We start from the raw sequence: 60,948 nt of genomic DNA on the forward strand, positions 1-60,948 counted from the left end.
TTCATGCACCCTTCTTCTCTTTCTGTATTTTTGGTACCAAGGATTGACTGAGGGGCATGCGACCACTCAGCCACATCCCCAGCCAGGCCTATCTTGTGTTTTATTTAGAGACAGTGCCTCATTTTCACTGAGGCTGGCTTTGAACTCTGATCTCCTGCTTCAGCCTCCCGAGTTGTGGGATTACAGGCGTGCACCACCACGTCTGGCTCAATACCTACTTTTAATAATGGATAGAATAACTAGACAGAAGATGATGGAGAAAATAGAACACCACTATTCATTTGAAAAACCCTAAAAATCAACTGGACCTAACAGACATCTAAAGAACATATCCACCCACCAAAGGAAAATACATTCTCCTCAAATACACAGGGAACATTCTCCAGGATAGGCCATATGCTAGGACATAAAACAAGCCCAAATTTAAAAGGATTGAAATCATCAAATATGTTCTCAAACCACACTGGAATGAAATCAGAAATCAATAACAGAAGGAAATTGCATAATTCACAAATTTGTGGAAATGAGACAACATGCTCCTAAATTACCAATGGGTCAAAAAAATGACAAGAGGAATAAGAAAACACTTTCAGATGGTGAAGATGAAGACAGCATATCAAAATTTATGGGATGTAGCTAAAGCAAGGCTCAGGAGGAAACTTATAAATATAAATGCCTATATTCAAAAAGAAAATTTCAAATCAATTAATGAAGATTCTTCCTTAAGAAACTATAAATAACAGTAAACTAAACCCAAAGGAAGAATGAAAAAATAACAAAGAGAAGAAATACACAAAACTAAGAACAGAAAAGCAATAGAGAAAGTCAACAAAACAAAAAGTGGTTATTTGAGAATAACTGCAAAATTGACAACGATTTAGCTAGACTGGCCAAGAAACAATGAGAATAAAAAAAACCCAAACTATTAAAATCAAAGATGAAAGGGGACATAACTACTGACCTCAAAGACCCAAGAATTATAAAGGGAGACTTGTCAATAATCATATGCCAACCAATTAGATAACCTGGATGAACTGGGAAAATTCTTTGAAAAATACAAGTTAGTGAAACTGACTAAGAGAAGAAGCAGATAATCTGAATAGATCTATGACAAAGAGAGTGAATTAGTAACCAAAACACCTTCTGCAAAAATAAATAAATAAATAAAGTCCAGGATCAGATGGGCTCACTGTATAAATATTCTATCTAATATTTAAAGAATAATTAAAACCAACCTGTCTCAAACTTCTTAAAAGTCAAATGGAGTTAGGAGGGGCTGGCAGCGTAGCACTTGTCTAGCATATGAGAAGCCTGGGCTCAATCTCCCCAGTGTGAAGGAGGAGGAGGAGGAGAGACGGAGGAGGAAGAGATGAGGAGGAGCAGGAACACGTCCCAACACATTCCATGAGGCCAGTATTATCCCAACACCAAAAAACAGACAATGCCACCAGAAGAAACGAAAGCCAAAGACCGTATCTGTAGGACGAAGCGTGAAATTCTCAACAAACACTAGCAAACTAGATTCAGCAACATACAAAAAAATTAGCATGGCCAATGAGATTTATCTCAGAACACAAAGGTGGTTGAACATATAAGAATCAATCAATATAATACACCGTATTAGTAGAGGGAGAAATGGAAGAGAAAGCACATGACCATCTCAACAAATGCAGAAAGGGCATCTCACACAATGCCATACCCTCTTACGGTTTTAAGAAGCAGCAGCAGTCAGGCACCATGGTGCACATCTATAATCCCAGCAACTGGAAAGGCTGAGACAGGAGGATCCCAAGTTCAAGGTCAGCCTCATACACAGAGAGAACCTGTCTCAAGATTTAAAAAAAAAAAAATCTTTATAGGGCTGGGGCTGTATGTAGCTTCATGGTAGAGCACCCCTAGTTCCATCCCCAGTACCATAAACAAATAAATAAGTAAAAATAACTCTATGAACTAGGACTAGAAGGGAACTTCTTTACCTAATAAAGAACAATTCACAGGAAAATTCACAGAAAATATCATACTTAGTGATGAAAGACTAAAATCTTTACCCCTAAGATCAGAAACAGGACAAGGTGTCTGCTCTTACCATTTGTATTCGACATTGCACGAAGGTTCTAAATAAGGAAATGAGGCAAGAAAAAGAAATACAGAAGCATCCACATTAGAGTCTAAGAAGTAAAACCATTTCTGTTTGTAAGTGGCGTGACTGTGCATACAGAAAGTGTGAAGGGATACAGACACACACGCCAGGTGTGCACACATGCACGGGTGTGCACACATACACAGGTGTGCACACATACACTGTTAGAACTAATAAACCCGCCAGGAGTGTTGCAGGATACAAGATTAATATGAAAAATCAATTGTATTTCTATACACCAACAATGAAAAATCTGAAAATAAGATTAAGAAAACAATTCCAGTTTCAGTAGTATCAAGGGCTATGCATGTGGTTAGTGGTAAAGTGCTTGCCCAGGCTCAACTCTATAACATTGTCAAAAAGAATAAAAACACTTAGGAATAAATTTAACAAACAAGTACAAGGTTGTATACTGAAAACTAAAATATATTGTAGAAAAAACAAACAAGACCTGAATGAATGGAAAACACGCTCATGGTTAGATGGTGATATGGCTCAAATTGACCTACAGAGTCAACTCAATGCTTCTCAAAATCCCAACTACCTTTTGTGAAGAAATTGGCCAACCAATCCTAAAATTCATACAAAAATTTAAGTGATTTGGAATAGCCAAAAACAATCTTGAAAATTAGAGTGAAGTCTGTGGACTCACACTTTCTGATATCAAATCTTAATACAAAGCAATAGTAATTAAGACAATGCGGTGCTGGTGTAAAGATAGACACAGATGAATAGAACAGAATCGAGTCTAGAAATAAGCCCTTACATTTATCATCAACTGATTTTGACAAGGATGCCAAGACCACACAATGGAAAAACAATAGTCTTTTCAGCAAATAGTGCTGAAATAATGGATATCCACTGGGAAAGGATGACAGTGCACCCCTACCTCACACCATATGCAAAAGTCAAGTCAAAATAGACGAAAGATCTAAATTTAAGAACTAAAACTATGAAATTCTTCAGAAGAAAACAGGCATAACCCTTTTGGCTTCAGATTAGACAATGATATCTTCAAAATGACATCCAAACACAAGCAACTAAAGAAGAAATAGATCATTTGGACATCTTCAAAATTAGAAAGTTCTGTGTTTCAAAAGGGACTATCAAGAAAATGAAAAGACAGCCCACAGAATGAGATTGTCTTTTAGAAATTTAGAAATTTTAGAAAGTTTCTAAAAAATTAGAAATTTTTTGATAATCTTATGTCTGATATGGATTCAGTATCTAAGAATATATTAAGAACTCTTAATATATTAAGAAGTATTGGCAAGAATGTAAAGCTATTGGAATCCTCATACATACTGGTGAAATGTAAAATGGTACAGCTGCTTTGGAATACCATTTGGTAGCTTCTCAAAAAGTTAAATATAGAGTTACCATATGGTCAAGCAAGTCCACTCCCAGGTATATACACAAGGGAATTGAAAACATATGTCCACACAAAAACTTGTACATAAATATTCATAGCAGCATTATTCACAATAGCCAAGAAGTGCAAACAACCCAGAATTCCATCAAGTGGCGAGTGGATAAGTGGTATATCCTTTCAACAAACTGTCATTCAGCCATGAAAAGGAATGAAGTACTGATTCACCCTACAATGCAGGTGAATCCTAAAAACATGTGCTAAGGCAAACCCAGAAGCCCACATACTGTATCACCCATTTATATGAAATGTCCATGTTGGGCGAATGCACAGGACAGGAAGTAGAGCATGGTGGGGTGAGACTGCTAACAGGTATGGGGTTTCTTTTGGGGTGAATTGATAGTGGTAATGGTTATATGACCATGTGAAATACTAAAAGCTACTAGATTGCACACATTAGAAGAATACATTTTATGGTATATAATTCACCCTGCAACCAGGAAGAGTGGGGGGAAAGGGAGGGAGAGGAAGAGCAGCAGCACCACCAGGAGCACCAAAGGAAAAGCTGCCCTCGGGGCACCTGTGGCCACAAAGCCCTGTCTTAAATGTGTCTTTATTTGTTCTGATTACCATGCATGACAGTAGGATGCATTCTGACACATCCTACATAGTGGAGCGTGACTTCTCACTTGTCTGGTTGTTCATGATGTAGAGTTACGCAGGTCGTGTGATCATATGTGCACACAGGGTAATGATATCCTGTTCATTCTACTATCATTCCAGCCCCCCTGCCCTGTCCCCTCCATTCACTCCCCTCTCTCCAGTCCAAAATACCTCTACTCTTCCCCCTCCCTTATTGTGAATTGGCATCCACATATGAGAGAAAGCATTCGGGCTTGGGTTCTTTGGGATTGGCTTATTTCACTTAGCATAATATTCTCTGGTTCCACCCATTTATAGCAAATGCCATGATTTCAGTCTTCTCTAAGGCAGTAAGTACTCCATGGTGTACATACACCAGTTTCTCTATCCACTCATCTGCTGAGGGCACCGAGGGTGGTTCCACAGTTTAGCTGTTGTGAATTGAGCCAACAGTGTCCTTTTGATAATTTTTGAGGTAACATATTGACCTGATGGTTTTGCAGACTCTGATTAAATGACCTTGCAGATAAGGGGCAAAAGCACCACACTGAGAAGGCTGCCCCGGGTTACAGGGAACTCTTTCCTGGGGCTCCACCTGGGCTCCCAGAGCTAATCTGGCTATTTCCTCACCAACCGCAGGCCGGGCGGGTGCTCTGTCACCAGACCGTCACATGCACTTGCCATGTTTGACTCGGACTCTGCCAGCCTGGCAAACAGCAAAGTGGCTCATCAGGGTTTCAGAAAGCAGGAGAAATTTAGCCTGACTCATCCACAAGTAAGAAGCACACTCCCCCTTAGTTCAAGTGAATCAAGAAGCTCCAGCTTAACAAGGAAGTTGTACAGCATAACGTCTGATGCTGACTTGGCTAAGCGACTCAGCAAACAAAACAAAACAAAAGGGGGGATTCCCCTACTGTGCTTAACATGTTAAATACGTAATGATCATTCAGAACAGATGCATGGCACTATGAGTACACAGAATCAGACTAGACAATACCTCTAAAGCCATCAATTTGAAGACCCCCAAAATTTACAGGGTTAAACAAAATAATAAGAATATCCATAAGAAACCCATATTAGCTAGTACTTTGCTTTGCCTGACTTTTAGCAGGCACTAACTGTCTTGCACTGGATGATCTAGAGACTCACTGTTATTTGCTATACTCTGTTGGCAGGTTTCTGTGGGTAAGCACTGCAACATAGTGTATAGGTCTGTTTTCTGTTGCTATAACAAAACACACAAGGCTGGATACTTTATACAGAAAATAAATAAAATAAACCTCTTTATACAGAGGTTTATTTAGCTCTTAGTTTTGAAGTCTGAAAGTCCAAGACCAGGAAGCCCCATCTATTGGTCTCTGGTGAGGGGCCCCTTGGTGGCATCACAAGATAGTAAGTAGATGGCATAATGGGAAGAGCACATGCAAGAGAAAAAGATCACGCAGCAAGAGCAGAAGCTGGAGTGGGATTCAGTGTTCAATCTCACTTTCTTAGAACAACCAGCTTTCTTGGGAACTAACCAGGGTCCCATGAGGACATGGGTCCCTCTCAGAGGTGGTGCTCCCAGTGACCTGATCCTTGCACCAAGCCCCCTCATAAAGATCCCACCACCTCTTAACACTGCCACACTCAGGACCAAGCTTTGGACATTGATCCTTGTGGCCCCAAGGGAGTCTCCCCATAGATGGTCCCGTGAGAAGACGAGAGGGCCAGAGCAGGCCTGGTGCCAGTCAGAACTGGCCGTTTGAACCCAGGGCCCGGGCTGCCCCAGGGCAAGGAAGAGCTGCAGCCTTCTCTCTGTGGCTCTGCAGAGGTGCTCCTGGCAGAGGTGCCCTGGGAGCCGGACCTGAAGGCTGAGCAGGGAGGAGGTGTGCAGCCAGGGCCAAAGCACGGCAAAGACCCCGGGGATGGGGTGGGGGGGTTCACAGAAGCTGCCAGGGCCACCAGGGCACTGAGACAGACCAGAAAGAGCGTCAGGGCCAAGGAGACACCTTTCAGCAAACTACAGCCAGCCCCGTGATGGCGGTGGGAAGTCACTAACCCCAAGGCAGGCAGGCGGCTCTCATGCAGATAGCCCCAGCAGCAGGACGCCCACCCTGGAGGCCCTGCAGAATCACATGCTCACCCTCAAGGTGAAGGTCAAAGGACGGGCACCACGAATCTAATTAGCAGCAGGGACTGCTGGCAACCAAACTCCCTAAGTCACCTCCAAACTGCAGCACAAGGCGTACACCATGTGAGCCTCAGAACCTCAGCAGAGTTCCACATTAGGGCTGCATCAAAGCCAGAGGATCACAGCGCACTGATTTCCAGGATGCTACTGAAGAATGGGGGTTGGTATGTGTCCACCCAGTCGGTGCACATTTATTAAACCCCCTTCTGGGAGTCTGAGGATCAATGAATAAAACAGGTAAACTTCTGGACTCCATGGATGGAACACTGTAGTGATGGAAGATGGACAAGAACGGAAATAAGCAAACAGACCAGTGAGTAAGCAGCAGGGAGGTCCCGGGGACACTGAGCGGAGGTCTGAAGGAGACAGGGAGCGGGCAGCACAGCTAGGAGGATGAAGACGCACTAGCAGAACCTGGGGGACTCTGTTGTGACCAGTGAGTGGCATGTGGAGCCACTGGAGGGTTCTGTGCAAGGAGGCCATGGTCTGCTGGAAGTCTTACAGGCGCAAGGAAGAAACCAGGTGACAATTAGGAGTCTGTGCAGAAATCCAGGCAAAAGACGGCGGCCTGGGCCAGTGTCGATAAGTGCTTGATTCCAGTGCATTCAGAGGGAGGGCCAGCTCTGTTCTCCCGCAGCTTTGATCTGGCAGGCAAGAGAGGCTGGACTATTAGCTGCCGTGGGAAAGATGTCGGGCTGAACGGTGTGGAGGATGCGATTCCATCCCAGACACGCCAACCTCAGGATGCCCACAGATAGCCAAGTAGAGGTGCTGAGTAGGCACTTGGATATCTGCACCTGAATTCAGGGGGCAGACTGGGGCTGGAGCAAGAAGTTTGGGAATTGTCAGAATATAATATATAAAAAAGCAGGACATCACCAAAATGCAGGACTAATGTAAAAAAATCATAATAATAAGGTCCCAGAGCTGAGCATGGGCCTTTCCAGGCTGCAAGATGGAATCCGGGCAGATGAGCAGGAAGCAGAAGAGACACAGCAAAGCGGAGACTCGCGAGTTCTGGAGATCACACTCCAAGGATGCTGGGGGAGGTCAGCTGTGCCAAATGCTACAGTGACAGTCACGTGAAAGGACCATGAACTGGCCCGCAGTGCGTGACCCCCATGGGAACCTTGGGCAGCCAGGGTGGGCAACAGCGCGGCTGGAACGCGGGAGAAAAGCCTGCCTCGGCGGCTCCGGAGCAATTCAGAGAACGGGACCGAGACTCAACCATCCGAAGGACTGCGCTTCTAATGGGGAGGACGGGAAACAAAGGTGGTGTGGAAGTGGGCGTAGGGAGAGGGGTCGAGAAGTTTCCTTAAGACAGGACACTCTGTGGCGTGTTGGGACAACATGACAGAGGCCAAGAGCAGCGTGCAGGAGGGAAAGGAGGGGACTGCTGTCCCCATGGGATTGCGGTGGAGAGGGGACCGCGTGCCCCCATCTCAACAGGGATGAGTCCTCCCTAGGACCCTGGACGGTCCATTCACTCACAACAGAGAAGCCGGAGCAAGTGGGCCCAGGACCCAGGAGCCTGTGGCAGTTGCCTTCTCATTCTATTTTCTTGTTGAAACAGGAAGTCAGGTCACCAGCGGCAAGTGAGGCTGGGGACAAGGACTTCAAGGTGCAGGCCAAGGAGTGAAAGATCCCTAGCAGAAGAGGGGGCAGCGGGGAGCAGTGACTGGCAGGGAGCATTGAGTCCATCTGGGGTTTGGCTTTGCCTGGACACTTGGCCGCATGGGGAGGAGGGAGCTGGGTTTCCCCAGGGCCAGGGTCTCGACAAGCAAGGGGCGCGTGGACATGAGAGACGCGTGGTCCCCCACAAGGAACACCAGCAATAGTGGGAACTCCCTGTAACTGAAGCAAATTAGGAGATCAGATTCAACCCCATGAGGGATTTTAAGAAGAAAAACTAAAACATCGACCTGCATGAACATTCGCTGGGGTCTGTCTCTGCCAGGAAATGAGCTTGGGGTTTCTAGAACCTGTCCTGCAGCCCTCCACACCCAGTCACTGCCCTTCCCACTTGGGAGGTGAGTGGACTGCCCTTGGGGAGGCAGACACTTGGCCCTGGGCCACACCAGTGCTGAGCCCAGAGCTGGGGACTGGGCCTCTCTCCTGTGGGGCAGAAGTCTCTTCCCAGACATGGAGTTCCCGTGGCCAACAACAACTGAGGCTCTCCTTTGACAAAACCAGTTGAGTTCCTGAGAGGCAGCAGGAAGTCACTGGCGCCCAAGGTTGTGTGTCTGGCCACTACTGCTGGCCCTTCACCTCCGCTGCCCGGCATGCACAGCGAACCTACCAGGACTGCAATCTGCGGTTACTGCCGCCGCATAGAACCGTGCTCCATATTGTACCCATCAACCCCTCCCGGAGAGCACAAGGCCTGTGCCTTGCTGTACCACCTGAGGAGAGAGATAATCACCCCGAGGAGCACTGCCTGGCGTGCGCTTTATTACTTGAATACAAAGAGAGTCGATTCAAGAAACACTTAGTTGAAGACAGCATGAAAAAAAAATCATAATCATATGAAAAGTAATTCCTCCTAATGCCACGGAGTGCACGGCAGGAAGTAACCCTCTTCCAGCGGGAAAATGGTCCCCGTGACCTGTTGGGTCTCTTCCAGTGCTGATTCCCACAGTGGCAGGATGGTAAAAGCCAGGGAGACTTTAGTCACGGTGCGGGTACTCTAAGGAGCCGATCTGGACAGTAGGAATGGAGCCCACCGGGGCTGGCCCTAACCCTCCGTCTGGGTGTAAGCACCTTTCAAGCAACAATTCTCTCCACAATGAACGCTGTCTTCAGCAAACCCCAGGCCACACGTTGACAGGTCCAAGATCAGAGGGGGAAATGCCACACACTGGCCCTGCAGCCGCTCACCAGCTGGCTCAGGTATAAAAGATCACAGCAACCAGGCTGTGATCCAGGAGAGTTTGGGTCCTGATCCTTGGTCAAACCGCACTGACCGAGGATCAGGGAATCCACTGTTGTGCGGGAGCTGACAAGGTGGCCTCACTGAGCAGAGTGGAATCAGGACAGAGCTGGCAAGGCACACGGGAAAGGGTGGTGAGCAGGCACAGGGAGCGGTGGGACAGGAGTGGTGACTTCCAACGTCCCGCAGCACAGCAGGTCAGCCGTGGCTGGAACAACTACCTGCATGTTTAACATGAGAACCTGGAGTGTCAGACACAAAGGAAAGAGACGCGTGCCAACTGCCCTGATCTGATCCTCACATGTCTGTCGCACAGGAAGTAAAACGCCACACTGTACCCTGTAAACACGGGCAATTCCCATGTCTGTTAAAGTAAGAATTACATTGTAAGGTTAAACAGGACTCCAGCGCTGCTCTAAAGCATCCCTAATGTGTGCTGTGGCCTCCCTCGTCCCGTCTCAAGAGTCAAAGGACCCCTCGAGACGCTCTCCACGGCTCATCTGAAGAGAGGACACAGCTGTTCCATTGGTGGACACTCAGGTGGAATTTGTATTGTCATCAACATCATTGTCTTTTAAATGCTGTTACTTTCCACTTAAAAATTAGTTTTAAAAAGGCTGTTGACATAGGCACATAGTTATGGATCAGCGGTTCTCAAAGTGGGGCCCTCAGCTAGCTCTGTAGCTTTCCGGGGTCCCTTTTGGAAATGTACTCTCCCAGACAATCAGATCCGAACCTCTGGGGTGGATGCAACTGCTGGGTGAGAAGCACCTGAGGCTGACGTACTCTGTGTCTCTGGACTCTGTGTAAGGACGCTCGGGTGTGCAGTCCCCACTGTACAGTGAAGCAAAGCAGGAAACCAGCGCTAGATTCAACTCACAATGGAGCATGCGTTTTGCTGTTTCACAGGTATTATCCTATTTAATCACTGACCTGCGACGGTCTCCTGAGTTAGATACCATCATCCACATTTGTAGAGGTGGGGAACTTAAACACGGGAATTAAACAAGGAAAAGTCAATTTACTCAGAACAGTGAGGCCAGGACCCACACTCCCCTGAATTTAATCCTAGGCGTTCTGCCTGATTGTACCAGGGTGTGCGTGTGTGCGTGTGTGTGTATGCACATGTGCCTGTGCATGTGTGCACACACATTTTTATGCACATGTCTGAGCAATCTGTGTGCATCCTAATATGAAGAGATAAGAACGATGAAGTCTATATATATTTGATAGGGAAATAAGACAATCCCTGTATCCATCCACAGGAAGAATAACCTGAGGTTGCAAAATGTCTAATAACTCTTCAACTTACTCAAAAGAACACATACAAAATTAAAAACAAGCCATCCACATAAATTTCTTGTCAAATATTAGGATTCCAGGGCTCTTGGCACCAACAGCTGAAGTCCACAGTGGCCTCGCATCCAGTCCCTCACGGCCTAACCTCTCAGGCAGGCTGCACCGGCAAGCCCTGTCTCCTGCTCCACACGTAGGAATTGCAAGAATGCAAGTTGATTTGCAAATAGATTCCAAATGATAGGGTATCATAAAAAACGATTTAGCCCGTCATCTGGATTCAATTTAGCAGAAACATCCATGGTTACAAACTGACCCGCCTCCACACCGGCAGCCCCACAAGGCTGAGCCACAGCCTCCTCCACCAGGGTCTCCCCAGACCCCGCGCAGACTCCCCCCCTCCCCCAGCCTCCCCCCTTCCCCCAGCCTCATCCTCACAGAGGCCTCTGGCAGGGTGGCTCTTGAGTCCACCCACACACTACGAGGCACACCACAGACCCAGCGAGCAAACTCACCATCTAACACACCTCTGCAAGTTGAGGCCGCTCCTGGATGGTAAGTGGTCATTATAACGAGTACGAAGAAACAGAGCGTGTCTAGAGAAGCAGCCCCGTGGGGACTTCCCACGAATGCCATCATGGAAACACGCTTTCAGGTGTGGACAGTGGGGAGAAGGAACCGCAAAACAGCTACCCTGGGACAGTGGGGACGCTGTTTGTTTGGAACGTTCTTTAATAAGCCTGTCACACAGGTCACACAACCTGTGGCTCCTGCCCACCTCTCTCCTCAGGCTTCCCGCAGCCCTGTGGGTGCCACTGCCCCACTCCTCTCCAAGGACTCCCCTCAGGCCTCTGGGGGACCAGCCTGCACCGGCTTCCACGCTGTACCTGCCACCATCTGGAGTGACACTGTAAACTAGACTATGAGCCCCATGACACAAAACAGCCGCTCTGCCCCAGCCCCAGGCACATGGCAGAAGCCCGAGCCCCAAAGCACTGGCGGCTTCGTAACCCTGTCACTTGGCCAGCACTTTCCTTCCACACACACCCACACCTGCGCACACTCACCATGCTCAGCACACAGACAACACTCCCCACACACCACACACTCCTAACACACTAACCAAGCACACCCACATCTCAGCCCACCACACACGCTGCACACGCTCCCAGCCTCCCCAGAGCACACTCACATCCTCCCACACCTGGATCTCACGTAAGATCACCCCTCTCTTCCCAACCACGATGGCAGGGTCCACCCCATGCACGAATCCTCACATTCTCCCCTCTACTGAGCAACAGGGACCAGTGTCCAGAAGTCACCTTAATTGACACCTGTGACCTTACGATTGTTCAGTGTCCCTCTTCCCGTTAGTCCTTCAATAGCGCAGGGACCAGGACTGTGTATGTGTGCGGCACCTACTCAGTCCTGCAAAGACCAGCGCGCGCTGCCCGGGGCTCAGCGGAGCGGCTGTGCCCCCGTGTGAGCCACCTTAGCACCGAAGCCCCGCGGCAGCTCCAGCGCCTGAGGAAGCAGTTCACGGTGACTGGTTTGTGACACTCTCCCTCCGTTGTGGGCATAAAAATCTAATTTGGGGACCTGTCTCAGAAGCCCACTATCACCGAATGCCTATCTCCAGTCTCCCCACATTTACAATGACAACAGACACAGACACGGCAACGGGAGGGAAGCCCAGTGGTCACGAGCACTGACCACAGGTAGCCTCAAGCAGCGGCTCCCAGCTGGAAACGCTGCACCCGCAGACAGGCCTCTGCAATGTGAGACCTGCACCCCCAGCCCTGCCGCAGACAGGGAGGTTCCCACGCCTATTTATAGTCCAGCCAAGTCCCCAGGAGTCTCAGATCCAGCAGAGGAAAGTTTCCAGGGCTTCCTGGCTTCCGCCGGAGGAACTGAAGCCTTTGCTGCTGCTGCCACCTATAGTGAAAAGTGGGAATTCGGAGACGAGAAAGCCCACTGCCAGCCGCCCTTGGGTCCCCCACACACCCCCTTGAGGCAGGCTGACTCTGCTTTCCAACTCCTGAGGTCATCTCGTCCTGGGGTCACTGAGCACGAAGCTAAGGCCATTCGTGCCAGCCCAGATGACAGACAGGAAGGTTCCAGACAGTCTTGGCACAAAAGTCAATGTTTAGCGACGGTGTTGACTGAGGCAGACCAGAGGGAAGGGGAAACAGGGCATTACCAACAGGAAGGCACCTCTCCCTGGAGCCCTCGCGGCGCTCTGCGTGAGCCCCCTGGGCAGCACGTGGCGGGGACCAGTAGCAGCAGCTCACGATTTGGTGCTATTGGCTTTGGTGGCTTTGGTATGGTTGCCATTCCTTTTCATTTCCTTCAAGTTAAAATATTTTTGAATTTGAGAGTTCTGAAAATAAAAGAGCAATGGGGTTAGCACAGGTTGGCAGACAACGGACTTCCTTGGTTAGCTCATCAAGCCACCGGATGGGGCCTCTGGCTTTGCCAGACCATCACAGGGTTTGCAGGCTACTGGAGACCCGCCTGGAGACCTCAGGCAAACCTTCTGCGGGAAAGTCACACTCAACTTAGGACGCCCACCTGGAGGGACCCCAGGTGAGCACCACCTGAGCACGCTCCTCCTCCCAAGCCTCAGCACCCCGACTCACTCAACACGACACAGCTCCTGCCAACCCTCTTCCTCAAAAACAGCCAGAAAAAAATCACTTCCAATGCGGGTCGCCTCATGTTACTTTGTTGCTTAGAACATTCCAGTTGTCAGATGCAGCCTGAGCCCAGCTACTCCTCCTGCTGCCTCCCGCCTGGAATCCCCAGGCCTCTGCCACGCTGGCCTATAGGAGCTCCTTCTCCTTCCCATGCAGACTCTTTAAGTATCCAGGGATTGTAACCTCCTCCTGGGACCCCCATCCCCTCCCTCCCTACCACACTCCTCCCATCCTACGTGGGGGGCCTCAGAGGCACCTGGGGTCTGGGTAGAAACAGCCTGCTGCCCATCTATACTCCACCTCTGGCTGGGGTGGGGTGCCACCTAAGAATCTGTATGGCTGACAAGTTCCCTGGGGACACACAGCAGACGGTCCTGACACCGTTTCCAGTGCCACTTCCTTGAGGAGCCTCCCTGGACAGCCGCCAGGGCCAGCCTCTCGCCCGCACATGGTTGCCCCTCACATCCTTGGTCCAGCTTGCAAGATGCGCCTGTGGATGAGTCACTGACCAAGGCCTGGCTCCTGCTGGACTTGAAATTCCATCAAGAATTCTAGAGCTGAGCTGATTTATGCTATCACTGCCTCCCAGATCTTACGCTGGTGACAAATTCAGAGTTCCAAAAGGCACAGTGAAGCTTCCCCTCCTGAAGCCTGGCAGCCGAGACAGAAATGCTCTCTTTTCCGTCAGCCAGTGGGCAGTCTCCCTCTGATCTGGAGAACGCTCCCTGCCCTCTTCGTCCCTGATGCCACTGTCCATCTTCCCCACAGAAAGAGCCTTTCCAATCCCTCCCAGCTCTCTGCTCTTCCTCTGCCCCATCCGCCTCTTCACCAGGACTCATCTTCCTCATGCACAAATACATTATTCCCCTGCTTAAAAATACAGGACGCAAATTATACACGAGAAAAAGCATCTAGGAAAAAGTTTGTGCATAAAACCTGGTAAAATCCGAACAAAGCCTTCAGTTTAATTGGCACTGACTCTCGTTAAATTGGTTTTGATCACCAGGCCATGGTTATTCTGCAGGATGGGATCATGAGTTCAAGCTGGGAGTGCACAGCAACTCCTGCTCTAATTTTGTAACTTGTAGATGAAACTAAAATTGTTTCATATATATATATATATATATTTTAACTGCAATACTTCTCCAGAACCTACAAGCCGAAACTCCAACACTTACCTGTGGGTGGGCCACTGACATGACTAACAACCTGGCCAGGGTGACTGCCCAAGGCCACTCCCCCCACACAGGCTGTTTCCACACAGTGCTCCAACTGCCCATCAAGTTCTTCCCTCCAAAGTTCCAGTTCATGCTTTTGCTAGAATGATCTTCAGCCTTGTCCACCTGGCACATTTCAATTCATCTTTCAAGACTGAGGGTATAGCCCCTTCCTCCATGAAGCCTCCCCAACCACCTTCAAAAAATCTATCAAGCCTCTGCAGAGAGCCAAGGCCCCAGGTGTGCTTGCTGTTTTATTTAATAAAGGGGGAAAACATCAAAGGTGCTGCATAAGATTTGCAGCGTAAGCACTGCTATCCCCACCCGTCTCCTCACGCTACCTGGACTTTCACTGTGATTCTCTGTGTCAGGCTTTTCCGTTGGCCCTGCTCATCAGGGAGCCCATCCGGTGAAGGGGCTCTACTAACTTTCTAGACCTGGCATGGGCTGGAAGACAGTGGGCAGTCCATTCATTTCTCCTGGTGGACCACAGTTACTAACTCCTCAGGCTGCAAGGGCAGGAAGTCTGGGCTAATTTTACCCTCCACTGGGAAAGCTGAACAATGTTCTGAGTCTGACCAAGACACTGGTGAGTGCCTCCGATTAGGTCTTCTAAGTAAGGAGATTTCCGAGACATTAATGAATGTGATAACTTCAGAGCTTGGTGAGGCAGAGATTAGCAAATCAGCACCTGTCTGGGTACAGAGGTGCATGCCTATAATCCCAGCAGTTTGGGAGGCTGAAACAGGAGGATTGGAGGTTCAAAGCCAGCCTCAGCAACTTAGCGAAAGCCTAAGAATTTAGCAAGACCCTTTCTCAAAATAAAAAATAAATTATTAGACAGGCAAAGTGGCACACACCTGTAATCCCAGCAGCCCAGGAGGCTGAGACAGGAGGACTGTGAATTCAAAGCCAGCCTTGGTAACAGTGAGGCACTAAGCAACTCAATGAGACCCTGTCTCTAAATAAAATACAAAATAGAGCTGGGGATGTGGCTCAATGGCTGAGTGCCCTTGGGTTCAATCCCTGGTACCCCTCCAAAAAAATTTATTTATTTATTAAAAGGACTGGGGTGGCTCACTAGTTAAGTGCCCCTGGGTTCAATCCCCAGTACCACAAAAAAAAAAAAACCCTAAACAAAACAATAACAACAACAACAACAAAGCAGTACCCTCCAAATAAGCACAAAGTCACAGATTTTCAGATACACTTCTTCACCACGGGCCAAAACACAATTAGAAGGCTCTTCCCCTGATGTATTTGTTTATTTGCCAAAGAAGTATTGATGTCCAGCTTTTAACAGATGCTATTTATATCAGAATCATAACAAAAGTGCCATCCATCTGCCTTGGCATCCAGAGAAAACACAATTCAACACAAGAGTAAAAAATGTGCGCAGCCAAACAGAGATGGCACCAAAAGCAAAAATTATTGGAACTGGTAGCTTGGGGGAGGTGGTTGGGGATTAGCACTTGACTACATTGAAAAAAACTATAAGCAACACAAAAGATCTTGGCAGTTAAAACCAAATACTTGAGAAAAACCTCTCCTCGTCTATTCCACTGTCAAATGGATGGTCTGTCATATCTGGGGACACATATTATGAAGCTCCCTCTAAGACTTCCATTTGCTTCCATGTATCCCTCAGTCATTCACTGAGCGTCTGTGCTTTGGGACAGTGGGAAAAACAAAGGACTTGGAGTCAAGCAGACATGGGGTCAAACTGGCTCTGCTATCTACTGTGCAAACTTGAAAGTTAAATAACCTCTTCCTGAACCAGTTTCCTCATTTGCAAAATGGAAATAACATTTCTCCTTAAAACAAGTATTCTTAACCTGGAATCTAGGGACCATGTGTCCACACATGTGCATCTGTAAATCCATAAACTCTGAGATTGAATACACACTTGTATGTGATTTGACTATCTTTGCTTTACACAGAGCAAGTGACTCCCCCCCAAAAAAAAAATGTTTAAATCTACTAAAAGCCAGGAAAGGACTCCAGCTCACATCCCTGAAGTGCCTGGCACGCAGTAAGCTTTCACTGTTTGGTTGCCATTCCTCTTTTCAGGTCCTTGGAATGTACAGAAAGATAAACCAGAGCACCGGACATATGTCAGGCAGACTGTTGCTGTGTAGGATACTAAGTTTTGCCGGGTGCGGTGGCGCACCCCTGTAATTCCAGTGGTTTGGGAGGCTGAGGCAGGAGTATTGCCCCAGCAACTTAGTGAAGTCCTAAGCAACTTAGGAAACCCCTGTCTCAAAATAAAAAAAAATAAAAAGGGCTGGGGATATGGCTCATGGTTAAGGCTCAATCCCTGGTACAAAAAAAAAAAAATAGGATGCTAAGTGTCATCTCAGGATATTAAAGGATGATCACAGAGAACAAAGCAGTCCAGAACACCCCTGCAGGAGGTGCTGACAGGCAGAGGTGCTGACAGGCCAGAGGCACCCCAAGTGCCAAGAGAGGGAGGTGACTACTGCTGCAGCACCTCAGTGCCTTGGCAGGGCCTGGCAGTGGGCAAGCGCTCAATGAATCGCTGCTAAGGAAATGAACAAGTAAAGGACCGAACCAACCAAGGGGACAGGATAACACTGTTCACAAAGTCCCACAGTGGAGGCAATCAGAGGGCGTTACTGGAAACGATTATTCAGGAATCTTTAATTTCAATATTCAGTTCCAACACAGTAGCCCACACACTCCCTGATAGTGGAACGCTAAGCCTCCACTTCCCTCACCCACCTGTAACCCAGGCCCTTCCCAGTCTCTGAGATGAGCCCCACGAGAAAGTTCTCTTTGATCTAGGTAACACAGAACTGTTATTCCAGGAGGAACTAAAAGGTTTTGTTTAGGAGGATAGCAAGTTCAAAGCCAGCCTAAGTAAGGCACTAAGCAACTCAATGAGACCCTGTCTCTAAATAAAGTACAAAATAGGGCTGGGGATGTGGCTCAGTGGTCGAGTGCCCGAGTTCAATCCCCAGTACCAAAACCAAAACCAAAAGTCTTCTTTACTTGTACAAAACGATGCAACTTCCTTCTTTTTTTTTCCTTGGGTTGACAAAATGTGCAGCTAAATTTGCAGTCCAACTCTACTCCTTATCTCCGACGATCTGTGCAATCTCTTCTCTCCTGATGTTATTTTCCCACTCTGTGTGCCTTTTTTCATGATCCTGATTTCCATGTTTCTATTTTACCACATTGCAGGTATTCTTAGAGTCCAAGCCTTGGCAGGATTCGGGGAGTATACAAACACTGGAGAGTGGTAGAGTACTAGTCAAGAACACAGGTTCTATTAGCAGGCCGCCTGGAATAAAGGCCATGTTCTAGCATTTATCCACTTTATAAAGTCCTTTAACCCATGTCCCTGAAAATGGGAAAAGCAACTCCTTTTACACAGGCAGGTTGTGAAGGTAAGCAAAAAAAAAGCATGTGGACCCCAACCCAGGCCAACAACGTAGTAAGTGCTCAACATTATACAAACTAAAGACAAATAGATGGAGAGAAAAATAACAGATGGCACCTGAAACAAGTAAACAAAATAAAAGTCAGAGGTCAAAACCAAGAGAAAGAGAAGTTAAAAGTGAAGCATTTTGCCCAGCACAGTGGCACATACCTGTAATCCCTGAAGGCTGAGGCAGGAGGATCGCTAGTTCAAAGCCAGCCTCAGCAACTTAGTGAGACCCTACCTCAAAATAAAACATAAACAGGGGTGGGGATGTGTCAGGCACAGTGGCGCACACCTGTAATCCCAGAAGTTCTAGTGCAACTCAGTGAGACACTATCTATAAATATAAAAATATAAAAAAGCGCTGGGAGTATGACTCAGTGGTTAAGCACCCCTGAGTTCAATCCTCCGCACCAAAAAAAAAAAAAAAGAAGAAGGCCTTTAGTACAAGAAATATATTATATTCATGTTCTTTAATTACAATTTCCTCAAATACACCCCTCTTCCAAATAGTGAGGGCATCAAAGTGAATTAATATTTAAATAGAATATTACAATAATATAATCAACAAAATTGTGCAAGCCTAGATAAGGAGTATTTTTTTGATAGATACACTTCACAAAAAGACCATTTGTAGCATAAAAGAAAGAAAATTATGGTTGATTTCTTTTCTCACCATTTCTCATATTCATTATGCAGCTTAGTTTTCAATCCTGGAAGGGGAAGGAGACATCCAGGAAACCCTCTTGACTCTCAGCATGTACTAACTTCATACAGTCACTCAATACACATCTGTAAAGAAGATTCACTAAAGCAATGGCCTTGTGAGTGGCCACTGGCATCTGACCACAGTTCTGGGCTGGACAGGAACCATTCTACTGAACATTCTCACAGAGCTGGCTCTGTCTCTAGGTGCTGGTCAGCCGAAGAGGTCACAGCATGAGTGCTGGAGAAATCGCTGTCCACAGGGAAGCAGTGAATGGCTGGAAAGGGGCAGGAAAAAGGCAGACAAAGTTGGAGAACAAAATTTAAGTTCTCAAGTAAATATTTCTTGACATATTATCTACAAACACCTATCACAAATCAAATATTAAACTGAATGTGGAGGGGAAAGGGATAGCATTATATAACTAAAACAGAATCCTTGTCCTCAAAGACACGGTTGGATGGAGGCAAATATATTCACAGATGACCACTCCTGCCTGGCTGACTTTCCAATCCCCAGACCTTCGCTGAATAAACGTTTGCTGAATTGAAGGTAATGGATAAAATAAGGATAAAGGCACCGTAGAGTGTACAAGTAGAATTTATTTATGCCATTTCTGTACGTTTACCCCTTAAGGATTACTAATGAAATTTTTAAAACACTATGAATGTCTCCAAAGTGATGTAGGAGCCTGCTTAATGCGTCAAGACGTCCTCAAAGGCTAAGATTTTCAGGAAAGGAGAGAAAGGGAGGGGAGGGATGATATGGACAACTGTCTTAACTAAGACCAGAATCACACTACATTTCACAAAGTGCTTCCAGACAAAATGAGCGAGATTGGGCAGGGATTGCCATGTGTGGCTATGTGTGGTCCAAGGGGAAGAGTGGGAAAGAGCAGAGATTTGCCACGATACAGAAACGCGTTTGTATTTTGGCTTTGAGGTTTTCTAGTTGTGTGATCTGGACAAACCCCTCAGACTCCAAGTCCTCATCTATAAGCTGGAGTTAATGGTATTCAAGATTGCTGTGGGGCGTGAATGAACACGGGGCACGAAACGTTTTGTAAAACTGGAGCGATCTGAGGCATTTCCGCACACGATCCCTGTCAGATCCTCGAGATCCCGGGAAGATGCCATCACCTTCCACGCTGTTCACTGTCGCTTTCCTAAAAGTCGCGGAGCTCTAGGGGAGCAGGGACCGCCCTGTGGGCAGCAGCCCAGAGCCTACGACGTGCCAGGCACAGGCAGCCGCTCCTGGACGTGCTGGGCACACGAACCACAACCTGCGTCCCAGTGGGCAGCGGCGCTGGGCAGTCTCGGCCATGAGACGCTCGGGCGCCCGCCCGGCTCCTCCTCGGCCCCAGGGCTCGCGCGTCGCCACCCGAATGCACGCGGGGAGAGTGCGCCGTGGCTCGCGGCCTTACCCGGGCCCTGCTCGCGGCTCCGCCTCGCGGGGTGCGCGGACCCTTGGTAACAGAGGCCCGGCCCACCCCGCGTCTTCGCGACGCGGTTGCCAAGCGACGAGCACCCTCGCCGATTGGGCAGTGGACCTCCGCCCTGATAAGAAACAGAGCCGCGATTGGTTGAATGGAGGGCAGCGCGAGGCGAAGGGGGCGGGGCCAGGGTGGCGGATCCGCCTCCGAAAGAACTTCCGCCGGAAGTTCCGTTCCTGGGGAAGTGGAAAGCGGGCGACCGGCATCTTGGCAGCGGGTTTCTGTTACGTGGGCTTTCTCGTCAGGTGAGGCCCGGTCACAGCGAACTGCGTAGGGCCGTGTGGCCTGGGGTAGCGAGTTTCCTTCTCTGAGCTGCGGAGTCTTCGTCTGCTACAAACGAAGCGCAGTCTCGTGGGGCAGAGGCGAGGCTCCTAGCGCCCGGTTCCTGCTAGTTGTCACGCGTGTTCCCCGCCGAGCGCCGTTGCCCTCCAGCACCCCGCTGTCACCCGGGGCCCCTGCGCCGCACAGTGAAGCCGCCCGCGTCCCCGCCCTGCCCCACTTCTGTTAGTGGCGTCCTCAGCGGCCACCGCCGCGTCCCCGCCTCCGGGCTTGCGGGGGCCCCATGTGGGCCGCGCGCCCCAGCTGCATCCGCGCCGTCGCGCTATGAGGTCTTAGGACACGGTCGGACGGCCACCAGGACCGTTCTTGATGACCTCGCTGTCCTCCCGCGGTCGCTGTGGCCACGAAGCACGGAGCCAGTTTGAAGGCACCCAGCTGGCCAGCTCGGGCTGGTTTCTTCCCAGGCCTCTCTGGTTGGCTTGTCCATGGCCCCTGTGTTAGGACCTGCTCTTGTCCTAACACCAGTCTGCTGCATTAGGGCGACTCTAGTGACCTCTTGTTAATTTCCTCCTTGCGGCTTTGTCTCTGGATATGGTTGCATGCTGAGACCGCGAAGTTAGGGCTCCAACGTATGAATGGGAGCTGGACGACACAATTCAGCCCTTAAAGGCATACAGGTGTTGTGTACAAATCATATTCCAAAATGTTTTGGAAAGTTTGAAATTATTTCCAAATTTTAAAACATAAAAAATCTGTGCAAGTATTTATTTTGTTTATAGATTTATTGTCGTTGTCCAATATCATATTGTCTTAATTACTATTATAGGAATAATATTATCTTGGGTCGTCTCTACATTCCTCTCTGTATTTTAAAATGATTTGAGATGACTGATATGAAGGAAGAGATTTAGACTTACATGTCCCCAGAAACAGGAGGCATAGCATGCTACACAAGGCCACCTGGGGAAGCACCCGAGTCAGGAGGCAGAAGGGTGAGGAGAGATGAGGAAAGGAAGCTGGCAGGTTAGCCTTGGCTAGTTAAGGAGAGCTCTAGAGCACTGGGGCAGGAACCTGGCCTTAGAGAGAGAGTGGCAGCCCTGAGGGTAAGAGCTCCAGAAAGGAGGTAGTCTGGGTGTGCACTGGGATGGGGTAGTTTTCATATGAAAACCGGACCTTCTAGGATTTGGCCAAGCCCAGGAGGGGCAGCTGCTCCTTTGTTAGCAAGGCCCCAGATGTCAGAGCACCAGAAAATACAGAAAGTTAAAGCCTTGGGGAGTAACACATGCTGTTTATCCATTCATTTCTTGATAGATGGTTGCGTTGTTTCCACCTTTTGGCTGCAGTCAATAATACCACTATGAACACCAGCTCACAAGTATCTCTGTATTACTAAGTGGAATCGCTGGGTCCTGTAATCCTAAATGTTCCCCTTTGAGGACCCACTAGACAGTTCTCTACAGCAGCTGTATCCCTTCACATTCCCACCAGCAACCGATGAGGGTTCCAATTTCACTACTGTCTTTCAGTTTGGGCTTTGAGATTTTGGTTAGTATGAAGTGGTATTTCAGTGTGGTTTGATTTGCATTCCGCAATGACTAATGATGCTGAACATCTCTCTTTTCATTTGCTTATTGGTCATTTAAATGTCTATTCAAGTCTTTTATCCATTTTTAAATGAGGCTGTTTGTCCTTTTGCTAAGTTGCAGGAGTTGTTTATATAATCTGGATATTAAATCCTTATCAACTATATAATTTGTAAACATTTTCTTCCATTCTTTTCACTCTCCAGTTTTTTTTTTTTTTGGTCCCAGGGATTGAACCCAGGGGTGCTTAATCACTGAGCCACATCCACAGCCTGTTTTTAAGTATTAGAGACAGGGTCTCACTGAGTTGCATAAGGCCTTAATAAGCTGCTGAGGCTAGCTTTGAACTCACCATCCTCCTGCCTCAGTTTCTCGAGCTACTGGGATCACAGGTGTGTGCCACTGCACCTGGCTCCCTCTCCTAGTTTTTATGTTCATGAAGTGTATTGATTTTTTAAAATTCCTAATCCAATTAGGCATTGCTAGCATATAATATAGATATGTGATTGATTTTGTATGCTGATTTTATATCCCATGATTGATAAATTCATTAATTTTAATTAATAAGCTTTGTACTTTCAGACTTACCCAGTCTTATCATCTGCAAATAATAACTTTTATTTTTTATTTTATAATCCTTATATTTTTAAAAAGCCTCGTTGCACTAGATCTCCAGCACAGTGTGAGAGGTGATAGGGCAGACCCCATTCTCTCCTCAGCTGCTTCAAATATTTCACCACATGATATGTTGTTTCCTTTGGGGTGTAGGAGTTTTTGTTTGATGTTTTTATAGATATCTCTCATCAAATTCAGAAAGTTCCCTTCCAGTCTTAGTTTACTTAGAATTTTTATTTATAACTGGGCATGGTGGTGCACGCCTGTAATATCAGTTATTTGGGACCCTGAGGCAGGAGTATTGCAAGTTTAGGGCCAGCCTCAGCAACATAGAGAGACCCTGTCTAAAAAAAAAAAAAAAAAAGTGCTTGGATGTGGCTCAGTGGTAAAGTGCCTTTGGGTTTGATCCCTAGTACCAAAAAAAAAAAAATTGTAAAAACTGTTTGAATTTTACCGATTTTTCTACATTTGCTGAAATGACCCAATGTTTTTTCTTCTTCATTCTGTTAATGTGATAATTTTTTATCATTCAGATGACTTTGAATTCCTAGAATAACTATTTTATATACCACTGGATTAAATTAGCTAATATTGTTTTGGCCACTTGTCTGTTTATTGGTCCCAAAGTCTTGTTAGACGCTCAGCCATGCTCACACATTCATGTTGTGCCTATAGCTGCTTCTGCATCACAGTGGCAGAGCTGAGTTGTCACAGAGATCGAATGACCTACAAGGACAAAAATTTTACTCTCAGGTCCCTTTACAGAAAAGGTTTAAGTCCTAGGTTTTCTCATGGGAGAGACTGACCAGCATTTTCCCTTTTTGTAACGTCCTTATCAAGTTTTAGCACTGAGGTTATCCTCACCGCACAGGGCACACTGAGGAGTGCTTTCTTTTTTTTTTTTTTTTTTTTTTTGTTCTCTCAGTTTTTGTAATACTGTGTTAATTTGTTTTCTTTAAATGTTTAGAAATTTTGACTGGCAAAGGCATTTGGTCCTGGGGTCTTCTTTGTATGAAGTGCCGAAAAATTGATTCAAGTTTTGTTTGTGTCTCCTTGTGTCTCCCTGGATAACTTGTGCTTTCCAGAGAATCTGTCCACTTCATCTCAGTTGTCAAGCATGTTGGCCTAACACTGTTTTCAACACCCTCTTAGCACCAGGTCTGGTGGATCTGGGTGACCAACTGTTCTGTTTGCCAGGAAATGAAGGGTTTCCTAGTACATAGTCTTTAGTGCCAAAACCAGGACTGTCAGTCACCCTGGATCTGCAGTGACATCGCTTCCTTCCTTCCTGTTAATGGTTTGTCTGTAGATTTTCAAATAGATCTCCTACTCATTTTCCTCTCATTGATTTTTTGCTCTTTTTTACTTCCTTATTTCTTTTGGGCATAATCTGCTCTTCTCTTCCTGCCATTATGATATGAATATTGAAATCACTGACTTTCAGCCTTTTTTCTTTTCTAAGTCAGGTGTTCAAAGCTATAAAGGACCCCCTACCCCACGCACTGTTGTGGCTGCATTGTCATAGACTGATCTGGAGCATTCAGTTAAAAACCTTGTTTTAATTTCCATCTTTTTGGCCTATGGCTGTATAGAACTGTCTTAATTTATATACATTTGGGGGATTTTCCAGCCATATTTTTGTTGTCAGTTTTTTAGCTCATGTCCATTGTGGTCAGAGAACTTTAAGATTTTATCTGCTGAAATTTGTTGAGACTCATTTATGGTTCACCATATGATCAGTTCTAGGAACTACTTTACGTGCACTTGAAAATAGTGTGCATTTTGGAGTTGTCAAGTTGTTGGGTTTTCAAGTTAGGTCAGGTTTGTACAGCTGTTGAAATTCTCCATCTCTTCTTTCTGTTGTTGTTCCTGTTCGTTCTTTTCCAGAGAGAGGACACAATAAAAGTTGTTTAGTTGTGAATCTGCTGCCAAGGAATCAATTCAGTTTTTATTCATATGAAAATGCATTTATTCACTGTCCTTGTTAAAAGATGTTTTTGCTGAATATAGACTCTAGGTTGGCAGTTATTCTCATTCAGCATTTTAATGATGCTGTTTAGTTATAGCTGGCTTTCGTCCTTGAGTTTGCCAAGTCTTCTGTCTTCGGAAGGAATGTGTCTTTCTTTTCTCTGGAGTTTTAAAGGTGGGCCTATGTGTGGTTTTGTCTTTATTTTGCTTGGGTTTGAATATGTGGCCTCATGTCTTTCATCAGTTTTAGAAAATTCTTGACCATTATCTCTTCAAATGTTGCTTCTGTCTCATATTCTCCTCTTCTGTGACTGTCAGTTATAAGGACTATTCACATAACGTTGGAACAGTTGTGTTTAAAAAAAAAAATCCTGTGGCTATTTATAATCTCAAGGGTTATCTCCACTGTATTTTTTAGCTTTTTTTAAATTTTATTTTTTAGTTATAGTTAGATGCAATACCTTGATTTTATTTATTTTTTTTATGGTGCTGAGGATCATACCGAGGGCCTTGCACGTGCTAGGCGAGCGCTCTACCACTGAGCCACAACCCCAGCCCCACTATATTGTTTTTTAAAGTTCACTTTAGAAGAGCTATTTAAAATAACATCTAATATGTCCAACATCAGAAAAAAAAATAATGACATGGCACTAGGAATTCACTCAGTCTGTGTTAAATCAGTCCCTTCCTCCCCCTCTGTCCTTCTTCTGTCTCCTCCGCAAGGTGTACTCCAATTCATATCCAGATAGTTAAAATAAATACACAAACAAAAAAAGTGAGGGTTATTTGTTGTTCAGAATAAAGTAAGTATGAGAACAGGCCTTTATGTGGGAGTCTTTGAAAGGATTCTAGTTTTAACAGTATTCTTCTGAGAGAATTTTAGATGAAAACTGATAATCTGGCTATGTGAGCAAACAATATTTTAGTAGGGACTTAGTGTCTTTTGAACTGACCTGAAATCAGCAGGGAAGCAGAGCAGTGTACATCTGGGCCAGTGTAGCTACCAATCAGGAAACTCGAAATCCTTCCTTATTTCTTTGAATCCATGTACAGTAGTCCTCCCTGCTTTCTCTGATTTCAGTTACATTAGGGTCAACCATGGTCCCAAAATATTACATGGAAAATATCAGAAATAAACAATTCATGAATTTTAAACTGCACCCTATTCTGGGTAGGGTTATGAAATCATGTGCCATCCTGCCCCACCCTGTCCAGGATGTGAATCATCTTGTCCAGGGTATCCACACTGTATATACCATCCACCCGTTAGCCAACTACATACCGGTCTCGGTTATCAGATTAACAGTCTCTCAGTGCTTGTGTCCAGCTAACCTTCACATAGTAGCCTAACACTACATCACAGCACCTACGTCATTCACTTCATCACAGGCATAGTAAGAACAAGGATAAGGACAGTACAATAAGGTGTTCTGAGCCAGGTGCACCCCTGTAATCCCAGCTACTCCAAGGCTAAGGCAGGAGGATCCCAAGTTCAAGGCCAGCCTGGGCAGCTAAGCATGACCCTGTCTCAATATTTTTATAAAAGGTTGAGGTGCAGCTCAGGGCTAGAGTGCTTCCCTAGCGTGTGCAAGACCCTGGGTTCAATTCCCAGTATCATTAAAAAATTAAAGATACTCTGAGACTGAGAGCATACTTACATAACTTTTATAATTATTCTGTTTTATTATTAGTGATTGTCATTAATTTCTTTTTTTTTTTTTTTATTTTTTAGGTGTAGATGGACACAACACAATGCCTTTATTTTTATGTGGTGCTGAGGATTGAACCCAGGTCCCACCCGTGCTAGGCGAGCGCTCTACCGCTGAGCCACAATCCCAGCCCCATGTCATTAATTTCTTTACTGTGTATATTTTTTAAATTGAACTTTTCCCATGGGTACATATGTTAGGGAAAAAAAGAAAACTATAGGCACATATAGGGTTCAGTCCAATCCTCAGTTTCCAGAATCACTGGGGGTCTTAAGATGCAACCCCAGAGTGAAAAGGCAGATGACTGTATTCAAAGGACTGACTAGACAAGGCTGTCACAAGGGTTACCACGGATGCTTTTGTGTGTTTGAAGAGCGTCTTCACTCTGAAGGATTTCCTTGCTGCTGGGAATTTCTCACTTCCATGAGAAGAGTTAGTTTTTGTTTTTGTTTTTGTTTTTACAAGATCCTAAATCCATCTTACTTGTATCCTGATGAAACCATAGTCTCTATTAAAGTAGGTTTGATCTTTGTTCAAACAGCCCAGAGTTCTGTAATGTGACAGTGGCTGCAAGGGACAGTCTTCAGGGATTGTTGCTTTGAAGGAACAGCTTTCGCAGTGCCTTGGGTGCCCTGCAGTGGGTCTGCTTTCCCAGGGAACCCTGGATCTTGGGGGTGCTTCCTGTCCTCTCCAGGATACCCATCTGCATCACTTAAATGAGCCAAGTGAGTCACTTGCTTCCTGAACACAATCTCCACTCCTCCTACCCACTGCATAGATCTGCTGCCCAAGACCTTTGATGATCTTGAAAAGCAACTGTGAGGAACAGGAGAAAATATATTTACACTTAGGATTGCCAGCAGACAGCCCATTCCCTCATGGATGGAGACAAAGCTGGGGTCTTGGAGAAGTGCATGGCAGTGACCCTCTGTTCACCCCGTGGGGCTGAGTCCTGAGTGGCTTTTCACCACAGTTCTGTGCACCTGGAGATGGGGCAATAAGGTGAAGCATGTGACTATCAGTCATCACTGCTGATGCTCCAAACAGAGGTTATGCCTGTGTGTGTGAGCAGCAGGGACTGACTGACCTGAGACCTGAGGGACCAGCCTCCCCCACATCTGTTAATAAAAAGAGACAGAAGAGCAAGCACTGGCCAGGTGCACGCTGCCCAGAGCACCTGTGGGAATTCTGACTGCCGTTCCTTCTGCTGCCTCATAAGAGCTGCCTAGCTATCCTCAGGGGAAGAGAAATTAAATAAAAATAAATGAGGTATAAGTAGCTGTCTTGGAAAAGCTATTGTCGTTATTTTTTCTTTACTAAAATAGATGCTTCCTCCCTCGGATGTGTACCTTGACAGAGGCAGCTGCTCGCTTCCAGCCAGCCAGAAACAAAACTGCACTGTTCATTTGTCACTATAAGTAATTGATCACCATTTGTAAACGGGCCATTTCAGTGTCTATTCTAGGATCCCACGTTCAGAGAGACTCGACACCAGCTCAGCACAGTCCCGTAGAAACTTCCACCCCTTAATGCACTAATATACTATTAAGCTCTTGATTTCCCTTATAGCTGCTAGTTGTCTCCTTTCATGGAAATGGAATAAAAAATCCACTTATCTTGCTCCTGAACAAGATTCCACAGTGTAGAATACAGAAATTTTGAGTTTCAATGAGTCCTGCCCTCTCAACAACATTGTCTTGCAGCCATCTTAGAAGAATGGCCCTCCCTCTGAACAGAGAAGCAGTTAGAAAAGAACAATTTCATGTTTCGTACACCTGGGCCACAAGCAAACCCCTGGCAATCACAAGTAATTCTCTTTACCGAGAGCCAGGATCTTGCAACAGCTTGCAATTAGTGCTGTTTAGCATTTAATTTGCCTTTAGTTAGGTAACAAGCGTCTATTGATTACCTGACAGGAGCAGGGTGCTGCACTAAGCACAGAGTGGGGAGAGTGACAAAGGAGGTGCTGCCCCTGCTTATGGTCTACTGGGGCTGAAAACATCTACCCTGGAAAGGAAGACAGCTAACAAATGTAAAGCAATATCCCGTGACTGGGGACTCTCAGAATCCCAGGATCCAAGTCCTGGCACGCTACACAGAGAAAGGCGAGCTGCTGCGCCTCATCTCACGATGGGCATGGGCATGCAGTCACCCTCTCTGGGGAAGGAAGCCTCAGCCTCTCCCTCCTCTGGAGGGTCCCAAGTGTGGTAGGACCCAGGGCAGAGGTGGTCGCTAACCACTGGAAATCAGCCAGTCTACCACATTTGGTGACTGCCTAAGGTCTTAGGTAAAAATGCAGCCTCAGTGTGAACTTTAAGGTGAACACAAGATGGGGACGTGGACCTACAGCACTGGGAATGCAGAGGCCAGGGATCTGCTCCGAGCAGAGCACGTGCTTAGCATTCTTGAGGCCCTGGAATAAATGCCAAGCAACAAAAAGCAGCAGCAGGGGACTCCAAGACAGTGTAGGAGCCACCAAAGTCAGGGAGGCTGACACAAGAGCCAGGGCCTTGGTGTGGGCGGGGCCAAAGGGCAAGTACCAGATGAAGTGCTTTCAGGGTCAGGGACGCTGGCATCCGAGTGCTACCAATATGACCCCACTGAGCTGGATCCAGCAGGCAGCAGGAATGTCCTGCCAAGACTCCACTGACCAAGGCCTCTGTGCCAACGTCTTGACCCCAGGGAAAGTGAAAGGCATGCTCATGGCCCTCCTCTGATGCTTCTGCAGTCGGTCACTGGGTCCCGGTTATGTGATGGGAGGTGCAGTATTGACCAACAGTGGAGCTTGCAGCCCTCACACTTTGTACCCAGCTCAAAGCTGAATCAGTGGAAGCTGGGTTAAGTCAGGGAACAGTAGCCCAGGTGGGGCATGGTGGGCACAAGAGCACAGAGATGGACTCTGAGCTGCCAATGGCATCTGAAAGATACTCCCCCCAACACCCGGAAACAGAATGTACTACAAAGTACAAAGGCGGGGCTGAGACTGGCGATTGGGCCATTCACTGAAGTCTTCTGAGGACGTACAGACGAATCAAGTCCCTGGTGACACGGAGGGAGTGGTCCTTCTGCAGAGATGGCCTTGCTCACAATATTCTCAGACTCCTGTTCCCAGCTGGTGCCCGAAACCATGCATATATGTAAAGATGACAACTTCAAAAAAGATACAATGCATTTTCTGGTTGGTTTTTATTTTTCAGACACACTTAGCATTCTTTGGTTTAAAAAAAACCAAACTGCTTTTAATAAGCACAGGCTCCTATCCTCGTGGCAGGAGACAGATTTAAGGACTGCAGCTCAGACGCTCCATGCCAACTAGCACGCAGGAATCCAAGTGTGCGAATCAAATTGTCATTTGATGTACAGATTTGGCAAGAGCTTAGCACGCCTTGGAGATGGGAACTGCAGGCCAATCTGTGTGGCAGGTGCTTCTGCGACTGATTCTTTTGCTGGCCTGTCCCTCAGCTACAAAGTCACTGGCTTCATTAGCTCCTCTGTGGAGCTGGTCGGTAGGCAATCTGACCACACAAAGGAGTCTCCCAAGGCTCTGGGCTGAGACCTCTTCACCTTGGGATGAAAGGACCCTGCTTGAATTCCTGGACGTGGACAGAGCTGGACCTGGAACTGCAGTGGGGACTGGGCGAGGCTGCCTGCCCTGGCATGGCCTGCTGTATTTCTGTCCATGCCCCTGCACGCACCCTCCGCTTCCTGCCCTGTTTTTAGACCCAGCTCCCACTGGGTTTCTCACATAAGCAGCCTTTCTGCAGCCCTGAGGTTGTCTGCTCCCAGTCTCTGCAGAGGTCACTCTCCACCATTCCTGGTGGGGACAGTCCCTCAGCCATAAACAGACTACAAGACTACAGTGAACAAACTGAGGCCCAGGCTGGGAGGGCAGGCGCCTTGCCCAGTTCCAGCACCTAGACTTCACAGCCACCTCTGCTCCCCACCAGGCCCTTTTCCATACTGGTGTGGGTGATGACGCAGAGCAGAGCCCATGGAATAGAAGGGTGGGTCCCCAGCACCCAGCACCAGGCCTCACAGAGTAGGTGCTCAGTAAATGCCAAGAGATGAAGAAAGGAGACAGGCGTGACCAAGGAGGGACGCCGGCAGCTTCATAGGCACCACGTGCCTCAGCTTAAGGGAAGAGGCAGAGGAGAGGTGGGAAGGGGAGCACCAGGAACAGCCCCCTGCAATCCAGCCTGGGTCCATGCAGCCGGCGACTTCCAGGCTGCACCTCAGGAGCAAGCAGGGTCCATGCAGCCAGCGACTTCCAGGCTGCACCTCAGGAGCAAGCAGGGTCCATGGCACGGACAGTAAAGGAACAGACGCTCAGAACTGGGGCCAGGGCATGGGGTCATCCGGTGACGGCCCAGAAGATGCAGCCTCCACCAGCCAGCCCGCTGCAGTGGTCGGAAGGTGCAAGGTGGGCAGCTTCCTGAAGGGAAAGAGCGGCACTGGCAGTTGAAGTAGCCTTTCACTCACTAGTCACTGACCAGGTGCCCACCTCTGACCTAGGAAGACAGAACCTTTGCTGCTCTCAGAGCACGGCTGTTCATTGAGGGACACGGCCACAGGACACCGAGGTGGGCACAAAGAGAGGACAGTAGGGAGCACGAGGAACCGCAGTCCAGGGAAGGAGAGGGACTCGCCCCGGGCGGAGGCAGCAGGGCTGGGGGCCCAGCGTGAGGAAGTGAACATCCCAAGGTGCAGAGACACAGCTGGCAGGGACAGTGCCTGCAAGGTCACTAGAGACTTCGCAGAGTCTGGAGGCAGCAAGCTTACCAGGGACCGTGCATCCGGCTGCTGGGGATATCAGAGGCCATTCCTTGCTGGGCAAGGCTGGACCCTGACCAAGGTGCCATCCCTGTACTGCAGTGCATGCTGTGCACCGAGGAGCTCAAAGGTTCCGAGTGGGGAGGGAGAACTCCAGAGAACAGGGCTGGCGCCACAGAGCCCAGGCACCAAGACTCCTCCAACACCAGCTCCATCCCCAGCCCAGGAAGGGGGGGCCAGCGCGCAGTAGGGCCTGTAGCTGATTGGCGTCCCTCTGCAGTGCTGTGACCACCACTGTGCACTCCTCAACCACAGAACTGAGGCCATGAGCTGGCAGCAGCACCCTGGCCACCAGGCGGAGCTGGCGCAGAGCAGCTGGGGTAGGGGTTTGTGCATTGTTTAAGGGCCATGGTGGTGTCATGACCATTCTGAAAGTGAACGGGACAAAGGTGACTGCCTTCCTGCACATGATGCTGCTGGGTCAGAGGAGCGTCCGGTGGGATGCCATGGAGCCCATGCTGGTCCCCACTCAGGTCAATAACGGGGCCAGGAGGGAAAACAGGATAAGCTCCAAACACCTAGTGTCGGAGCAGGGCCCCAGCCTGGGGAGGCTGTAGTCACACGCTCTGCCCAGGACTGCAGCACCAACTCACAAGTACACATACACCTACGTCCACCCAGACACATCCCAGCACCTTCCTGGCATGTGAAATAAAGGGCAACCACTGACGGACACGAGCTCCTAGTGGCCTGTTTTCACAGCAGCCACCTGGGCACCCTCGCCCTCTGCCTGTCCAGGCTCCTCCCAGCAGGCCCTGCTGGACTCCAGCTGCGCTCAGCACACTAACTCCTCCAGCCGCCCACAACACCCTCACACCTGCTTCTACCTGTGTCCTCGCGGTTCCTCATGGCCCAGCTGATGTCCCTCATCACAACTCGGAGGCAGCAAGGTAGGAACTGCAGATGACACCCAGGACCCGTGAATGCCAAGACCAGACTTCCAGGTGGGGAGGGACCCTGGAGATGTCTTCATGCTGAGCCTGCCTGCGCCACAGTATGGGCGGCCCCGCAGGTGACTCACAGGGCAGCCAGGGAAGCCTTGGAAGATGCAAAGCAGGTGTCCTCTCCTATGAAACAAACCACCCACGACTTCCTTTTTAGTGCAAAACCCCTTCCAAAGCGAGCTCCTGCCATAGGAGTGCCTGGGGCCGGCGGGCACACTGCTGCCACCCAGGCTCTCCTCAGTGGCTCCCTGAGCGGGGGCCTCCCACTCCTCCACAGCCTGCTCCCCAGCTCTCTGCTGGCACTCGACCCTGACCTTGCCTCAGGTCTGACTGACTTCTCTCCCCACTGGGACACACGGGCCTGGAGGCTGGGCTGTCCACTGCTCTGCTGCTGCTCTGCACAGGGCCCAAGACAGAGCAGGTGCTCAAGTATCTAGTGGATAAAAGACGCCCTGAAATGAGGGGACATCAGCAGAGCAGGTGTGGGGTGGAGAGAGCCCACCACGCACTGCCTTTGGACTCCACGAGCTCCCTGCGGTGTTTCAGGTGGGTGCATGCCCCAGGGCAGACAGCAGGGCAACGCAGGAGGGACACGCAATGAACCAACCAGACACAAGAGAGGGTTTCACCTGTGGCCTGGAGGAAGTCACTCACCTGACAGTAAACAGGATTCTCCAGGAAGCTTTCGCTTTCTCAAGAAAAACAATGTCACCTTCCCTTCGCTAAGGACCCTGGAGAGGCCTTGGAATTCATGGGGGGCAGTGCAACCCTGACTGCTTAGCTGTCCCTGGCAAACCCCAGGACACAGTGCTGTCCGGCAGGCTGCAGAGGCGGAGGCCCGCCCCACAGGTGCATGGAAACCCCTCCTCCCTCCAGCCACCTCTTTATAAAAGGTGAAAGGGATCCTAATTATATACACACACGGGGTTGTACTCTGTGAATACATAAAAATACGCCAAAACACAGGGAGCCAAACGTTGGAAACCGTAAGTTAAACAGCCTGATTCTGGTCTCAAGGTGGCCGGTTTCCCTCTGTCATCAACCTCAGGGAATGGGACATTTATGTGGCTCACCCTCCTGTTGTCCCACAGTCCTGAGGACCCACAGGGACCGTCCTCCACCCCCAGCACACGCACGACAGAAGGCAGGGCAAGTGTCTTTATTCAAGATGCAGCAAGCACAGCAACACCAGGTGGCGCTCGGTGACACCACCCAGTGCGAAAAATAGAAAAATAGAAATGAAATTTCACAGAAAGCAGCCTGTCCCAGACGCACAGAAAAGGTGCCACCACCTCCGCGTAGCGCCAGGTGCCCCAGCAGGAACAGAACCCCCAGCCTCCCGCTGCACCTGCTTCAGACAGCCTCCGCTGCAGAGCCCCTTCCCCAGCAGCAACCCCAGAGGGAGTCAGAGACCACGCAGCCCCCTGTAGTAGCAGGCTGCACGCCACCTGCAGCTGGCAGCAGCCCACCTCACATCTCCATCACCTCCAGCTGAATGTGGGCCAGAAGATTCAGGAGGTGGTAGGACAATGACACATCACCTTTGCTCCCTCAGATACCCCAAGGTGTGGGGTGACAGACAAGGGCGGCTCGCCAACCCCTCTGGTGAGGGAGCTCAACTTGCAGGCCAGCTCACGACCCTCGGCCCTCCGCCTCACGTACAGCTGGAACAAGCTGAATGCAAGACAGGGGTTTTGGGAAACGGACTGCCAGCACAGGTGTGCTATTGCCCCAGGGACAAAAGGTTAGACTACAGTTCAAACGTGACTCCAGAGCATCGAGGTCTCTCTGGCAGACCCTCCACTCACTGCTTTCGAGCGCTGCTGACCTCGTAGCCACGTTTCCCCACAGAAACTTCCATGGAATCCTCTGCTCTGGCCTGAGAACAGGATCTGCCTGGTGTCAGAAAGGGTCAAAGGACCCACCTCCACCCAAACCAGGCAGGTTCCCCCCACCACACGCTCTCACCATTGCAGGCTAGGCAAGAGCGGAACGGAATGGCTGTGGCTTAGGCGACCAGACTAGAGGCGACCCTGAGATCTTCCTGCCGTTTGGGAGTGGCTCACTCTTGCTTCCCCCCAAAAGTGAACTTCTATTTGGTTTACCGACATTTATTCAGACTTCCAGTGAAAAGCTCTATAAAACACAGGAAGTGGCACAGGGTGGTACAGGCGGCACTTGGCCTCCCATGGTGCAGGTGCCACACTTAAAGTGGCACAGCCACCAGGACTGCACTCCATGAGGTTTGTACACAGCAGAGACTGCAAATGCTGAGGGCGAGACGCCGCCTGGTGGGCATCCGCACCCTTCTCCGGGTTCTCCGCTGGGTTCTTCCCGTTGTTTACACGCTGCTTCCAGAGTGTGTCCAGCAAGGAATAAATGAATGCATACGGACTTTTAGCTAGCAGAGCGTCTGGGTACTGAGGGCATGCAAGTTTGCTGTTTCTGTTACTATAAATAAAAGTCAAAGGTGAGGTTGCACTTCCCCATCTTCTGTTTATACACAAGATCGAACTTCTCGTTCATGGAGACGGTGAAGATGTCCTTCCACAGCCCGACCCGCCCTGCAACAGAGCAGAGCAGAGCGTGTGTACCCACCTGCTGCTGGACCAGCTAGCAGACCAAAGGAAGCCTTGGAAATGGATCTGGAAGGCTCCAGATCTATTCCTGGACCCCTCTAAACTTGGCCTGTGGGGGCAGGATGGGCCATCTGAGCTACAGCCCAGCTGGGTCCCCTGTGTTTTTGAACTGCTGTGATTGGCAAGGACATAAATGGAACCAAATTCCTCTGGGTCTGGGAGTGAAGTGGGCCCAGCCAGCTGCTGCCACGTACTGTGCTGGAGAGCCTCACGGACCTGAGGCCTGCCAGGAGGGATGCTACCTCTTGTTCCTGGCTGACTCCCCAGCACCTGTAGCAGCACGCGGCACAGAGGGGGGCTTAGTAAACACCCAGAGAGCAATGCCACCTGTGGGGTGCATGCGCTGTGGCATCATGTGGAGTTGGGGTCCTCAGGACACCGTGACTCCTCAGAGCTCAACAGCTCCACCAAGACAGCACTTGCCTCTAGAAAATTTGAAAAAGAAGAAAAAAATCATTCAAAAGGCAGGAAATATCTTGGCAAGGAGCAAGCCCTCCTGGCGGGCCCAGGAGGTTTGAGGAAGCACACTCAAGAGCCCTGGGAACTCAGAGTGAATGACACACTCATGGGCAGAGTGGCTTCTGAGATTAGACAGGATGCGAGAGGTCCTCAGCTCAAGTCTAAGTATCGCTCCACCTGGTGGCGGGAGCCAGACCTCTGCCGGGCAGCTGGGCAAGGCTGGGGTTGGACAGGCACTGGGCAGGCGCTGGGCACTAGCAGATGAAGGCTTGGTGAAAGTCTGCTAAAGACAACAGGCTGGTCAGGTCCAAACAGTTATGGGGGCTCTGAAGTGCCGAGTGGGGATTCGGAGCTGCCACCTGGGGGAACAGGGCCCTGGCTGAGTCACACCGAAGGACTGGCCGGCTCCGTCAGACCCTTCGGCTCTCCGCCCCTGACGTCTCCAGCAAAGCTCTGCTGTGAGCTCTGCCATGGGCAGTGCCCTTGCCCTGGCAGGACCTCAGGTGGGAAGATGCAGCCTTGCAGGTGTTGAGCAAAAGCCCCGCACGGCAGTGTTCTCTTTGGGAATGAAAAACTATCAGCATTGGAGAGGAAAAAAATAAAAGAAATTGTTCGTGCTCCCCTCTAATGGCACCAAAAGGACAAAATTAGAAGCTTCTAGACCAACCACTCTACAGTTACATTTTTCCGTGACTATTTTCTCAGCCGAGGCAGCTGAGCGCTGGTTGAAGGATCACCCACCTGGTTTAGGATTTGGAATCAAGACAATTTATGCTGTGATATGAATCAAATTTAAGCAATGCGGCTGGCTACCCGAGCCCTGCGCTCTCACCAGCTCAAGGAGATCTTCTGAGCAAAGAGGCAATGTGCTAAAAGGAAACAAAACCACAGAACTGAAATAAAGCGAAACCAAGGCAGACGATGACCAAGCACACAGTCAGAAGGAGCCCAGGGCACGGCGTCCCCACACGCTCACCACACACACACGTACACAAAGGGCCAGAACAAAACAGCAAATGCAAAACTGAAAACAGCAAACAAAGTTCAAATAATAGATACTCGTGAAGATGCAGCCAGGAATACATCAGGGTGCATTTTGGTTTGGTTGGCTTCTTCCTGCAGGGCGGGGGCGCACCCGGCACCGCACAGCCCACGACCTGCCTCCCCTGCCTCCTACTGGAGCCACAGCCTTCCTGGGGAGGCCTTTTGTGCTTGGCTCTCTGGCCTCCCCTGGTGGTGCTGGCCCCTTTTAGACAAAGGACAGGGAGCTCTGGGCGCTGGAGGGCTGAGCCAGGTCTCCCTCCAGAGCCCGCCATGCTGGGACCCAGCCAGCTCTCATCTTCCCCACAGGCACCTCCCACACCACCTGAGGCTCCGTGTCCCCCTCGAACCTTCTCGTCCCCCGCAAGTTCCAGTTCACACTGCCACCAGCTTCAGGTCTACACCCCCACATGGATGAGAGTCATACTTGCCAGTAAGGGGCTTGGGTGGCCATGGCCATCACCCCGGGATTCATCCTGGGGATTTTAATGCCCAAACTCCCTACTGCCGAGCAGAGTCGGATGCCCATGGCCCTAAGGATGGGGGGGCAACGCAGGCAGCCTTGGGGGGCCTCCTGCCTGAACTACCTTCCCCATCTCCTGCTGCAAGGGCACACACCTATCACACTGCTCACCCCAGGGCTAGGTCACTCCTCACCTGTGCCACCTGTACCCCAAAGACACTGGGACAGTGTCCCCTGGGTGAAGGAAGGAAGGCAGGGCCTCCTCCCTCGGGAATTGCTTCTGCATGACTTGGGGCTTTTCCAGCCAGGCGGAGGCTGCGGGGCCCGCCCACAGTCTTACATTTGTCCTTTCCCGGCACCGAAGCCATCCTGGGGGCTGCTCTGCAGGGCCCTGGATGCCAGCCCTCTGGAAGGCTCCCTGTCTGCAAGCATCTGGCCTCAACACCCCAGCAGCCGCCCTCCCACAAGCAACACGGCTCAAGGGTCCCAAGCAATGGTGGGCTCGGCACTGACTGCTCAGGCACCACGCCACCAGTGGGCACTGGCTGGCAGGTGAACATCTTGCCCTGGCAAAGCAGATGGCACAGGCCAGCAAAGCACTGTTGAATGGTCCAGAGCCCGAGGGCAGCAACAGAGGGGAGGGGGGACCCTGAGCAGGGAGGCGGGACACATACCCCGGCCCACAGGCAGGGCCTCCGCGTTGCAGCACTGGTCCACCAGCTGGTGGCAGTGCTCGCTCAGGGACTCCAGCTGGGCCTTGTCACAGGACACACCCAGGAATCTGGCCAGCTGCTCCACCATGGTCACCAGGTCCTGGAAGACAGGGCAGAGCACAGCAGCCATCAGGGCAGCACCTTCCGCTGCAGGTGGCCCCGGTCCAGTAACACTCAGGACTGTCCACTGTGTCCTCACTCAGTGCCCAGGTCCACCTCCTCTGGAAGGAAACAAGAGATCAGGAAGCCGCCCGGGCACCCTGCTCTCCCCTGGCAGGGGTGACTCAAACCCATGCCCGCGGGGACCTGGGAAGCAAAAGGGAGTCCTTCAGATTGCTGAGCACCAAACACGTGTGACCTTCAGCTAGCTGCAAGAAGGAGCGAGTCCCTTCTGCCTGCCCCCAGACTGACCCCAAGAAGGACCAGAGGCCCCGTAGGCCCCCCCGCCAGCCTCCCCAGAGGAAGGCACTAGCAGGAGGCAGGACCTGCTGCCCCGCCCCACCCCACACACGGGGACACTGCTGACATGCGCCCTGCCCTCCTCTCACGGCAAGTCAGAACCCTGAGCATGGGCTCCTGGCGGAGACTGTGGGGCGCTGGAGGCAGCGTCCTCTCTCAAAGGCTCAGAGCAGATGAGCAGACGGGGCCTCTGGCAGGACTTTGCCCAGCCTGGAAGGGAAAAGTCCCTAAATGTCGCAGGGGCACTCACGCCTCTGGAGTCCCGCAGCACTGGCACCCACCCAGCGGCCTCACAGGGCTGGGTGGGCTCCCTGCCCTGCCACCCGCACTGTATGTAAAAGGAAAAGTGGGGACTGCAGTGTGGCTCAGAGTGGTGCATCTGCCTGGCCCCTGGGGCCCTGGCTCCACCGCAGCGAGCACCCACCCGCACCCAACCTGTGTGCACACCTCTCCCTCCCTCCCTCACTGTCCCTCCCCTCCCTCATTATCCCTCTCCCTCCCTCCCTCACTGTCCCCCCCTCCCTCACTGTCCCTCTTCCTCCCTCCCACTGTCCCTCTCTCCCTCTCCCCGTCCCCCCCATAAGGAGCAGAGCTCTAGGGAGGAAGAAGAGATCCTGGGGAGGCTGCCCTGGCACCGCCTGCTGGAGCATCAGCAGGAGCCTCGGCCGCCGCACCCGTGTGGCCATCCGTCCACTCGGGGCACCTCTGCTGGCCTCCATCCAGCTAAGGCCGGCGGCTGCTCTGGTACGAAGCAGAGCATGGGACGGTGGGGTCGGGCAGCCTCCCGCTGCAGCAGCCCCGATGGCTCACCCTGCCAGCTGCACTCCCCACCTGAGACCAGGGATGGGAGCACCCGCCACCGTGGGCTGCAGGAAGAGGCCTGGCACCTGTCACAGCACCCTGCGTCGGGGTCACTCCCAGCACTGCTGGCACTAGCTTGCCACCTGATCCCGGTCCGGAGTGTCTGGCCACACCTGGTGAGAACACCCCGCAGACCGACTGCATGGGTGGGGTGGGGTGACACCCTGGACACCTGTCCCAGTGCCAGGTACTCAAAGCCTAAAAATCATGAGGTGGTGGCGGCAGGCAGGGGGACGTGGGGTCCTGGGCACACAGTGAGAGCTCTGGCACGACCTAACCACTGAACACACGGGAGAACAGGCCAGTCTCGGGCTCGGGGTCACTCTTCTGGAGTAAGAAGTGAGCAGCACGGACCCCTGACATGTGACCACGGACTCCCAGACCACAACTCGGCTCTGGGAGAGGCACCACCACACGCCAACTGGTGGCTGCAAGTGCCACCTGCGGTGGCCTGAGGGCATCCTCAGGCCTGTGTGGGGAGCTTGGGGCTCAGTGAGTGCTGGGGGCTACGAGGTGGGCTCAGGAGGAAGTAACCAGGTCACGAGGGTGCTCTCCCCAGAAGAAACCGAAGCAGCTCTGGCAGAACTCCCATCAGTCCTAGCAAAAGGGTCATTGCCCATGAGCAGGGCAGAGCCCTAACTCTCGGGTCTCCTGTCCTCCCACATGCGCCCTTCCTCTCACCACTGCCACGAGGCCTTCAGAGCCACGACAATGCAGGCGCTTCACCCTTGAACCACCAAAACTGAGCTAGGCTGAGCTAGGCGCTGAGTGGCGCCCACCCATGATCCCAGCTACTCGGAGCTGAGGCAGGAGGACTTCGAGTTCACAGCCAGCCTTGGCAATTTAGTGAGATCTCAAAAAAGGTAAACAGAAACAAGTAAATAAACCATGAGCTAAACAAATTTTTTTAAGACAGAATCCCCAGCCTCAGGTATTTCATGACAGCAACTGAAACCAAGCTGACAGACGGACCATCAAGACCAGATGAGGGCACTGGCTCTGCCAGAACACCCTGCCCGTCAAGCACAGGCAGGAGGTCTCAACTCTGATGGGCTCAGAGTGGCACTGCGATGCCCAGGAAAGGGGTATTTAAGCAGCCTAGGGCAAAGGTCTGCATTTAGACTTAAGCTCAAAAGAACTTGCACTGTTCTCCCTGGTGGTCTGTGGCTGAGGTGCTTTCAGTGCTCACCTCTGAGTAGCAGAAGCTTCAGGAAGAACCTGCCGGCCAGCAGCCACCCTGCAGATGTGTGTGCAGCTGGCCGGGCTGGGGCTCTCCCTGCACCAGGAGGGAGTCCTCTCTCGCCAGCCTGGGTGGTGGCTGCTCCCACTGCATGTCCCCGGTGGCACTGGGAGAAGCAGCTGGCAGACACAGGCCCAGCACCCCAGGAAGCCCTCCCTAGGAACAGGCCCCATGACAAGAGCACTGAAGAGCAGCAGCCACACCTCAGCCTTAGTCAGCCTCCCCAGAAAGGAAGCGGCTACAACGCTGGGCCAGGCTGAATGGTAGACCACAGAGCGTCCACACCGACACGGACACCGCGGGGGTGACAGGATGAACGCCTGCCACTCACACAGGGCCCAAGAGTCGGACGCTGCAGGGGTTCAGATGCAGGAAGCCAGGGTGAGGAAGGCCAGATGGTGCTCCCTCTGGAAACACCTGGGCAGTGACACTGAGGTCACATGCAGAAGCTGGCAAGCTGTGAGCCATGATTTGTAGGTCTGCTGTACCCAAGTTACTCCTCAGGAAAGGCACTCGGAACAGTGGACATTACCTGAGTGGCTGACGGCTGCCAGGCAGGCCCTGCAGCACCCTGCATGGAGATGAGGCCACACACCATGCCACAGGGGTGATGGGGCCACGACCCGGGCCTGAGCAGCCCATGTCCCATGTCCAGGCCAGTAGTGGGGTGGCGCTTGGTCCTCGCTGCCCACCACCACCCCATCCTCACCCCAAGAGGGAGGGCGCTTCAGACTCCTCGGCTCAGCTAGACCCAGCGGCCGGCCTGCTCACCAGGACTCGGGAGGTGTGCAGGATTCGGTGAGGGGACCTGAGGGAAGCCCCAGCAGCAGCAGATGCACAACGGGCTCCTCCCTGCCAGCCAAGTGAGCCTCAAAGGCCGTCTGGACCACGGGCCTCAGTGACCAGGGGCACGTGCGCCGAGGACCCAGGGGCTGCGGTGCCGATGCATGATGCGCTCCCCACCCCACGCCCACGGTGCTCTCCCGCGTTTCTGTTCACAAGCAGCTCCTGATCCACCTGGAATCTTCCCGTAAGTATGCGGTAAGGCTGTGGTCTGGCCCAGGGCCCTGGGATTCCAGACCTGGCCCTCATCACTGTCCCTCATGCTGATTCAGCCCTCAGACTTAGCTCTCCTCTCTTGGCGCCCAGCGGCCTGCCCTCCTCCCTGGCCCCATCCTACTGCCACTCACCCTAGACCTGTCTATGTGTCCTGTCAGCTGCTGTCACGAGTAGGCCCTACAGCCTGGCCCTGTCTGTCCACTGCACCGACATCAGGCCCGGCCTTGGCTCAGGCTGCGGCCCACACCTGCACCCCGTCCCTCCTCTGCTCTCCCAGGTGACGGTGTCTCCTGCCTGTCCTGCCCCAGACAAGGGACGTCTCCCTGCGCAGTCCTTCTCCACCCCATCCTCTCCTGACACCTGGACTGGAGTACAGCTTACGGCAGACACCCCTGACCCAGGCTTCACACAGGCCACCAGCAGCCCTCCTCCATGCCTGTCACCACCACGGCCAAGGGCCCAGGCCCCAGTCACCAAGCCACACCCTCCGCACACACCACTTCCTGGTTCCCAATTGCACCGCTAACCTTGCTCTCCCCTGGCTTCACGAGGCTGCTCCTTCCAGAGCTGTCCAGCTCCTGACCACACCTTCTCTGCACACACCAGGGTCACGAGTAGGCCCTACAGCAGTACATGCTGCTGCCTCACAAACTGTCCCACTCGGCTCAGATCCTACCACTGGCTCAGACTCTGCAGCGGGGGCCTTCTGCTGGTCTCTGCAACCCTGGTTGGGGTGCGGTCATCCAGCAGGGAATGAGGGCTGTCAGCCTGCTGCCCTGCTCTGCGGCCTCCCCCGGACAGGCTGGTGGCCCTCTGTAGGGGCGGACCCCAGCACCCAGACACAGACCCCACTTCTGCAGCAGCCTGGTTCTTGACGCCCACTGACCCCAAATTCATAGGGCCCAGGCCAGAGTCACTGGGGAAAGGGACAGGTGAGGGCAGGGGCTCTGGGAGGCAGACGGACACCACATGACTGGTCCCGCCAATTCTCAATCTCTGCCCAACCTCTTCCCAAGCCAAGAAGCCACCTGCAGTGCCATCTACTGGGGTCCCACCATCCCCCAAACTCAACACAGCCAAACGTGACCGCCTCACCTTCACCCAGGGCCCCCCTCCTCCTCCATGTTTCCTTCCAGAACTCCAGGTCAGGTCCAGTTCCACACAGGCCTCTCTAGTCCAGCCTCCTCCTGCTCCAATCCCCACCACTAACCACGGGGACCCTTCTGAACACAACAGGAAACGCACCCCTCTGCTCAGCCTGGTCGCCTGGCCCTGCGCACCCCGCCCAGATTCTCCGCCAGCCCCAGGGGCAGCCGCGTCCACTGGAACACACTGGGCTGTGGGGCAGAGGTCAGGAGCACACAGGTCAGGCTGCGACAGCACAGCCCACCCTCACATAGCCCCTCGCCCCAGGAGCCCAGGGTGAAAGGATGAGAGCCGTCCACCTGGGAGGGGCACGCGCTGGCTCCACATATACCTTAGAGAGCTGCCATGTCAGATGACGGACAGACCCACAGAACCCCTCCCCACCTCCGAGACCCCAACTGTAACAGACACTGGGGAAACTGCAGTGGACCAGGGAGGGTCTGGGAGGGAGGGGCAGAAGAGCAGTGCCTGTCAGAGGTGAGTGCATGGCACGTGGGTATCTGAAGAACGTTCTGGAGGGGGTAGAGCCACATAAAGACCTCAGAATGGCAGCTGGCAGAACAATTGGAAGAAGAGCAAGGAGCCGGTGTAGTTAGACATGCGGGCAGGGGCCTGGCGACCACCCAAGGGGACATAGCCGAGGGACATGACGCTGGCCGTGGCAGGCGCGGGAGAGCCGGCCGCATGAGGGCAACGGTCCCAAAGAAACAGACGCAGGGAGACAGACCTGGAGGGCAGCCCAGTGCAGACTCCCGTCCCACAGGCAGCCCGAGCCAGCTCCACACACCCCACAGCCCCTGCGGGCAGCGACGCCAAGGCACGGCGTCCCCAGCACTCACCCGGTGCATGTCTTCGTACTTGAGGAAGAGCACATTGGCATCCATGCGGTGCTCCCAGAACTCCTGCACGTGCTCAAACCAGGAGCCGTAGCCCACTGTGGACACAGGACATGTGAGCTCAGCTGGAGGGGATGCAGGCCACGCCCCCCCCACCACACACAGACTAGCAAAGGCAGAGCAAACTCTAGGGGTGACAGTCACCCGCGGGCAAGCCACCAGGAGCCCCTGGGCCCCATATTCTAGGCAGGCTTCTCCTGCCACACCTGTGCCTGCGCTGCCTCTGCAGGCTGGGGACCTGGCTAGGGGTGGGGACTTGGGACAGAGACTCCAGCCTGGGAGCCTCGACCCCACCAAGCACATGTCAGAGGGAGGACGATGCCAGGGAAGGAAAGAGAGCCAGTCAGAGTCGCTGGTGGGGTAGAGCAGAGAGGGCTCAGACACAGGACACAGACCATGCCGCAGGCTGAGTGCTGAGGGAACACAGGAGTCCTGGAGGGGTCCTCGGGGACTGAAGAGGCAGAAGCCCCAGCCAGCCCACACCGTGGTTCCACCCAGGGGCCGAGCACTTCTGGGCTGGGCAGGGCCGGGCCGGGCACCAGAGGGGTGAGGGATGCACCACTGTGCACCAGCCACAGTACATCCCCGTGTGCACGGCCCCTGAAAGCTGCCCCACCTGTCCCTCCCCGGGTTTCTGCAGTGCACTTCCAACGGCACTGATGTCAGAGCTCAGCCTGGGAGCCTTGGCAGGAACCCTGACCCCACCAAGCAGCAGGAAGCAGCTGCAGAGGGAGGGTCTGTAGAGATCCCTCCTAGCTGGACCCCGGCCCCAGGCCACCTGTGGTGGGGCAGCTGCCCCGGGCCCAGCACACGCTGGCAGACACACAGGGCCCACCTCTGCTCCTTCTACAGAAAAAGAGGTGAGTCCTGGAAAAGGGCAGTGACATCAACTGTCACAGGAGACAGGATGCAGGAACCTGGTCACCTAACCTAGGCCACTAGTTGGAACTGAGTCAAGGCTGAGCAGGTGCTGGGTGGAAGGAACGGCCAAATGACTGTGAAAAGGACAGATGGAGGAGACCCTCTTCTGTCCAGGAGAGAAGGTGTGTGAACTCTGAAGAGCCCACATCTGCTCTGGGGACACGCAGCTGCACAGAAGCCCCGGAGAAGCCAGCACAGTTGACTGGGTCCGGCAGCCACGGGGCAGCTGAGAGCCTGTCCTGCTATTCCACGCTGATCCAGGAGAGGGAGCTCCGCCACACAGGGCCTCCCAGCTCCCCTCCCTCTGCAGGGCAGAGACCCAAGACTGGTGGGAAGTCACCATGCACCACTGTCTCCACCCAGGAATGTCCCCACTGCCCCTCAGTGACCCTGCCAGAGTCTCCACATTGCACCTCACAGTGACCCATCCAGAGCATTCTCTGCACTGCATGTGTCATGGTGGCCCTGTCCTGTGTCCCCAAGCAGGTGTCCCTGTCCAGCATGTTCCCCAGAATGTCAGTGACCCGGTCCAGAGTGTCCCCCAGAACATGTGTCACAGCAACTGCAACCACAGATCCCCGCCTTGTGAAACAGGGAGCCCGTCAACAAAGCCCCTCCACACTGCATACCACCCGGCCGGGACCCTCACCCCTGGAATCTCAGGCCACAAATCCCTCGTGTGGGGCCTTTCTCAGGGACTGTCTTACCCTCACACGATGCTCGACCTTTGCCATCTGTCTACCAGGGAACGGTGCCATTTTAATGCCCCGCACATGTGTTTCCAACTTGTTTAGAACCCAGGGAAAACCTGTGTGCCCTTGTTGCACACCAGCTGGGGATCCGAGTCACTCGATGGCGTGCAGCACCCAGCGTGGCCTCGAGCTGGGTGCGTGGGGCTGCCACCTGATGGGGGAGGTCTTCATCGGGACAGCCTCTGCCTGCTCTGCCGAGCAGTGGCCTGAACTTGGCAGGCTGTCACTGGGGCATTGACCCCAGGCTTCTACAGGACAGGGCTACGTGCTGAGACCAAAGCGCGTGTTGCTAGGGTGGCCACTCAGCGAGCCGCTACTCAGATGCTGGGCAGGCTGGGCCCAGGGAAGCTAAAGGAGGCCCTATGGCAGGCTCAGGTGGCCTTGGGGCGCAGGGGCTGCCACCTCCTACCCTGTCGGGCAGGGACCCTGCTACACAGGTGTAGTTGAAGCAAAGATTCGTTGGGAAGAAACAAAACCGCTCTGAACTTTCAGGCTCCAGCAGCTGAATGCGTGAGCAGCAGGCTCGGAGGGACTCGCCCTCAGCCAGGCCTGGGGACGCTCCAGGCCTGCTGCCCTGGGCTCCATGTTCCTGGATTCTGTCACAGGCTTCATCCTGATCTCGTCAGAACCCCCACAAGGGGCTCCCAGATACTTCTGCTGGAACAAACAGAGAGGGTGCTCTCTGCCTGGGGTCCAGCACAGCCCAGGGTGGGTGAATCCAGTGGGAGCGGGCCCGGCTCCAGACTTCTGGGTACCCAGTCCCAGGTGGCCACCTGCTGGCCCCAAATACCCAAAGAAGCTGCCCGTGCTGTGGAGGCCTGGGCAGGAGGGAGCGCATCTGTACCAGGAGCTGCTGCTACCACCCAAGGGGACAGGTGGCCTGACAGCGAAGAGAAGCGAGGTCAGGGAGGGCAGAGGAAAACCGTGAAGACAGGGCTGCTTCTCCCTGTCCTAAGCCGTGGTGGGGTCACAGCCCCACTCCCCTAGCCCTACACACCTGCTCCCTGGGGACACCAGCTTTCCACACAGGGCACTGTCGCACCACGGGGCCTACCCCATCACCTGCCTGTCCCTGAGGTCCAGCCGAAGGCCACATGAAGGTCACATCTAGCTGCAGCCTTCTCCAGGGCCCATGGCCAGCGGTAGTGACACTGTAGCCTCTGGGTTTGCTGTTTCTGTTCCCACCCGTCTGGTTCCCACGCAGGAAGAAGGGGTTTTGAACTGGGGCTCCCGGAAGCGCCAACAGGGTGGTGGGGAGCAGGGCTCTAGAGTCCCAGGACCCACTGCCACGTCCCAGCCCCGGCATCTCAGCACGCGGCCAGCGGCCCACCCGGCAGCTCCACCACCATCGGGAGACAGGCCACCTAAGGTTCCCAGGGAGCTGTGAGCACTGGCACCCTCCGGGGTGACCGACCCCGGGCACTGCACCCCGAAGGGGACACATACGCTTGTCGTTCATGAACCTCCGGCAGAACTCCTGGAAAGTGCCCCGGTAGCTCATGGTCCGCAGCGAGCGGTGGAACTGGTAGTAGGACACCACCAGGTCCTTGGGGTTCCGAGCCATGTAGATGACCTGTGGGCAGAGGAACACGGTGAGCAGAGGCCCCTCCCAGGCCGACTGCACAAAGTTCTGAACCGACACCACTCCGCAGGCCAGGGTGGGCGGGGACTCTGCCCAGAGATGGGCTCCTGCCCGCGAAGTGCTTGCCGGGTAAGTACTGAGCACTGGCTGCCCTTTTGTCCTCCACACCACTTTAAAACAGAGATCAGGAAAGTTACAATGTGAGGCTGGCGACAAGAACTTCGGGCCTCGGAACGCAGCACACTAGGGAGGCTGGAGGCAGAGAAGGGCACAGGGCGGTAGCTGCCAGGGGACACGCACTGCTCCGCCGTAAAGGCAGAGCCAGCTAAAACACGGGTGAAGGGCTGTGTCCCAGGATGCAGGTGGCTGAGGTTCCGAGGGGAGCCCAGGCAAGTGGGTGGCGCGGCTATGGCATGACCCACAAGGAGGGTATGGCGGGTTACCTTGGAGTCACCGTTGTGGAGGTCGGAGGGCAGGAAGCGGTAGGGGAGGTGGCTCTTGATGAGGCGGGGAGACGTCAGTTCCTGCGGGCAGAGGAGAAGTTCTGGGGGAGGCACAGCCGTCGTTTGTCTTTTTTAAGGGCCCTTCCAAGGGGACCAGGAGGAAGGGGTCTCCAACAGAGCAGGACCCACCACATCACCTGGCCAACTTCTCTCCCAGACATGGCCCCCATCAGGCTGGACCCTGCAGGCAGAGATGAGGGCCCCCGCCCTCAGCCTGATGAGATGACTTCTCACAGCCACAGAGGTCACGCAGAGACCCAGGAGCAGCCCACCCAGCCCGGAGGGGCCTAGGACAGGCAAGCAGGGCCGGCGCCAGCTCAGGCAGCAGCTCCCGAGACCCGAGCCTCCAGCCAACAGCCCCGCGCGGCCACCTGCCCCCAGCCCTTCTCCACACAGTGGGCGGGTTAACCCTGGAAGCATCTCCAGCTCCCGTGCCCATGCAGGGACCCCTTCCCTGTCACCCCAGGAACAAGACCAGCCCCCTAGGGGCTCACAGACCTGGGATCTGGCGCCCACAGCCCCCCAGCTGCTGCAGGCAGCCCCCCAGCCGCTCCCTGCTCAGGAGCCAGGCTCCTGGGGCCATGGGGTCTCTGTGCCCCTGGTCCCTCTGCTCCTCTCTTTCTGGACCATTCTAAGCAGCCCCCAAGGAGACGCCAAGCCTGTCCCTTCCTGACCCACTGCCCTCTAGTGCTGATGACCATGGCAACTACTAAGGCTTCCTGTCCCTTCCTACATGAGGCTGTGAGCTGATCCGGCCAGCTCCCAGCCGCAGCCCAGTGCCGGGCAGGGCCGGCTCCCAGCACAGCTGCCTCCCAGCACAGCCGCACTGCGCGCCTCCTGGACAAGTCAGGGAGAAGCCCACGCACCCAGGCCCACACCGCAGGGCACAGAGGGATCTGCGTGCAGTGGGGTTTCTCTGAGATCTGTGTTCCAGAAAGTCCACCTGGCAGGGGGCGGGCAGGCGAGACCAAAGCTGCAGCTGCAGTGCTCAGGGGATGGCGCCGGAATTCAAAGGTGGCTGAGAGGTGGCGAGAGGAAGACCCAGACCCGTGGGAGGACAAATACACAAACACACTACAGACGTGTACACAGTCGCACATACACATCAGGTTCCCCCGCAGGAGCACTGGGGGTTGAACCCAGGAGCCGACTACACCAATTTCATACCCAGTCCTTTATTTCTTGTTTTTTATTTTGAGACAGGGTCTCACTAAGCTGCTGAGGCTGGCCTCCTCGTGCCTCAGCCTCCCAAGTCACTGGGACTCCAGGCTTGTGTTGCCACCACGCTGGCTTATTCCATTTTCAAAACCAAACATTTGATGCAAACCCATCCTCCTGGCTCCCTCAACAGCTGGGGGAGTCGGGGGGAGGCCAGAGCCTGCTTTCCACTGGTGGCCCCATATCCACACCCTCCCTGCCGCCCCTCGGCATCTGACCTAAGGGGACCCACACCCTGCTCAGGTGCAGGGTCACAGTAATGGGCTCAGACCTATGGGTTTCTCTCCTGGCCACCTGGGGCCACCTGGGCTCTCTCCTCTCCTCCACCCAGAGCCCTCTGAACCCCCTCAGCATCCACTGCCACTAAGCAGGTGTGCCTGCAAAGCACTGGACATGGGTGGCCAGGGGCTGGGGCCGCCAGCGCAGGCAGTACCTTGATGATGTCCAGGCCTGGCTGGGGGTACTCCAGGACCGGGAGCTGCTCGTCGATGTTCATCAGGCCGATCTCATCGGGGTCGGCCCCTTGGCTCACCAGGTAGACAACCTCCTGCAGCAGGCTTGTGCCTGGGGAGAGAGGCCAGAGGGGCACTCAGGCAAGTCCGGGCCAGCCCTGCAGGCGGGCAGCACCTCGGCCCAGGGAGCAGGTTGAGTCTGCGGACACAGCACTCCAGCCTGAGTCCCACTGCGGCGGGTGACCTGGGTGTCGCCGCTCCCTTGGAGTTCAGAGGGGAGGGATGCTCCTGCCTCTGGATCCGGAGCCTCCAGTGCTGACTTTCTCAGCTGATGCAGGAGGGCCCAGGGTCAGGGAGAACTGCCAGCCAGGTCTTCACACCCGCCGGGTGTCCACCGTGATCCCACGCCCATGGGCTACAGACTGCTGACGGACTCCCCTCACAAAGTAGCGACCCAGCATGGACAGTCCCCTGCTGGATCTGGGGACCTTCCCTCTGGGATGAACAGCACATCTCAGGTTCAGCGTCCCCAACCTAGAACCCTCTACAGCTTCCCGTTGTTCACAACCCAGGCCGAGGCACCTCCTTTGCCAAGGTCCCCAGGGGCCCTGGCTCCTCCACCCTGACGGGCCCCCAAGCTCCCCACCCTGGGGCCCTGGCCTCTGGCTGCTTCCTGCTCCTGCCTCAGGCACCTTTGGGAGTGCGGCGGAGGGACCCCCCCCCTGCACAGCCGCACCTACAGGCCACGCAGGCTCGCGCCCCCCCCCCCTGCGGAGCCCGGGCAGCAGGTCCCCATGGAACCCACTTCTGTACCAGCTACGCCCACAGGCCACAGAGCAGCTCAGGGCTGGGTAGAGCAGGAAGAGGTGGAGGCCAGCCTGCCCACGCGGTGCATGAGCCCCTACTCTGGGCACAGTCCTGCTCTGGCCTCCAGGGATGGGGGGACACACCCAGGAGCCAGCAGAGGGTCCAGAGCACTGCCAGGGAGGGGGCCGCATGTTTTCTCCAGCCTGTGTCCTCGCTCCTGGCACCCTGGTCCCGTGGGCCAGGCCACCCACCGCCACCACCCCCAGGACCCGCAGAACAGATGGGGCCAGCTTAGCACTCGGTCCCTTCACTCTGGGGGTCCCAGTGCTGTCCCTTGTGCCTCCCCACTTCTGGCCCAGACCGCGGCCCTCAGCACCCTCCAAGATGGCCTCACCCCACCCCACTCCTGCAGGCCAGTCTCGGGTGGACCCTGCTTCCCAGAGCAGCACCAGGTGCCTGGCCATAGCAGAGGCCTGGCCACAGCCCACACTGCCCACCTCAGCAAATGGCCACCTGGTGGCAACACTGGCAGTGCTGCTACCCACCTGCCTCTGACCTCAACCAAGTCTACTGGGGCTGAGTTGACCCCTCCTCTCCCATGTGAACCGCTTCCTGCATGAGCCACGTGGCTCCATGCTGCTGCCAGTGCGCCCTCCTTCACGCCTGCCTTCAGCACAGCAACAGACCCGGGGAAGTGAGGGTGCCTGCCAGGCCGTGAGCCCTGGAGACTGCATACTCCCGGAGCCAAGGCAAGGTCCCGAGCTGCAAGCCTGTCTCTGCCCAAGCCCCGTCCTCCTGTGGGGCTGTCTGCATTTGGTGGTACCTGCCCGAGCCCAGTCGCACCTCTGCCCCCTCTACATGTCTACTGAAATGTCACCTCCCAGCAAGGGCTCCCTGACCCATCCTGCACCCCATCACAACATCCCCACTGTGTCAGCAGCCCAGGACGGCTGCAAATTCCTCCTGTTCCCCGGCCCGCCCCACAAAGGCAGGGGCCTCTGTCGTGCTCCGGGCTGCGGCAAGAGAGGCGGGACCAGGCAGGGCGGGACCCAGGTCAAGTGCAGGGTACAGGCCCTGCCTCCTGAGGGCACAAAGCCAGCTGACCTGACAAAATGATCAGAGAAAAGGAGAACTGGAGCCAGGGGTGTCCACCGACTGAACACCTGCCCACCCCAGGTGTGTGCCTATGCACCTGCACCCGGGGCCAGGTGCAGACTCCAGAGCCCGGCCGAGCCCTGCGGGACCTGCCCAGGGCCACGCCGCAGTCCCCGACTGCTCTCACCACTCAGTCCCTCACCCAGCCGCAGCCGTGGGGGCTTCACAAGCTGCCCACCCCTGACCATGGTCCCTCAGGGCCTGGGAGGCCACCTGCACCCAGGGCGGCCTCTGCTGCCTCTTCCCCGCCTCTGACTCCAGCAGGCCTCCACCTCCTCCAGCGCAGAGGCCCAAGCCTTCAGCAGGCTGCCCTCTGCCTGGCCAACGGGGACTTGACCCGTGGGTCCCCGTCCTCAAGAAGGCTTCCCCAGTCCAGCCAGGGACCTGCCCTGCCCCAGAGCCCAGCACTTCCTGTCCTCCTGGTCTCACAGGGTCTGACAGGGGACTCTCCAGGAGGAGAACTCAATCCACCGGACAGTCCTGGGGAGCCACAGGCAGCTTCAGGACCAGGACAGGTGAGCAGAGGCCAAACCAACACACAGCAGGGGAGCCGCAAGGGAGCTGGGCATGTGAGCAGGACGCCAGCCTGAGGCCCGGGCAACGTGACCTGTGGGGGGGAGGGGAAGTGACAGGCAGGGCCACCACTAGTCAGTGACAGAAGCCACGCACTCCCCTGGGGCCCAGTGTACGGGGGGTTGGCCACAAGACGCCCGCATCCCGCCCTCACCTGCGCTCCAGGTCCCCGTGCCCACCCCTCTGCACCTGGTCCCCAGAGGAGGAACCTCCCCCCGCCCCGGCAGTCACCCCTTCATGGCCACCACCCCACCTGACTCCCAGAGCTCTGCGGTCAGAACTGGTCCCTGCCCTGGTCCCTGCCGGTCGCCCTCCTCCTGGCAGCTATTTAGGCGCTCTGCCACCAAGTCCTGGACACGTGGCACCTCATGTGCTCCCCAAACCTCGTCCCTCCGGCTCCCCTCCGGCTCAGGTGCAGGTGCTGTAGGTCCATCAGGGAGGCTGCCAGGCAGCTGGTCAGAGGTGAGGCCACACCCCCGTGGGGACCTGGAGGCCCCGAGGGGCGTATGGAGGTCCCTGCAGACACTGCCCGCCCTGCTCTCCCTCCCTCAGGGGACAGCCCCGCTCCTGGAGGAGGAGGAGGCACACTGCCCACTGTCCCCAGCTCTGCAGAGTCCGCCACACAGAGGAGGACGGGGAGTGGAGGAGCAGGCAGCCCAGTGACCCGACTGCCCACCAGAGCCGGCTCACAGGCCCACCCCGGCCCGTGCCTCCCGAGGGGCCGACAGCCATCCCAGCAACCTCCAGGGGCCCCCGGGACACACTAATGATGCCCGAGTCCTGCTGCTGGGGGGGCGGCGCCCCACAGGTGAGGGCTGCTGACCTACAGCAGCTGGCCCCCAGGCAGCGCTGGCACCCAGGGCCAGAGCAGGACGCCAGGCCTTCCGGCCCTCAAGGGGAGGCTTCAGAGCCAGCACCTTGTCTGGCAGTCAGGACACCAGGAGGGACCACTAGGGACACCTGATCCAGGGTGCAGAAAGCCGAACACACCTGCTCCCCGTGAGCCACGAGGGGCCAGGCAGGCCACAGAAGCCAGCTGTACTCAGCAGGGCAGCAGGATGGGGAAGGGCGGAGCCTCCCGGGGAGGCGGAGCAGCCGGGAGGGGAGGGGAGGGGCGGAGAGGGAGGGGAGGGGCAGCAGCAGCCTCAAACAGCCTGGGGTGCACCAGGCTGGAACTCCCAAAAAGGAGGAGGGGGTAGAGAAGTATTCGAGAAGATAAGAATCTTTCCAAAACAACAAGAAGCCTCCACGGATATAAAACATTCAGAGAACCACAAGCAAGATAGCTGATCAAATTCAAAATAAAGCCAACAAAAATCGCATTCAAAGCATGAAAACCAGAGGTCCACAGGAAACGTCTGCCACCAGGGAGGACGGAGGCACTGCAGCCCCAGCGTCCCCAGGGCCCGAGCGCCCGAGCGCCAGGGCAAGGGGCGTCTGGGCAGCACTGAGCTGTGAGCAGAGAGCTCTGAAGACAGGTCCTCTGCAGGTGACGGAGGAGACAGGGAGGAGAAGGGAGGGGGTAGGAGTCCAGAGACCAGAGACACCGCGCTGTTGGACCAGGGGCTGGCGAGCATGGAGGGGGCCAGATCAGGGGGGCTGGCCAAAGACCATGCCAAGGCAGCACAGGGCCAGGGAGAGGCCAGGCAAGGAGAGGCCAGCCAGCTGTTTCCCGGAGATCGTGCTGGCCACGGGCTAGAGAGGAACCAGGGGTCCAGGAGGAGGGCGCTGAGGAGCTGCAGGGGAGGGACGGCCAGGGTGGCAGAGCTGCGGCCCCCAGATCTGCGCTCCCTGAGAAAAGACTGCGGAGCCCAGGAAGGGAGGCCAGGAAGGGAGCCCAGGAAGGGAGGGCAAGGAGCGGCCACTGTCTGGGAGGAATGACGGGTGGTGAGCCAGCACCAGGCCCTGGAGCGCAGACAGGGGCCTGGGGTCTCTCCCAGAGACAACAGGGCCACAGGATGCTGCCCAAGGCCCTACCCCTTCCCTCTGGAACCCGTGAGCTCTCCGGACTTTGACTTCGCAGCCCATCCAGCAATGGGGAGAAACCTCCAGGGGCCCAGAGATCTGGTCACTGCTCCCCCCCAGCGCAGGCTCCCGACTGTGTGAAGCTGGGATGGGGAAGGTACACTGGGAGGGCAGGGGAGAGGGCAGGAGCAGCGGCAGTCACCCTGGCTCACACTTGAGGCCCTGCATCTCCCATGGCAGCAGGCTCCTCGCCACAGCACACTCTGCTACCTGGTGCCACGCTGAAAGGCCTGACCAGGACCTCAGAGGGAGCCTGCACCTGAGACCTACTGGCGGGCAGGGGAGTCCCTCAGCATCTGCTGGGCTTCCTAATCCAAGGAGGTGTGAAGCGACTCCTCCAGGGAGAGCCAGCCCACGCCTCCACCTCGGCCTGTGCCTCTCCATGCCCACTCAGCTGCCCACGCCAGCTGGCCCGTGGCCCTCACCCGGGCTTCACTTTTACATCAGGGAAGAGGAACCAGTCACGGGGTGCATCTGCGCTGGGGACAGTGCAGGTGGGGAGTGGGCCGGGCCTGAGCAGCCCCGCCCACCCAGCCTCCTCGTGAGCCTCCTCGTGAGCCTCCCCAGCAGGGAAACGGCGCACAGGAGCGAGCAGCTGTCCAGCCTGGGCCAAGCAGGGGCCTCCCGGCTCCTCACCCAGTGTCTGGAAGGTGGAGACTCAGTGTCCCCGTGGACTGCAGACCCCCACTCCGCAGGGGCAACAGGCCCAGAGAAGGCCCGGGGCCCACCACGGCCACACAGCGGCCAGGCAAGGCCAGGACTCCGCCAGGCCAGCAGCAGTGCACCTCTCCTGTCACTGGAGAACAGCCCTCCAGGACCAGGGGAGGTGACGCCAGCGAGCTGGCCGCCTGGCTGAGCCAGGAGCTCATTCTGTGACTCTGGACGCACCCCCACGAGGACTAGGAAGCCCCAGAGCAACCTGCTGGCGAGACGACGGCAGTGACGGCCACGGCCGCAGCCTGTGATGACAAGGGACTCCCAGACACGAGCGGACCAACTTCGCGGCAACCCTGGGCCGTGGACAGGTGGTGACCTCCCCAGAGGCTCTGGGCTGCCAGGCTAGGTCAGCTTCACCTGAACGTCATCCTCGCGGCTGCCCAAGGTGGGAGGCACCAGCCACAGGGCCACCTGAAGGGGTCAGTTCAGTCTGATTGTGAATCAAACAGCCACCTGTGGCTAGCGGCACCGGGGTGGCCAACCGTCCCCACCTGTCACCTGAGCTGCCCAGTCAGAAACATACTCTTGTCAGTGCTGTCACCGAGGGGAAGGCCCTGGACAGGAGGCAGAGGCCAGCACCTGGTGACCACAGCCTTCTCCACAGAAGCCCCTCTTGAGAATGCCACTGATCCCCCAGGGGGGCTGAGGCCCAGGAAAGGACTCTGCAGGACCTGGGCCCTGACCACCTAGGAGCTATGGTCTCCTAGACTCGGGTGCTGGAAACCCAGGGTGCCCACCCCCTGGGAAGGAGCAGCTGGTCCCGGCTACTTGCCCCGATCCAAGCACCAACTGGGTCCCATCTCCCCCAGCAGTGTGTGCCAAGGGTGGCCACCAGTGCATCTGGCATGGTGGGCACAGAGGACAGCAAGCGGCCACTGACGGCTGCGGGGGTGAGTGACCACTCGGAACCTCCACCCCCGCAGGCCTGCCCCAGTGGCCACCAGGGGTCAGGAGGCAGAGGCTCCCCCTGGTACGCCACAGCGCAAGGTCCTGGCACTGGCTCAGGGCCACCCACGGGTAAGCAGCAGCGCTTACCAGGACTGCGCGGGCAAAGCAGGCTCTCAGTGCAGGATCGGCGCGCCCCATGGTCAGGAGGGGGAAGAGGGCAGGGGAGGGGAGGACGTGGCAAGGACCTACGAACAGGCACCGAGGTCCACCTGAGAGGGCTCAGCACTGACGAAAACCTCCAACGCCTCAATGCCCCGAGACCCCCAGGGTCAATCACACTTGAGAGAAGGCCACCCCCCAGGGCCAGTGCCTTAGGGCCTCCACGACTGTCCAAAGGCACTGACCCTGGGCAGGGGAGAAGCTGCCACGGACCAGGAGACCTGGACAGAGCTTGCCTCTGTCCCTTGGCGGCTGTGTGACTGAGCCAGCCTCCACGGAGGTTCTAAAATCACGGTAGAGGACCCCGGCAGACTGGCCCTGGCCACACCCGGCACTCAGACCTGACCCTTCCCACGGGATCTAGGACCCCGCGGTAAGAGCCAGCACGTGCTGAGGACGACCGCCTGAGGACCCCGAGCTGGCACCGCCTCCGCACCTGCACAGGTGAAGGGTGACCTTGAGTGAGAGCCACTAAAAGCTCCGGCTCCTCGCTAGCACCCCGACCTGGCCCCAAGCTGCCCTGCTCCACTGGCCACAGGGGAGGGCGTCCAAGGTCCTCTGCCCGGTGCACACCATGCTTGCTCACTGCCCGTCACCAGCTCTATGCACACACAGCAGGACGGGGAGTATGACACCTTCACTGGACTCGAAGCTGGCGTGACCCCTCTCCTGAGACCTTTACCCTGATGCCCCCGGCGACAAGAGGTGGGTGGAAAGGAGCCAGGTGGGACGGGGTGGGGACAGGTCAGGGAGCAGCAGCCAGCACAGTCCTGCGCATGCGACTCTTCCTCCCAGGAGGCTCCCAGGCCCGTGAGCTGGGCTCCGAGCGTCACTCACCCCCGCAGCCTCCAATTCCACCTGTGAAATGGGGCCTCACCAGGCCACTCCCATTCTTGGGACGGACCCCTGAGACGACGGCACCAGGGCTCTGAAGCGACAGGGCTGAGCTGCCTGGTGGCCGGTGTCACCCCTGGCTGACCACAGGGAAAGGTGCAGGGAGCCGCGAGCCGGGGCGGGGGAGGCCCGGGGCTGCAGACAGCCGCTGCCCACTCAAGACGGGGCTCTCTGGTGCAGCGTGAAGGGACCTCACGCAGGGCCTACAGGCCTCACCCAGGGACAGAGAAGCTGGGGCTCCCCCCTCGCTGGAGTCTCCGATGTGCTTCTGTGTGACTCCTCAAGGAACCCAGGAAGCTCCCCAGCAGCACCCACCAGGCCCCAGCGCAGGGTCCCTGGAGTGCAGGGCTCAGCGGGGCAGACACCCAGTCACAGGGCCTGACCTGCCCCCGGGGCTGCTCCACAGCCTCCCCTCCTCCCCCCACGGAACAGGTAAGGCAGGACCACGGTTCCCACCAGCAACCCAGAATCCTAGACTCCCGATGCCAAGGACCCCGCGACTCCGGCCCAGGCCATCCTGTCCCAAGCCAACACGAGACTGTTCTGAATCTTCCTCGCAGGAGCTCAGCTACAGCCCAGCTCACCCCCAGGGCCAGCCCACCCGGCCAGGGGCCTTACAGAACCCGCGCCCTACACACCTGCTCCCAAGGGCCAAACCCTCCGCCCACGGGGACCCAAGGTTGGAGTGGAAGCGCTGGGTGGGTGGTGGAGGCCTGTCCCTGGCCATCTCTGTCCATTTCCTCTTCCCAAGAATGGCCAGGAGGGCCTGCAGGCTGTGGTCAGGCGGAGGGAACAGGGACATTCTGCAACCTGACTGCCCGGGGCCCTCCACCAAAAGCCTCCTCCCCGCCTTCCCAGTGGGGCCTGGGGCGCCACAGCAGGACGCCAAGCCCCCAGCTCCTGCCCAGCTCCTGCCCCGCTGCTGGTCAGAGGCAACCCCCAGGCCAGCCACCGGCTAAACCACACAGTGGCCCCGACTCAGACGTCTCCCCAAACAGCAAGGGAACCCCGGGGGTCCCCCTCTTCCCCACTCCAGCGGCCCTAGGCCAGCACCTCTTCCGCAGGCCTGGAGGCCCCCAGCCTGGCTCTCCGGCCCAGGTCTGCCACGCACAGCTGTGTGACCTTGCACAAGCCACCTCCCCTCTCTGAGCCTTAGTGCCCAGACTGAAAAGGTGGGGGTGACCATCTCCGCCCGACAGGACTGCTCCTGTCCACCTGGGTTAACGCTGGGAACGTGACTGCCCCGGGTCCTGCGTGGGCGATGCAGGCCGTCCTGCAGCACGGGGACGCGAGGGGCACCCTCCGGACACGGCTGGCCCCATCCCCCAGCAGGGCCCAGGCTGCCAAGGGGCCCGCGTCACCCCCCTCCCCAGATGGCCACCGACACTCCGGAGACTCCGCGCTCATCCCAGGCCGGCTGGATCCGGGACCAGAGAGGTTGAGTGACCCGCCCAAGGTCACACAGCCGAGCAGGAACCGGGCGGGAAGCGGAATGGGTGGCGGCGCCGCGCGGGGCTGGGTGGCGGGCGCGCCGTCCAGCGGTCCCCGCCCGCCCCGGCCCCGCGGCCCTCACCCGACTTGGGGTAGGTGACGATCCACACGTCGCTGGGCCGCACCGGGAAGTTGGCGATCTCCTCCATCTTCCCGCGGCAGAAGGGCGGCAGCCGCACGCCGTGGAACTCGAAGTACTTGCTCTCGAACTCCCCCGGGGTGCTGGGGGTCTCGGCCTCGCTCTCCGCCATGCCGCCGCCGCCGCCCGCGCCGCGCCCGCGCCCGCGCGCCCGCCGCCCGCGCCGCAGCGTGACGTCACGGCGCCGCCGCGCGGGCCGCTCCGCGGGCATGACGTCATGGCCGCGCCCGACGCACGGCGCCCCTCGCCGAGCGTGACGTCACGGCGCCGCCGCGCGCCCCCGCCCCGGCGCCCGCACGCACGGCGGCCCGCGCAGCGCGGAGGGCGGCCGCGCGCACCTGCCCGGCACCCGGAGCTGCGGCGGCGGGCGGTGACCCGGCGACGGCGCTGTGCGGGTGCCAGCCCGGAGCCCGAGGGAGGCTCCGGACGGGCCGGGTGGGTGGTTATATGTCAGAGGGAAACCAAGGTTGCTAATCAGCTGAAACAGGGGGTCACTGTGCTTTTTCCAATGTGATCAAAGGCTCGTGCGTGAGGCGCCTCCTGTGTGCCGAGATGAAAGCAGCCCGGTCCCGACCCTGAGGCTCGGCCTCCTCGGGGAGAGGAGGATGTTCCTGGTGCCCAGGTGCCGCCGCTGGGCGCCGGGACCGTCCACACTGCAGGTGCGCTCGGCGGCCTGCGGTGTGTCGCCCTGCGCCCTGCGCCGCAGACTTGGGGAAGTGCGGCCGAGGAAGCGACGTGGAGAGCCACTGGCCTCGTGGCAAAGGGCCTCTGGTTCAGGCTAGAGGGACAGGGACGCTGTGAGCAAGTGAGTGCCCTGGTGCTGCCGAGCCGGCCTCCGCGAGCCGGTGGGGAGGCAGGAAGAACCCCAGGGGTATTGGGTTGGAACTAGAGGTGTCAACGTGAAGTCGAGAATTAAAAAAAAAATCTCTTCCCCAGCTTTGCTGGAAAGACCTCAGGTAGTGACATTACAGAACTCCTCTGGAGCCATGGTCGGATCATTTCTGAGTAACCCCCCACCCAGAGGAGCCAGGGGTTTTTGGAGAAAGGCCAGTTCCAGGGCTGGGCAAGGAAAGTACAAGATGAGCCTACAACATCTTGCTGACCTAAGAGAGAAGTCAGTGTTCAAAAAGATAGGAGTCGGTCAAAAGTTCACAGGACACAGTTGAAAGGGCTCCCGCAGGCCAATTCTGGAACCGTTGAGCATGCTGGACAAAAGTGGGAACAACTGAAATTTCCGTCAGGAGTAGAATGGGGAACTTGTGGTGCGGTGTAATCCTACAGTGGATGACTGGCCCCAGGGCACCAGAGAAGAATTCCTTGGTATATGAAACAACAGGCAAATCTCACAGTCAAAATGACAAATAAACCAAACACAAAAGACATATGTTGTAGGATTTGATTTATATGCAGTTCAAGGACAAGCAAGACCATCTATAGTGACAGAAGTCAGAATAGTACTTACTTGGGACACCAGGGGACCCTCCAGAGTGGAGGAAACACCCTCTGTCTTTACCTGATAGTACAGACAGAAGGACAGACATGGACACGGGTGCAGGCCCACTTCATGGGTGTGCACAGGGTCCTGTGCTCAGAAGGGCCCCACACTTGAGTGAGTTCCTGATGCCCACTCTTCTGTCCTCTAAGAGTTCCAGCCTCCCTCAGCCTCTGCCCCACCCCCACCCAATGACTATCAGGTTCTGGGCACAGCCAGGAAGAGGGTCAGGATGGACACTCACGTCAGTGTCACGAAAGACCCCTTCCGCACACACACTCAAAAAAAAGACTGAAAGAACTGTTCTTTTAGATAAAGGAGATGAGAGAGATTTGATGGCTAAATACAACACGGGATTCTGGATTGAACTCTGCATCATTAAAGAAAGCCAGAGAAGACATCCCTGAGACAATCTGCAATGTTTGAACGATATTGGACGATAATGTGGTAGTGACTGTAAGTTTCCTGAATTTGAAAACGGTACTGTGATTGTGTGAAAGAACCTGCTTTGGTTTATATGGCTCACGCTGAGGCATTCGAGGGTGAAGAACTATGTCTGCAACTTGTTTTCAGATGATTTTACCAAAAACACCACACCAGCATAACACTACCGCAAACGCACAGTATGTACCCACCAGGAGAGAAAACGTGGCAGGAGCCACTGTAGGTGCGTGTAGGTGACGGTGCATGCTTATTCGTTTCCATTGCTGCCATGACAGAGAGTCACAGGCTCAGGCCTACAGGTCGCTCGCTGGACTGAAATGAAGGAGGGGACCAAGCTGTGTCCCTTTCCAGAGCCTCCAGCTCTGGGAAATCTGTTTCCCCACTTTCTCCAGCTCTTCTGTTTGCTTTTGGCTCTTTCTAGAGGGACCCACGACCTTCAGCTCATGGTCCTGATCCATCTTTAGACTCAGCATGGCTAGGGAAGCCTTCCTCACAACGTATCCCTCTGACATGGACTCTTCTGCCTCCTTCTTCCACTTTTACGGACCCTTTGATTACATTGGAAAAATCACAGTGATCCCCCTGTTTCAGCTGATTAGCAACCTTAGTTTCCCTCTGACATATAACATAGTCACAGGTTCTGGGGATCAAACATGGACATCTTGCTGGGCGCAATGGGACATGCCTGTGATCCCAGCCACTCTGGAGGGAGGCTGCAGCAAGAGGATCACAAGCTTGAGGCCCGCCTGGGCAACTTAGTGAGACTCTATCTCAAAATTTAAAGTGCTGGGGATGTAGCTTGGTGGTAGAGCACCCTGGGTTTAATCCGAAAAACCAAAAAATAAGTGGACATTTTGGAGAGTCATGATCCTACCACCACAATTGTAGCAAGCTTTTCAATAAGTTCATTTTTCCCCCCAGAAGAAAAAACTTGTAACATAGAAAATCCCTAGAAATCTGCAAAAAGGCCACTAAAGCCTGTGAGTTTAGCAAGCTGGTAGGATACAAAGGCCAAGAAACAAACTGAGACAATTGGAAGTTAAATTTTTCAATGGCATCAAAAAAACAGGAAGTACTTAGAACAAATCTAAGAAAATCTAAGCAAGGTTTTTATACCATAAGCTACAACACATTGATGAGAGAAATTAAAGAAACAGGGGTGTACCAGGTTTGTGGACTGGGAGCCCCAACATTGTTAGGAAGCCCCTCCCCTGAACCGCAGTCAGAGTCAGAAAAACCCCAGCACAAAACCTCACTGGACCCAGAAATTGATGGGCTGGTTCTAAAATTTGGAAATGCAAAGAGCCTAGAAGACTCAAAAGAATTCTAAGAACAGAACTTGGAGGGTTCGAACCTCCTGACTTTAAGGCTCATTCAAAAGCTCCTTAACTCACAGCTGTAAAATAGGGACTGTGTGGCATCCACGTCCTATAGAAATGCAGGTAAGTGGAGTCCATTAGCAGTCCCGGGAATAGAAGCAAGCCTGAGGTCAAGCGCTGTCTTAAAGAAACCCCCAAAGAGCAGAATGAAAAAGGTCCACCAGCGCCGGCTTCCATTTCAGATGAACACCCTGTCCCCAGGTGTGTGAGAGTCTGCAAGGTCCTTGGTCTCCCGCGCGGTCTCAGAGGCCGCCCAGAGACTGGCCCGCGGGTCGCTGTCCGAGGTGC

General features: G+C 54.4%; 1 protein-coding gene and 2 long non-coding RNA genes across 6 annotated transcripts; 1 reads left to right on the top strand and 2 right to left on the bottom strand.

The window, feature by feature from the left end:
- Positions 1 to 16,982: 16,982 nt before the first annotated feature.
- LOC124083087 (uncharacterized) lies at positions 16,983 to 20,123 on the bottom strand. 2 transcript variants are annotated; one of them, XR_006848612.2, is made up of 4 exons: positions 20,037 to 20,123; positions 18,584 to 18,890; positions 18,076 to 18,144; positions 16,983 to 17,982 (listed from the first exon to the last, which is right to left on the bottom strand). It is a non-coding gene; the product is annotated as an uncharacterized LOC124083087 (long non-coding RNA). The 2 variants fall into 2 exon arrangements; XR_009225403.1 differs by having other exon boundaries at positions 18,076 to 18,890.
- A 134-nt stretch (positions 20,124 to 20,257) lies between these two features.
- LOC124082963 (uncharacterized) lies at positions 20,258 to 27,551 on the top strand. The gene is made up of 2 exons (XR_009225402.1): positions 20,258 to 20,350; positions 26,283 to 27,551. It is a non-coding gene; the product is annotated as an uncharacterized LOC124082963 (long non-coding RNA).
- A 1,882-nt stretch (positions 27,552 to 29,433) lies between these two features.
- On the bottom strand, positions 29,434 to 57,479 carry Sult4a1 (sulfotransferase family 4A member 1). Of its 3 annotated transcripts, none has more exons than XR_009225401.1 (8): positions 57,289 to 57,479; positions 48,419 to 48,549; positions 46,708 to 46,788; positions 46,129 to 46,255; positions 42,953 to 43,047; positions 37,310 to 37,448; positions 31,917 to 34,597; positions 29,434 to 30,691 (listed from the first exon to the last, which is right to left on the bottom strand). XR_009225401.1 is itself a non-coding variant. In XM_046429659.2 (7 exons), exons 1-7 carry the CDS (start codon positions 57,455 to 57,457, stop codon positions 34,485 to 34,487), a joined length of 855 nt encoding a protein of 284 aa, XP_046285615.1. In that variant the 5' UTR covers positions 57,458 to 57,479; the 3' UTR covers positions 29,434 to 34,484. The 3 variants fall into 3 exon arrangements, 1 of the variants encoding a protein (XP_046285615.1); XR_006848616.2 differs by adding an exon at positions 35,873 to 36,000 and having other exon boundaries at positions 29,434 to 34,597; XM_046429659.2 differs by having other exon boundaries at positions 29,434 to 34,597.
- Between the last annotated feature and the right edge of the window lie 3,469 nt (positions 57,480 to 60,948).

This window comes from Marmota monax, unplaced genomic scaffold (assembly GCF_021218885.2).
Source record: "Marmota monax isolate L192 unplaced genomic scaffold, Marmota_monax_Labrador192_F-V1.1 WCK01_AAM20220418_F8-fsc00051, whole genome shotgun sequence".
NCBI classification, from domain to species: domain Eukaryota; kingdom Metazoa; phylum Chordata; class Mammalia; order Rodentia; family Sciuridae; genus Marmota; species Marmota monax.

What these genes read in the sequence shown, in the direction of transcription:
- Sult4a1 (XM_046429659.2), bottom strand. Translation starts at nt 57,457, where the DNA reads ATGGCGGAGAGCGAGGCCGAGACCCCCAGCACCCCGGGGGAGTTCGAG. An exon ending in TCCACAACGGTGACTCCAAG is followed by an intron (nt 46,256 to 46,707) that starts GTAACCCGCCAT and finishes CTCTGCCCACAG; the next exon opens with GTCATCTACATGGCTCGGAA. An exon ending in AGTACGAAGACATGCACCGG is followed by an intron (nt 37,449 to 42,952) that starts GTGAGTGCTGGG and finishes CCTGTCTTCCAG; the next exon opens with GACCTGGTGACCATGGTGGA.